Consider the following 72,089-nt stretch of genomic DNA (forward strand, 5'->3'; position numbering starts at 1 on the left):
CTGTTTACATACTGACAGCAGTGATTATGGTGTAGGTGCTGAATTATTTCAAGTAAAAGAAATCAATGGGGAGACAGTTCATGCTACAATTGCATTTGCAAGCAGAATGTTACTGAAGCATGAAAAGAACTATACAGTAACAGAAAAAGAGCTATTAGCCATACAGTGGTCATTTTCAAAATTCAGGAACTATTTACTTGGACATAAGGTAATAGTGTACTCTGATCATAAAGCCTTAAGCTATATACAGGAATGCAAGCTCTATCATGATAGGCTTACAAGATGGGCATTGTATTTACAACAATTCAACTTTGAAATTAAGTATATTAAAGGCACTGACAACATAGTTGCGGATGCTCTATCAAGGCTACCAGTAGGAGGGGAAACAGAAATGTTTGATCAGATTGAAGAAAAACAGTTTAAAATGAGGTATATTAAAGGGGTCACAGATGAAAAAGTTGTTAGATCATTGTGTGATAAAATCAGGAGGAACCAGAACCGTGATGCAAATTGGAAATTAGTAAAGAGCTGTATAGGGAAAAAGAACTATGAAAAATTAGATAAGTACTATAAGGTGTTTAAAGGTACTCTGTTTAGGAGAACTGACGAAGACTCGGACAATTGGAAACTATGCTGGCCTGAGGAGGAAGCTGAGAGGTTAATTAGATATACTCATGAGAGCTATGGTCATTGTGGCATACAGAAGTGTATGCAGAAATTACAAGAAAACGTATACTTCTATAATATGGCCAAGAAAGTTAGAAAAGAATTGTCAACTTGTGATAAGTGCCAACGAGTCAAAGTAAGTAACAGAAAATGTCAAGGTGAAATGCAAAACATTATTCCTGCACAACCTCTAGACTTAGTCGCTGTTGATTTCTATGGGCCACTTCCAAGGAGTAGGAGTGGGCACTGCTACATTTTTGTCATGGTGGATGTATTTTCTAAGCTAATCAAGTTGTATCCCGTCAGAAAAGCCACAGGTAAAGAGATAGTTACAAAAGTTGAAAAAGACTATTTCTTAAATGTTGGGAAACCAAAAGCAATCTTGTCAGATAACGGTTCTCAGTTTTTGTCAAAAGTTTGGAAAGCCTTTGTTGATAAATCAGGAATCAAACATGTTCAAATATCTGTATATAATCCATCGTCAAACCCAGCTGAGAGGTATATGCGCGAGATTGGTCGTTTATGTCGTACATATTGCAGTCATAAACATCCTACATGGTACGACCATGTACGAGACTTTGAAGATGTTATGAACAGCTTGCAGCACACTTCCACAGGATTTTCACCTTATGAAATTATGTTTCATCTAAAACCAGACAACATTATCACTGAACTCGTAGAATTTCCACCATGCACAATGATGACTATGCATGAACGTGAAGCCATAGTCAAAGAAACAATAATAAAACGGGGGGAAATTAGAAAAAGACGACATGATGGCAAGATCAAAGCAACCAAGTTTAAAGTAGGAGATTATGATTTAGTAAAATCACATGAGAAATCAAAAATTCTAACTTCTGAAATAAAGAAATTCTTTGATATATACATGGGTCCATTCGAGATTGTAGAGAATCCACACCCAAATGCATACCGGTTGGTGTATCCTAAATCCAGGAAAGTTCTCGGACTAAGGAATATTGTTTCATTGAAATTGTATAAACAAAAGGGGTAAGACTATTCTAAGAAAGTTAAAAGGTGACTCAACAAAAGTTTTTAACTTGAAATTTTATCTATAAAAGATTGTCTGATTTTGATAGTTTCGTGCCCTTGAAAATGTTTATTATTTGTTTAATATGTATTCACTGTATGAAGTGGTTGCAATGAATTTTCTGTGTAATATGCTAGCCATGTTAGTTTTTGATATTTCTGTATGTTTATGCAATTTGATTGATGTTTGATAATTTGTGTAATTTTAGTTTGTGTAACTCTCACACCACACTTGTTGAGACGTCATTTAAAATGCAAAGTTTTTTAAATTTTTTACTCTTAAAGGCAGAATCCTAATTACTACACACTTCAGTGCTTGAAATGTCCAACTCTACAAGGAGACAATCATTTTCAGTAAACTACATGAATTACTGTATATTTCTCTCTCAACCACTGCAAATGCATAATATTTTTTAATTTTGATAGATACATACCATTCCAAAACTTTCATTCATGATTCTACCTTTGCATTTTTACTGTGAAAATGAACCCCTGTAACAAGCTGCCTGTAACTTTACTTTTGAAAACAATTTAATTTTTTATCCTTGGAGTAATGTCTTTGCGATAAGATATTTTACATCCAATATGTTAATGCATTTGTATTACATGTTCATTGAATTTATTATGATTTGAAGAATTTTTTTTTTGACCAGTTCATATCTGTGTGGTATTACTCAGACAGATACTGTAAACTTCTCCCACTAGATAAACATTACCGGAAGGTTAACTATGTATCCTAACCATGTACTTACATATAAACATTATGTAACCAAAAGGTGATCTCTGTATGTGATTTTTAGATAACATGGCATTATAGTCAATGAAGCGATACAAACAGCTAAGCTTTGGAAACAGACGCACTGCAGGACAAGCAGAAATCAGACCTTTTAACGGAAGTCACCTATGTGCAGATGGACAATGTGGGACAGACTGTGAGTAGTGTGAAAAGTGGGCAACAAAAGAAATTAAAACAAGCCTGCAGTTAAAAGTTACAGTCTTTCAATGGTTTCATGTGAAGTGCTACAACATTATGGGCTCTTCTAAGTGAAAAATTGTGAATCCTCTTTCGTATTTCATTTACTCTAAGGTTAAAAATTGTGTGTTTTCCCTTACTGAGTATAACAATTTGAGTGTTAGCATAATTCAAAGGAAACAGTCCTATTAAAAAATTTAAATTTATTTAAAATTATATTCTTGGTAGTTCCATTATTCTGGTGTCAGAATTTTGTTCGCATTTTCATACTTACAAAATTCTTGGGGGGCTATTGTAATGGAACTGACAAATAGACGTCATTTTATTTCATTATTTATTTCATTATATACTAAAGTTGTGCTTAAAAAAAAAGGGTTTCACTTAAGATAATACTAAGTTAGGTGTTGCGATCGATATTGGAATTGTATTGTATTGTATTGTATGTTCTTTGTACTTTATGACTGTGATCTTTGGTCGACAACGGTTTTTCGGCCACTTGTGTGTTGGCCGCGGTTGAGTGTGGTTGTGCATATAGTTCTTGCAATAAATGTGTTTGATAAAAAGAAACCGTGGAATACTGCGTCATTTTTCGATAGTCCAGTAATAATTAAAAAACCCGCACCTTTTTCTTGGACCCAAAGCAGCCAAGGAATCATCGCCTAAACAACAAGAAGCCACAAGGACAACGCAGACACAGCAGCATCAACAAAGGAGACATCATGGCCAGCTCTACTAAATTACTTTACAGCCATTAGCCACACCGTAACGGTGTCCTTATGGAGTTAACTTTTCCTGCAAAGTAGAGACGGTTCGTGACAGTATCCAGCACTTAAATGTTATATTTGCTAGTTTCGTGCTCCTGACAGCCTAAGTAAGTGGGAACGCTTCCAAATCTACATTGTGCAAATTCGAAAGATTATATTTTAATAATGGCATTTCTTATAAGGCAACTATCTTGTATTACCCTCAGTTGTCTTATGTGGAGCACGTAACAGGAATCTGAAACTGGCCTTAATAATTTATCCTACTCGTTCCCAGAGATGTCGAGACAGTTCTGTGAATTAGCTTAGCCATGCCTTTAATACCACCTGCCAAGAGGCACACAAGACAACACCTAACAAACTAATGTCTGCATTTTCCTTTAACTCACCACAAAATAATTTTTGGTCATTAAATGATCTGTTACCTGAACATATTGACCCTGAGGATATCCAGGCTAAGTGGGCTGTGGCTCTCTTGCGCATCAAAAAGATACTCATAGGTATAACTGGGGGAGTCACACAGCTTTAGTGACAGTGGGAGATATTTTCTATGTGAGAAATTTTGAGGGATAAAGCAAAGGAGCATAGGGCATCAAAGGGAAAAACATTCCCCAATTTCTCAAGCCGTGTAAGTTCATTAAAAGTTTGAACCCTGTCAGTTTCTTTCTCAAGAGCCTAATACTCAAAAGAAAATCAGGGCTCATCATAGTCACCTGAAGTTACATAGTGCCAATGAACAAATGGGAATGTGGGCTTCCCACCCAAGTTTCTAATTTCAGGAGGGGGCAGGAGGGGAGAGATTAATAAGCATATCAGTGTACTCTGAGCAGGATACCAGCAGTGTGCTGACCGAGTTCCTTTCAAATACTGCGAGAGTACTGACTTTCTGCATGTGCCGGCAGAGGGAAAAATGCAAGGACACAAGAGGAGATGAGGGCTAGAGAGGTACACTTGTGACACTCTGCTAGCAGCTATAAGTACATGAGAGACACCCAGGACAGTGATGTGTGGTACTTTGCAAAGGCGGCTAGCTTCCCTATTTGAAGATTGTCATGAGATGGGTAGCTACATATGAACATGTGTGGAGCACTTCCATCAGGAAGACTGCTTCTAATTCCATCATGAAAGTACTTCAGTGGGGTGTACTTGCTGTGAGACCACTGTGGCATTTATCATCATAAAAGAGAAGTTTATGCTGAGCTCCCACCTGGTATATCACATCTTAGTGGGGCACAAAGTGAATGAACTTAATTTTGGTGACATTCAATGTTGACAGTGCTCACAGGTGTTTTGCTGCCTCAGCATGTAAGTATTTCTTTTACTTAAAATTTTGAAATGGTGCGTCCAATGGTCACTTGTGGGTAGCCCGGTTGTGTCTAGTAACTGTAATTATGCTATGTCTGAGCACCATATAATATAAGGCTGTTCTGATATTTCGTCTGAGGTGGCACTGGGTTAAATGTGGGTGACTTGCCCAAAGGGGCCATGCAATAACTGATGATTCATTAGGTAAATTCATTTGTGTTCTTAAATGGAAAAAGGGACAGAACTGCTATCTTATCTTAAATTATTTGTATTTATTTTAAGATGCTATTGTATGCATGCCTATATTAATGTTGATTTCTGAAATGTAATCATATTCTATCCCTGTAAAATTTCTGAGACAGTCTGCATTTAAATTATTCCCAGCATTGTCCCTTATTGGTGTCACTGTAACATTTTGACTCTGGGTGCATTACATTGCAGTAACTGTATTACTTTCATAGAGACGCTGTGGTTATAAGAATGTGCTTGGTGTAAATTTATTGTACAGAAATGATATTATTCAATGTTTCTGCTGAGTCTGGGTTATTGTTTACCACTCCCAGACCCGTTTCACCTAGAGTGGTGAGCACTTGCCCTTGACTTGCCTTCCACATAGATGAACTTTCACTGTTGGGCAACCTTTATGGTCTGTCAGAAGACCTTGTGCCCCTCCTTTCTGGAGTAGCGCTCTGTCATCCCATCTTCCCACACCTGACACCAAGTGATTTTTATTATGTCATATCCAGAGCATCATGCACGTGGATCAGGATTAGAGCTAACACTAATTCCCAATGTGAAATGGGCTTGTCGAACTAGTGCCTGAAATTACAACCTGGAATATTTCTAGACTGGGACGTTTGGTGGTGGTGGTGGTGGTGGTGGTGGTGGTAAGGGGGGGAGGGGGGGGGGAGGAAATGGGAAACACTGAAAAATAACTGAGACAGAACACAGAGGTGTGATAAGAAACTGATATCGGACCTCACAAAACAATAACACATTAACCACAGAACATTGTGCAATCCTATGTGTACACTGTGCAGCTAAGCGCCACAAGAAACAAAGTTCCATTTCAGAGGCACTGTAATGCAGGTTCAATGCCTAAAGCAAGCTACTGTCAGAATCTCCTTACAGCGTTGGTCATGATGCTTATATTAGTTCACATGAATGCCATCCAGGCATCTCGGATTTTTCCTGTTTAGTTTCTTTGATGCAACAGCTATTTGATTTTGCTGAGTTTTTACACTGAATTTGTACAGCATTGTGCCATGTATGCTACTAACTGCTTGCCACGCATAAAAGCTTTGAAGCATGGAGTAGAACCAAGTTCCTTTTTAGACAAAGGACTGTCACTTTGGTTCTGGAGACCATTTAAATGGGACACTTTTGCACCACAGCTAATGTAATGTGTGTGTCGTCTGAGATAAATTTACCATTGAGGTATATCTTTGTCATTAAAATGTATAACTTCGAATTCTCAGGTGTTTGGAGAGTGTGTATGGCTTCTACATGTAAGTGAGTTGATAATATTCCTTTTCGACTAATCCATACTCAATTTTTCTTGTTAATACTGCATTTGTTTATGTTACATTTTTAGGCATTCCTCATTTAGTGAGGCAAAAATAATGCACCAATTATTTCAAAAACATTTCTGGCCTACGTCAATGTCATTTGGATAGTATGCTTATGGTAATGGAAGGTTCGTGGTAGAATGTAAACAACAGAAACAAGAGGGTGAGAAGAGGACTTATTGTTTAGGTGGATCAGTGTCCATAGGATGCATAAAAATTTTTCAGTGAGGAAGGGATTTGGCTAGAAAATAAAGGATGCTGTTGAAAGAGAGAAGACGGGTGCAGAAGGTGAGATGGATACACATGGCATCCCTGACTTTTTATTATATTCTCTGCCACATTGCACCGTTGCTGATAATCATTTGTTCTCACTGTAGGTGTTGTGGGACTGGCTGAATTCTCTAGTTTTGTAATGCTACGAAACACTGTCACCAGACAACACGCTAAAGGCTAAGAAGTTTAAGGTAGTGATAGTAATTTCATCGTCTCATGTATATTCAACCAAACAATGTTCTTCAGTTTCTATGATGTACAGTATTCTATTTTACACTTGCAAACTTATAATAATAACAAGAGATGATGTAAAAATACAAAACATATATTATCAATTCAATATATACAACTGAGTTATAAAACAATGTTTTCAACAATGCTTCTTGAAACAGAATTGTCTGCACATTTTCTGGCCAACACAACAAATATGAAATAAGGTTCTACACAATCCAATTAACTTCTTAGTGATATATTAAAACTTAAGTTGTAAGCTTATCTTCAGAGCTGATGTAACTGCTGTACTGTTCTGGGATACCTTTGAAGACTTTTACTTTGGCCCTTATCTGTTTCCAAGTATACTGATTAGTGTTTTTTGCATCTCTCACCATTGCCTGCAATGAAGATAGTTCACAATGTATTTGCAGAGCTTCCATTAAGAAAAATTTGGGAGTATGAAGAACAAAACACACACACACTCACACACACACACAGCTACACTGTGTCAACTGAACAAACAATCCGGTATTCAATTTGGCAAATAGACTGGGGTGATCTACCATTTATTAAGTTTGAGACATCAAACACCACTGACCATCTAAAAATAATAACTGTAGGGTACGTGTAAATTAAAATGTAAGAGTTACTCCAGTTACTAAATAAGTCAAACAAGGATATATAACTAATCTTTCAGTCTGCTCTGGAGTGTAAACAGCTATGAAACATCATTACAAATGGATTAAATGTGTCTAGTGGGAACAGAATTGGTGATTAAATATAATCGTCTTAAGAGGGAGATACTCTCATTTTTCTTTGTTTAGTAAAAACTTACCTGCAAGACAAATTTAAAGAAGATCACAGCCATCAACTTACATTTTCATTTTACATCTGAACACACACTTTCCATTTAGTTATGAATTGAAATTATTACTCAACAAAGGAAAAACTTAGTGTTACAATCACTTGGACAATATATCTTCACTTTCCGAAATGCATACAGAAACATATGTTTTCATCATGTATACTACTAAATTTCATGGCTATTAATGCAAGTAGATTGAACACAACTCGAGCAATTTCTTGGTATTTAGTGAAACAGAAAAGTTTACTCACTTTGTAATCTTCACCATACTTTTTAATCATGTACGTAAGCCATTCACACTGACTCTTGGGGAGAGCGAATTTTTTGACTCGTGGTGCTTTTGCTGCAGCTTCTAAGTTTTCTGCAACATACAGTTTTCGTGGGCCTTCTGTCTCCATGGGTTCTGGCTTTTCTTCTATTTCTTCCCTTGGTACAATTCTCTCTCTGACAGTGGGTATTGGAAGGACTTTATTAGGATCATAAGCTAAGCCCATATCTGCCATATTTTCTTGCACAGATTTTCCTGACTCCCAAGCATTCTTAATTTCCTTGCTGTGAATAAACAAACACTTTCATTTACAAAATGATGGTTCAATAAAATAAAACTTCAGAATGTGCATAATACTCGAACAATAACACAATTTAGGATAGAATAAATATTTATGTAGGTAATACAAGCATTCACTCAACAGCGCAGCAGTAAGAAGCCGACAGAAGTGATTACTAACTGATCCTTCAGTAAAAACTCACATAAAACCACCCCACCGAGCAAGGTGGCACAGTAGTTGGCACACTGGACTCACATTCAGGAGGACGATGGTTCAAACCTGCATCTGGCCATCCCGATTTAGATTTACCGGGGAGCAAAATAACTGATGATGGTCGAAGTAGAGAGGATATAAAAGGTAGACTGGCAATGGCAAGAAAAGCGTTTCTGAGGAAGAGAAATTTGTTAACATCGAGTATAGATTTAAGTGTCAGGAAGTCGTATCTGAAAGTATTTGTATGGAAGTGAAACATGGACAATAAATAGGTTAGACAAGAAGAGAATAGAAGCTTTCGAAATGTGGTGCTACAGAAGAATGCTGAAGATTAGACGAGTAGATCACATAACTAATGAGGAGGTATTGAATAGAATTGGGGAGAAGAGGAGTTTATGGCACAACTTGACAAGAAGAAGGGACCGGTTGATAGGACATGTTCTGAGGCATCAAGGGATCACAAATTTAGCACTGGAGGGCAGTGTGGAGGGTAAAAATCATAGAGGGCGACCAAGAGATGAATACACTAAGCAAATTCAGAAGGACGTAGGTTGCAGCAAGTATTGCGAGATGAAGAAGCTTGCACAGGATAGAGTAGCATGGAGAGCTGCATTAAACCAGTCTCAGGACTGAAGACCACAACAACAACAACAACCCTAAATTGGTTAAGACAAATGCTGGGACAGTTTCTTTGAAAGGGCACAGCCAACTTCCTTCCCCAACCTTCCTTATCCAATGGGACCCATGACATTGCTATTTGGTCCCCTCCCTCAAATAAATCAACCACCCAACCAACAACCACCCACTCACTAGTCTGGCACTACTGACTGCACTAAATCATTGCGACTGTGTATGTGAGCTTTGTATCTGCTCATCTGTTAGGTCCACCAATGAGAATTTTGTCTAAAGGTCAGCTGGTAATTATCATTTTTAGATGCTCATCTACTTCAGAATAAACGTGCTTCACATTAATGATACATTTTATGCAATGCATTTTTACCACAAATAATAGTGTGTTACTTACTTCACTGATAAGATATTAAATACTAGAACAAGTACAGTAGTCCAAACAAGAAATCGAAGATCAAGGTATAACATCTTGCCAATGAGGAGATACAAGAAACAGAGAACAAACCCATATTGGGGAACGAAGTTCCTAAGAACTATCCCAGCATTTACCTTATGTGATTTAGAGACATTATGGGAAACAAAATCTCAATTGCTAAATGGAGACTTGAACTACTGTTGCACTGAATGTGGAACTAGTGTCTTACAACTGGCCACCTCATTCAGCAAATAATCCAGAGACTGGATTCATATACATGCTTGGCCAATGTCATTTGAAATCTCACAGTGGATGTTGCTCTCATTACACAGACATTTGTGAAAATTTTGTGTAAGAAATTACATAATGAATCAGGATTAAAATAGTTTTTCCAGAATTTTTTGATCAATACTAAAGTTGTGAGGCCATTCTGAAATGTGGGCCATTTTCACAAACTGATGCCGAAATACAGGATGGCTTGTAAATTTGTAACCTCTAAGACTTTGTTATTTATGAATCAATTTTATTTAGTTTCATGTCACTGTAAAGATAAACAAATCAACTATAATATAAAATTATTAAAATGCTGGGATTATGTTGCTTCTAAAGATTTTATTTGCAAACTTCAAGAACTTTTTTCACCAACACCATGTTTCATCACTTAACTTTCATTTCACATTATGTCTATTACCATGTACTTTCAATGTAAAAAAAAAAAATCAGAAGGCTATTCTTCTGTTATAGATACATCTCATACTTCTTCCATAAAGCAGTAATAACTCACATTGATAACACGAGGCATGTTTGTGAACGTTTTCTTCACAGATTTTGTGCTTTCTACATACCTCTCAGCTTCTCTCACTCGAAGTCGTCCCCAACAGTGCAGTTGATTTTTTGAAACTGTCTATACAGTGATGTAGGTTAAGATGCCATCCATTTGTGAGTAATTGATGGAAAAAAAAATTCTGGATTTTGTGAAACACTCAGTAGTGTTAAAAAAGATTAAATGTAGTCTGATTGTGTGGTGTAATAGACAGGATAACAGCTTCACATTCAGGAGGCTGTGGGTTCGAATCTCACCAGGTTCACCGATTTTTTTTTTTTAATTTTTAAATCTTTAGCAAAATGACTTCCATAAGTCAATTAATTGGTTCAAATGTAATTCTTTAATTTCATTCATTTATCACATAATTATTAATCACAATATCAACTTCTTCATTTGGTCTCATTTTTCTTCCTATCATTCTTTCTCTACTTGAAATCATTGTTCATTTGTTAATTTTATGTATTAATTCTGATTTAATTTCTTTTGTTTTATTACTCTGTTTTTTTCATCCACATTATTGCATTCATTGTAACTATTTCTCACTTTGCTTGGATTTTCATTTTACTTATAAGCCCATCTGTCATTTAAATTTTCATCTGTGTTATTTTGGCCCTAGTGCAATAGGTATTTAAGGTTGTGTTTTAAATGTCTGTATGATGATTATCATGCAAAACAAATGTGCATCTGGTAACAAAAATATATTTTTCACATCACAGCACAAATATAAATAGATTATTTTGTGTTTTGTTTATTTTTAACTGGTAGATCGGAATTTTCAAATACTTGAATATTGTAACAGATAAATATACTTAAATTTGTATTCACAAAAATTCCGACTGGAAAAAGAATAATACAAAGAAAAAATGAAACAAATGAAAAACTTCATATGGTGATTAAAATTATGTGTCTAGGGAAGAGAAATAAAAAATTACATTTAAACCAATTAATTGGCTAAAAATAATGATGCAAGCTATTTCAATAAACATTTAAAAATAAAAATAAATAAATAAATAAATTGAGTAAAGTTGCCGAGATTCGAACTTAGTACCTCCTGTATGTCAAGCTGTTGTCCTACCCATTACACCATACAACCACACTACATATTGTAACTTTTTTAATGCTCCTGAGGGCAACACAAAATTCCATTTTTTTTCTTTTTTTTTGCCAATTACTCTCAAGTGAGGACTCACAAGGGTAAATGGCTGCAGTGTGTGATACCTGGGATCTTAACCTCCATTACCGTTTAAACAGTTTCAGAAAGTTGATCGCAACCCTGGAAAGTTGATCGCAACCCTGGAAAGTTGATCGCAACCCTGGAAAGTTGATCGCAACCCTGGAAAGTTGATCGCAACCCTGGAAAGTTGATCTCAACCCTGAGGAGCTCTGCTCGTCAGTGAGGGACCGATGACCTCGCAGTTTGGCCCCCCCCCCCCCCTTTAAACCAACCTTGTCAGTGCCTCTTCTATCAGATAAGTTACTTGAGAGTAATACATGAGTTTTAATAGTAACAGAAGCGTGACTGTTGAAAACTGGCAGCAGCCTTATTACTGTTCTTACTCTGAGCGAGGCATGTCATATTTAACTCTTACTTGTTCTGTAAAGTAAGTGTTAAAATTGCATAAAGTAGTCACCAACTCTTTCTTGTTTCCCCATACAGATTCTTCATCATATAACTATGACATCTATTTCTTATTTTGCCATGGCAAGGAAATGTAAGTCTCGGACCCATCCCACACATTAAGCTGAAGATGCAGAATGTACACCAGATCTATCTATTGTCCTTGAAATTAATGACAGTTCTGAAATACTTGAAATTTCACTACTTAACGTTACGAAAAGAACGCATCACAGGTGCCCAGAGAAAACATGACAGGTGCTCAGAATACATTTTATCTCAGTCTTGTTGCTTTATATTAAAATTACAAAAAACAGAATTAGAAGAATTATTTGTTCTGGTGAAAAATAAGCTGTAGTGATACATCCCATACCGTAAATGAGAAGTATCATGCCCGTAAATACATATGTCAGAGAAAAGATGTTCATGACAGAGTAGTCAATAACTGGTGAGCACCTGAATGTTGGGAGGTGTTTTAAATTTTAGGTGTTAATACCAGAGCTAATGATCCAGTGGCTGTATGGAAGTGGATAGCGGTCAGACAACCCTCCCTGCTGTGTTGAAGACAGGAGTTCCATGGAGCGGGTGGTATGGAGGAAAGAGCTGAATGCAAAATTTCAAAGATAGTAAATGTACTATAATTGTTAATTATCAAGTTGAATATCAGATCTATTATGTACAGTGCAGAGAGGCAGAATACGAGTTGGTAGCTGTCCTCATTTATCATGTACTGAGTTGTAATTTTGAAGATAATATAAGAAGGTGAGTTGCATCTCACTTCTTATTTATTTGGTGGAGAGAATGAGAATGAGAAGTTAATTTTCTACAGCCTGTAAGGAGGCAAAGTCTGAGCCTATAGGGAGGAAGAAGGCACACAGATTCAGGGCATAGACTAGCAGGCCCCTGATCAAACAGCAAATGAATATTCAGTAAGCAACATTCATTCTATATAAAAGGAGTTTTCAGGTGGCAAGCTATTTATTTTGGTATATGAGCTGAAGTGTAAAAAACCACTATGCATCCCAAGCCAACCTGAAACACTTCAATGCCTCAAGAACACTGCTGTGCTGAATGCACAGACAGTTTAATGCTAAAACTTGAAGGGAAACTGAGCAGAAGTTGTGTAAAAGAAAAACTGCAAATACATACTTAGCATCAACTTCACAAGGCAAATAAAAATCCAAACAGAAGCTACAGAATTGGAAACATTATATATAAGGATGCAGAAACACAAGTCCACACGTTTTTCTATAATGAAGATATAAATTAAAAAAACGTGGGTGCTTATCTGTCCCTTTAGAAAATGGCAAAAGAGTTAATCAGACAAAATGAGGAATTTTGTACAATCTGAGAGATGTGTGCATAGCATTCAAAGAAAAATATCCTTCTGATGAAAAAGTTCTGTGAATTTCACCCAAAACAATGCATTACTGTAAACAGTTGTGGAATGCATAGCATTTGTATATGCACTTATCACCAAAAAGCAGAATTGCTGAGGCGTGCTGCACATGTAAAAGAACCATACACTGAACTTCTACAGAAAGTTGTTTGCAATCTGGAAAATGTGGGATCTGTGGTGCATCAATGTTCTCAGTGTGCTGATATCACGTTTTATATATATATATATATATATATATATATATATATAGAGAGAGAGAGAGAGAGAGAGAGAGAGAGGGAAACATTCCACATGGGAAAAATATATCTAAAAACAAAGATGATGAGACTTACCAAACAAAAGCGCTGGCAGGTCGATAGACACACAAACAAACACAAACATACACACAAAATTCAAGCTTTCGCAACAAACGGTTGCTTCATCAGGAAAGGGGGAAGGAGAGGGAAAGACGAAAGGATGTGGGTTTTAAGGGAGAGGGTAAGGAGTCATTCCAATCCCGGGAGCGGAAAGACTTACCTTACGGGGAAAAAAGGACAGGTATACACTCGCACATACACACATATCCATCCGCACATACACAGACACAAGCAGACATTTCTGCAGACATAGCTCTTTGCCTCTGTATATGTCTGCTTGTGTCTGTATATATGCAGATTGATATATGTGTGTGTGTGTGTGTGTGTGTGTGTGTGTGTGTGTGTGTGTGTGTGTGTCCATCCGCACATACACAGACACAAGCAGACATAGCTCTCTGCCTCTGTATATGTCTGCTTGTGTCTGTATATATGCGGATTGATATGTGTGTGTGTGTGTGTGTGTGTGTGTGTGTGTGTGTGTGCGCGCGCGCGCGCGCGAGTGTATACCTGTCCTTTTCTCCCCCTAAGGTAAGTCTTTCCGCTCCCGGGATTGGAATGACTCCATACCCTCTCCCTTAAAACCCAAATCCTTTTGTCTTTCCCTCTCCTTCGCTCTATCCTGACGAGGCAACCGTTGGTTGCAAAAGCTAGAATTTTGTGTGTATGTTTGTGTTTGTCTGTGTGTCTATCGACCTGCCAGCGCTTTTGTTTGGTAAGTCTCATCATCTTTCTTTTTAGATATATATATATATATATATATATATATATATATATATATATATAAATAAACAAAGATGATGTGACTTACCAAATGAAAGTGCTGGCAGGTCGACAGACACACAAATGAACACAAACATACACACAAAATTCAAGCTTTCGCAACAAACTGTTGCCTCATCAGGAAAGAGGGAAGGAGAGGGAAAGACGAAAGGATGTGGGTTTTAAGGGAGAGGGTAAGGAGTCATTCCAGTCCCGGGAGCGGAAAGACTTACCTTAGGGGGAAAAAAGAACGGGTACACACTCGCACACACACACATATCCATCCACACATATACAGACACAAGCAGACATATTTAAAGACAAAGAGTTAGGGCAGAGATGTCAGTCGAGGCAGAAGTGCAGAGGCAAAGATGTTGTTGAATGACAGGTGAGGTATGAGTGGCGGCAACTTGAAATTAGCGGAGATTGAGGCCTGGTGGATAACGGGAAGAGAGGATATATTGAAGAGCAAGTTCCCATCTCCGGAGTTCGGATAGGTTGGTATTAGTAGGAAGTATCCAGATAACCCGGACGGTGTAACACTGCGCCAAGATGTGCTGGTCGTGCACCAAGGCATGTTTAGCCACAGGGTGATCCTCATTACCAACAAACACTGTCTGCCTGTGTCCATTCATGCGAATGGACAGTTTGTTGCTGGTCATTCCCACATAGAATGCATCACAGTGTAGGCAGGTCAGTTGGTAGATCACGTGGGTGCTTTCACACGTGGCTCTGCCTTTGATTGTGTACACCTTCCGGGTTACAGGACTGGAGTAGGTGGTGGTGGGAGGGTGCATGGGACAGGTTTTACACCGGGGGCGGTTACAAGGGTAGGAGCCAGAGGGTAGGGAAGGTGGTTTGGGGATTTCATAGGGATGAACTAAGAGGTTACTCGTGGAATGTTTCCTTCTATTATATATATATATATATATATATATATATATATATATATATATATATATATATATATATATATATATACATATATATATATATTTAAAAAGAAAGATGATGAGACTTACCAAACAAAAGCGCTGGCAGGTCGATAGACACACAAACAAACACAAACATACACACAAAATCTAGCTTTCGCAACCAATGGTTGCCTCGTCAGGAAAGAGGGAAGGAGAGGGAAAGACAAAAGGATTTGGGTTTTAAGGGAGAGGGTAAGGAGTCATTCCAATCCCGGGAGCGGAAAGACTTACCTTAGGGGAAAAAAGGACAGGTATACACTCGCACACACACACATATCCATCCTCATATACACAGACACAAGCAGACATTTGTAAAGGCAAAGAGTTTTTTTGTCAGTCGGGGTGGATGTACAAAGGCAAAGATGATCCTGAAAGACAGGTGAGGTACGAGCGGCGGCAAATTGAAATTGGAAATTAGCGGAGATTGAGGCCTGGCGGATAGCGAGAAGAGAGGATATGCTGAAGGGCAAGTTCCCATCTCCGGAGTTCTGACAGGTTGGTGTTAGTGGGAAGTATCCAGATAACCCGGACGGTGTAACACTGTGCCAAGATGTGCTGGCCGTGCACCAAGGCATGTTTAGCCACAGGGTGATCCTCATTACCAACAAACACTGTCTGCCTGTGTCCATTCATGAATGGACACAGGCAGACAGTGTTTGTTGGTAATGAGGATCACCCTGTGGCTAAACATGCCTTGGTGCACGGCCAGCACATCTTGGCACAGTGTTACACCGTCCGGGTTATCTGGATACTTCCCACTAACACCAACCTGTCAGAACTCTGGAGATGGGAACTTGCCCTTCAGCATATCCTCTCTTCTCGCTATCCGCCAGGCCTCAATCTCCGCTAATTTCCAATTTCAATTTGCCGCCGCTCGTACCTCACCTGTCTTTCAGGATCATCTTTGCCTTTGTACATCCACCCCGACTGACAAAAAAACTCTTTGCCTTTACAAATGTCTGCTTGTGTCTGTGTATATGAGGATGGATATGTGTGTGTGTGCGAGTGTATACCTGTCCTTTTTTCCCCTAAGGTAAGTCTTTCCGCTCCCGGGATTGGAATGACTCCTTACCCTCTCCCTTAAAACCCAAATCCTTTTGTCTTTCCCTCTCCTTCCCTCTTTCCTGACGAGGCAACCATTGGTTGCGAAAGCTAGATTTTGTGTGTATGTTTGTGTTTGTTTGTGTGTCTATCGACCTGCCAGCGCTTTTGTTTGGTAAGTCTCATCATCTTTCTTTTTAAATATATTTTTCCCACGTGGAATGTTTCCCTCTATTATATATATATATATATATATATATATATATATATAGAGAGAGAGAGAGAGAGAGAGAGAGAGAGAGAGAGAGAGAGAGAGAGAGGGAGAGGGAAACATTCCACGTGGGAAAAATATATCTAACAACAAATGCCACACATCTAAAATCTTATTTACTTCAGTGACGGCAGTTTTGCACAACATAAAAAATTTTAAGAACCACATAAATTGGTGCCATCACAATCAGCAGATCATGGAGTAGCTGCAGAATGAAATTTTTTTGTCACTATCCATGGATAAAATGCATATGATGGAGTTGATAGGAACATTAAATGTTCAGCCACAAGAGCAAGTTGACAGTGTCCACATGACAATCACTCTGCAGCTCCAAAAGATCTGTTTACATTTGCCAAAACCCATATTTCAGGAATACAAACATTTAATGTTACGACAATGCAGATAACAAAATTTATAAATATGTTACACAAAGTTATGAAACTGGTTCTACCATTGCTGGGACAAGAGTTAATAATTTTTTCAAACCACTGAATGAAAGCAGATTGTCGTAGAGTGCATTTCATCATCTTAATTCAGACAAGTTATCTTGGGCTTCAAAACAAGACCTCTGTTACTATTAAAGATGAAATGTCAATTGCAGCTCTCTATAATAACCAATGGTGGTGAGGAATACTTCTGGAAATATGTGAAGAACATAAAAATGCAAAGATCGAATTCATGAGACCAAGAAGACCTTCCTCAGTCTATTCGTGGCCTCTTCATCTTGATGCTTGCTGGATCCCTTATGAAAATATTGTAATGACTTTGTCTGCTCCTAGTCATAGGTCACTCATATACTTTCAAATCAAGACATAGTATGTTTGGCTCAACTTGAACACATGATAGCAAACTGTCAGCTTTGACCTGTGTTCTATAACATCCATCACAGTTGTGCATTGTGGTTGGTTGGTTTAAAAGAGGGAGGGGGGGGGGACCAAACAGCTAGGTCATTGGTCCCTCATTTCGATTAAAATAATTCCACAAGAGTGGGAGTAAAATAATGGAGACATACAAAACAGAGCTGGAAGAAAGGAGAAAACCACAAGAATGACAGAAGAGCAACAAACACTAAAATGGACAAAATCGTACAAGAAAACCACAGAGAGATGCAGAAAATATGTAGAAGAGATCAAAACAAGAGAGCAGATTACCATGGCTGGCTGACCATGAGAATAAAAAGGAGAAGCCAGCCACTCTGCAATACATTAAAACCTCCACCCTAAAAGCACTAGGGTGAAGGACACAGAGGGGACAAAGGACATGCACTAAAACTTAGATCAAATGATAAAACACACCCTCACGAATAAAACGTAAAACTAAAGCTGCTGTTGAAGCATTGTCGCCCAACACTGAAGTTAGGGTGCTGGAAAAATTAAAAGTCTGTCGCAGAGCTGCTAAAAGTGGGCAGTCCAGCAAGAGGTGGATGACCGTCATTTGTGAGCCACAGCGACATTGAGGTGGGTCCTTGGGGCGGAGGAGGTAACCACGCGTTAGCTACATATGGCCAATGCGGAGCCGGTAGAGGACAACTGATTCCCTGCGAGAGAACTGCATGGAAGAGTTCCACACATTTGTAGTCTCCTTAATGACATGCAGTTTGTTGCGCGTACTGTTATGCCATTCCATCTCCCAAAGCCGAAAAACCCTGCATCGTAAAAGAGAATGCAGGTCAGTTTCGGAGATGACCGTCCCCAGAAGCGGTTTACGTGTAGCCTGTTTGGCCACCCTGTAGGCAAGTTTGCTGCTTGGGATTCCGAAGTGTCCTGGGGTCCATACAAATACCACTGAAGGGACCATTCGAGGGCATAGATGGTCCTGAATGGACACTACCAAAGGATGGTGAGGGTAGCACTGGTCGATAGCTTATAGGCTGCTCAAGGAGTCATTACACAGGAGAAATGACTCACCAGGGAATGAACGGAAGTGCTCAAGAACACAAGATGTGGTCGCGAGCTCTGCAGTGAAAACACTGCTGTTCAATATGTCCTCCATGAACATACACAAAGCCTACAAGACCATCAACCATCGAGCCGTTGGTGTAAACCACTTCATGGCCCCAGTACATGTCGAGAATCAAGAGGAAATGATAGTGGAGAGCCGCGGGTTTACCGGAGCCCTTAGGGCCATGTGAAAGGTTCAGAAGAATCTGCGGCCTAGGTGTACACCATGGAGGTGTATGTGAATGGACCTTGAGGAGAGGTGGTAACGAGAAGGACTCCAGTTCAGACAGAAGGGACTGGACGTGAACAGCAATCATAAGCCCTGACCTCGGCTGCCAATGTGGGAGATGAACCGCCTTGGTTGGGAAAAGGAGACGGTAATTCGGATGCGCAGGAGAACTATGAACATGTGTATTGTAACAGGCGAGCAGTTGTACACACCTAACCTTCAATGGAGGGACTCCGGCCTCCACCAGGACACTGGTCACCAGACTCGTTCTAAAAGGCATTGCTGGGCGAATGCCACAGTGGTGCACTGGGTCGAGTAAACGAATGATGCGGGCACCGCCGAACCGTAAACCAGACTCCCATACTCAAGGTGGGATTGAACAAGGGCTCTGTAGAACTGCAGCAGAGTAGAGCGATCCATACTCCAGTTGGTGTTGCTTAGGCAGCGGAGGGCGTTGAGTTGCTGCCAGCACTTCCGCTTAAGCTGATAAGGTGACGTAGCCAAGTCAATTGGGCATCGAAAACCTGTTGTAAGAATTGATATGTCTCCACTACAGTGAGTGGATTGTCATTAAGGTAAAGTTCTGGTCCTGGATGAACAGTGCAACGCCGACAGAAATGCACGACACATGACATCACGGCTAAAAAGTGGAAGCCATGGGTTAGAGCCCAAGTCTGCGCCCTGTGAATAGCTCCCTGTAGGCACCACCTAGCAACACCGGTACTGGAGGAGCAGTACGAAATGCAGAAATCATCTTTAGAAGGTGAGACTGACGGCCCTACAGCTGCTGCTAGATGGAAAGATGCCATCGCACCAGATCCGGTTGAAGATGACGAGGAGATGTCGCTTGTAGTCAGTCGAGAGATGTTTAATCACCTGACTGTGGATCCAATCCAGCCCAGGAGCTGTGTTGCAGCAATGTGCAAGGGTGCTGAGGAGCTCCCACTCTGTGAATGGGGTGTTACAGGATTCACTGTGGCATGTAATGAACGTGAGGACTTTCCTTTCCACGGGCCGTTTGAGGGTGCAAAAGTCTGGGGGATAGTTCTCCAATGCAGAGGCTCCAGCATTGTGCTCAGCAAAGTGCTCGGCAATCGCATTTGCGCTGAGAGGTAACATGCCATTGATGTTCATGCCAGGGACACCTGTTGGGGTCTGGTACCCAAAATGACATCTGATCTTTGTCCAGACTTGGGAAGGTGATGTGTTGCACACAATAGTCAACACGTACCTCTCCCAACAGTCCTGTTTCCATAGTTTTATAATCTGGCGAACACAGGCAAGGAGCCGCTTAAAGGCTATTATTGCCGAAGCTCTATAATTGCCTCAGCGATTTCTGGCGACTGCCAAGGGACCGTCTTTCGCCGGGGGCACTCAAAGACCAAGAGACTGTGTTCTCTGTCGCAGGAACGATCATTGTAGTGACCTGCTCAACGACACCATCAATGGCACAACGTGGGATGTTTAGTGATGACAGTAGAGGTGAAGGCTTCCCAGTCTGTCTTGTTTAAAGCCCATCTGGGTAGGGGTCCGTGGGCATGACACCGGGGGAGTGACAGGAAGATGGGGAAGTGGTCACTACCACACAGGTCGTATGTGTTCTCCAGTGGATAGATGGGAGAAGGCCATGACTGCAAACCGAGAGATCAATGGCCGAATACGTGCCATGTGCCACACTGAAATGTGTGGGAGCACCTGTATTTAAGAGGCAGAGGTTGAGTTGTGACAACAAATTTTCGACCTCCCTACCTTGGCAAGTAAGCATGGCACCACCCCACAAAGTGTTATGCACATTAAAATCTCCCAAAAGTAAGAAAGATTTAGAGAGTTGATCAATCAGTGCAGCCAATACATTCGGGGGTACTGCACCATCTGCAGGAAGATAAACACTGCAGACAGTTATTTCCTGTGTCGTCCTTATCCTGACAGCCAAAGCTTCAGGAGGGATTGAAAGGGGCACAGGTTCACTACGTACTGAATTCAGGAAATATTCACAAACTCCATCTGACACTGTATTATAGTTGTTACGGTTCCTGTAACATCCCTTATAGCTGCGGAGGACAGGGGTCCACATTGCCGGGAACAAGGTTTCCTGGAGGGCAATGCAGAAAGCAGGTGTAAAGCTTAACAGTTGCTGTAGCTCAGCCAAGTGGTGGAAAAAACCGCCACACTTCCACTGGAGGATTATGTGATCTTGAGATTAGGAAGGCATGAGACCCTCAATGAGGCAGACTACACCTCACTGTCACCTACTGCCACCAGATGAGTACCTGTGCGATCGACATCCATTGTGTTTGAGGGCCCAGCGAGAGCTAGGTCCTTAGTGGACGCCAGAATCTCCACCTCATCCTCAGACACAGAGCTTGTAGGTAGTGGTGGTGTGGGTGCCACCACAGTGCCATGATTCTTGGGGGACTTTTTCTTTTTAGGTTTCTCTCGCTGCTCCTTAGGTTTGTCTGCTGGGAGGGCTTCACTTATTCAGTCTCAGTGACTGAGGAGGAACATGAAGCCCTACGACCAGCTAACTGTAGTTGCTTCAGCCACTGTTAGGAATCTGGGAAGGGAGTGACCCAAGGGATCCCTTCCTGGCAAGAGGAGCCAAAGAAGACTTACAGGAGAAACAGGGAGGGAAGTGTCCCCCACCATCAAGGGGGCAGGTGGAGTCTGACAAATCTGAGAGCCAACTGTATGTGGCAGACGGAAGATGGCAGAACTGTTGTCTTAGAGGTGGCATAGGTTGTAGAATGTAGCCTCTCATATTTTCTCTTAGCCTCATTGTAGGTCAGTCAGTCCAGGGTCTTATATTCTATTATTTTTCTTTCTTTCTGGAGAATCCTGCAGTCTGGTGAGCAATGCGAATGGTGCTCTCCACAGTTGACACAGATGGGAGGCGAGGCAAAGGGATATAATCCTGACAGAGGTGTCGCTGAAAGTACAGCAGGAAGACATATGGCCGAACTTCCAGCACTTAAAGCACCACATCAGAGGAGGGATATATGGCTTTACGTCACAGCGGTAGAGCATCACATTGACCTTCTCAGGTAATGTGTCACCCTTGAATGCCAAGATGAAGGCACTGGTGGCAACCTGATTATCCCTCAGACCCTGGTGGACACGCTGGATGAAATGGACACCTTGCCACACCAAATTGGCGTGCAGCTCATCATCAGACTGCAAAAGAAGGTCCCTGTGAAATATGATACCCTGGACCATATTTAAGCTCTTATCGGATGTGATGGAAACAGAAACACACCCCAGCTTGTCACAGGTGAGTAGTGCCTGTGACTGGGCAGAGGATGCTGTTTTGATCAAGACCGACCCTAACCGCATTTTGGTCAAGCCCTCCACCTCCCCAAACTTGTCCTCTAAATGCTCCACAAAAAACTGAGGTTTCATTGACAAGAAAGATTCTCCATCAACTCTCATACATACGAGGTACCAGGGTGAATAAGCTTCGCTGCCATCCTTAGCCTGGCATTGCTCCCATGATGTGGCCAGGGGGCATGGGGAAGGGGGGAACAATTTGAGGTTGTATTTCTTAGCATTGAAGTTAGGCCTTGACGCTTAGAGACTACTGGTGTTTGACCACCAGCAAGAGATGACGTACTACACTTCATGGTGTGCCATCTGCCCTGATACCACCCACTCTGACCAGGGGCCCTCCCCACGGGTGCCTCCCAGCCGCAGCAAAGGCCACCTGGCAGGATGGCCATTGCCGGGAGTCCCGATGCCCCAGGGTAACAGGCATCTACTCCTTGGCATACGTGGGAGTTAACGGTGCAGGCACCAGCAGATAGATCCCTGTGTGGTCTGGAGGCTACAACCAACTGGGTACATGGCAGCCCCACCACAACGGACTGACTACCGTGCCGGATATCAGGCGCAAAAGAGCTAAGAAGTCTATTATCGTCAACAGCACAGAAAGCAATACTGCACAGAGGATGGAGGAAAACGCACCCAGGAGGGTGACCTCACCCAACAGCTGGAGAACGAGCAGAAGTGCAGATCCACGTCGACGAAGGATGAGAGAGGTCTCCGTGCATGATGGACACTACGCACCATGGAAGGCGCCCTTCCCCAATTGGCTTGCTCTTTGGGAAAATTTTGAAAAATGGAGGTAAAACCCTACAGGGGATCATCACATAAAGGCCGAAATGTGAGAGACTCCTTTTACTTGCCTCTTACAATAGGCAAGAATACCTCGGGCCTATTCTAACCCCTGGACCCGCAAAATTTTTTATGAATAATATTTGTGATACTGGACTGCTTGAATGCTGTTTTTGATAATAATACGGGAAGAGTTTGTGGTGATTTGTTAGTGAGTTATTTTGATGTTGGCAACTGCGAGCAATAGATTGGTTTGTAGGTTTGGAATTATTAGTGCAGTGTGTTGTTCATGCTTCAGAGATATAATTTTATGTTTTGTTTTTTGTAAGTGATGAATATGACAACAAAGTTCATAAGTTGGTCCTTGCATGCTCCAAATGGAGACGACATTTTGAGCACAATTAAATTCCTACATTTATTTGGCTTAATTGTTGAATATGTCAAATGTTATGTATGAGATTGACCAAGTTTACTATATCTTAGACAAAGGGCAAGATATGTGGCACTGCTGTGGAACAATGTATGGCATTCTGTCTGGGCTGGATCCTGATTTGACGATTCTAAGCTTGCTATTCAAGAATTTGTGTTGAAGACTTATGATTTTTGCTATGCCAGATTTTTGTGTTGGCTGATTTTGGTTAACAAGTTTGTTTTTAAGCTTTTATTTTTTTATTGTAGTTGTGTATGGTATGTGTGTGTACATCTGAAATTGTGTGTCTCTTGCATGTGGGGAAATGACAATGCAATTTTGGGTTGTGTTGCTAGGTTTTGGTAGCTATGTTGGATTGCAAACGATAAGTATCATGGAGTTTGTTTTACCTGCACTGGTGAACTTAGGTTTCCAATATTAGTTAGTTTTGGTTTTGTGGTACCGCAGACAGGTCAGTGACACAGTCGATACCGCTTTTAGTTAATTTTTGCTATGTATATCGATCTTGCTTTTTGTACTCTGTTTTAGAATTTTATTAGTGGTATCATTATTTTAAGCTGAGCTGCTACACAGCCCAACTGATCTTGTCAATACCAGGATTTTATTAGTGGTATCATTATTTTAAGCTGAGCTGCTATACAGTCCAACTGATTTTGTCAATACCACCTTCCGTCAGTTTTTGTGATTCTGTGCTATGTGTATCAGTCTTGCTTCCTGGCTTTTTGTAACATGTTCTGTTTTAGTATTTTTATAGTGGCATTGGTGTAAGTTGAGTTATATAGTAACAGTTAAAGATTGCTTGCCCTTATTGTGTGCCTTTGCTTTTTGTGAAAGTATGGTATTGGTTAGTTTAGTTTATGTTGTCATTCCATTTTGTATATTTTACTATTAATCTCATTTTGCAGTTATGTTACATTTTAATCTGCACCTATCCAAAACCAAACTTCCTGGCAGTGGTCCCATTAGCTTCAATTTTTATTATTAAAATTTGTATGATTCTATACTTGATGTTTATGATTTTGGCCAATGTAAATGTTTAACATTATTTTAAAGCATGTTTGTGTTATATCTTGGGACTTTGTATGTCGACACTGGTGAAAGCCACCAATTGGTATTGAGTGCCTTGGTTTATACATATTCTTCACTGATAACTAGTTTGAACCTAAAAACACTTACTAAAATATTGTATTTTGTACTAACTCAAGATCATTTGCTGTACACAAGCCAAGAAACACAAAATAAGTGAATATATTTTTATTTGTGTTCTTTCAGTTTTAAATCATTAAACACAAGAAACAACACCCTCCTTTTTTTACACTGGAAAGTATAATAGGCATTATGTTAAACAAAAATTATGAAATGGTGAAAGTAGTGATTTTAGCAGGGAAAACTACTAAATTTTCTGAAGGGGAAAAAGAGGTCTTTAGAAACAACTTTCATTAAAGATCTGAAACATTTGTACTAAGCACAAGTCCAGCACAATTTTATATCATAGGTGAACCTTTTATCTTTTCAATGACACCAAATTGAATGAAACTAATTCATAAATAAGAACAGTTACAGTGGTTACAAAATTTTAGCCCACCTTTCCTATCAACACCAATTGTGAAAAGACCTGACTATCAAAATTACACCCTACGCAGAGTTTTGATGTAAAAAATCTGGAAAAAATAATTTTAACCCTCTTTCATTATGTGCTTTTGAGTGACTTTAAATGAGAACAAAGGATGCTTCTAATATAACCTATAACATAATAAGACTCCCCTTTCCTCACTATATATGAAAAATGGTGCATCATGGCAATATCTGTGCATGTTAGTCGATGTGTGAGCGATATTGTATTATTTGTTAACCTTGTTAGGCCCTACTTGCCCTTGTGAGATAAGCACCACCCTCCTACATCGGATTTGACAGTTCATAATTTACAGTGTTCTTTCCCTAGTTGTTTTGGAGACATCACAAGATCAGAATTATTCACGAATCTAAACAGAAAGACATGTTTTCATAGGTGAATTTGTACAGCTGTTAAATAATTTGAAAAAAAAAAAAATAAATAAAATAAATGGATATTCGTACCATCCAGCTGTACAATGGTATGCTTACTTCTATCAGTTTAGATTATTCCTCCTGTGAATACGTTTGTAATGATAGAAACTGGTAGAGAATAAACATAAAATTGTCCAGCTGATGGCATACATTCATTTTTTCAAAGAAAGACAACTGTCACTGTCAAGGGCAATGTATAAGAAATTTAGCCACAGAATGCAGATTTTCATGATCTATACTAGTGCTGTTGCTGTTATTTGTATTATGGGCATTAGGCTGCGATTCAAGGCTGAGAATCATGCCATAGATCACGGTGTAACGCTCATAATATGAATACCAGTAACATCGAAATTGGCCGTGTATTTTCTGATGAACCATGTAGACATTTGCTTTAAGTGATATGGAAAAAGATGAGAAATCTACATCTCGATGGCTGAACAGGGAGTTGATCCTAGATTCTTTTAAACTTAAGTACCAGGATTCAAATTCTTGTCTGTCTGTCCAGAGTTGGGTTTTCCCCTAAAACACTTACGACAGATGACAGGATATTTCCTTTGAAGAGTGCACCACAAACTGTCGTCTGCAATCTCATGTTTTGCTTTGTCTCCACAACAACTAAGGAAAAAGTAATAATTAGAATAAAAACTGAGGAATGTTGAATGATTTTAACCCAATTTCTCTCGAAAAATTTTGGGCACCGAATTGTGAGTGGATATGGTTAGCAGCATAAAAGTATTCGCTGAGCTAACAATATGGACATACCCAGCACCTAGTTCAGGGATTATTAAATGTGAAAATATAACGGCCTGGCACTTGCATGTTACTATCATTAGTTTCTAATTTAAGAATCGGGGTTTGAATAAATCTATAGCGGAACTCCACCACTGCCGGTCCCAAGTCCGGGGCCTTATTTGGCAAGTGATGAGGGGAAGGAGGAGGGGGAGGAGTACCACCTCGTTAAAAAACCTGGGTCCATCTGGCTCCGGATGGTAGCACCCTGTAAGGGCCCCTGCCTAGGGTTACTAGGTGAAACCTGGTCAACGGTCTCAAAGGCAGAAGAGGAAGTTCAGATTCCCAACAGCGGAGAGAGCGGTAGAACTACCTCCAGGACTCACAATCTTGGTTGTATGTTTTGTGGCCTTTGGGCCACACCCAAAATAACTTTCATCAATCATGGAAGTGTGTGATGTAAACTATTTTACCCCAGGTGGACGATCCACCGTACGCCAGTACATCAGCAGACATTCGGATTCTGGGGAGTCTGCAACATTGCACAAAGACAAGTAGGAGTGTCTTGGAATCTCATCCAAATTTCAACATAGGCAATCAACGCACCTAGCAACTTTCAATGCAAACTCATTGCTGAAAACCGGAAAACAAAAACAACTAACAGATACACTAATGAACCACAACGTACTCATAACAGCCATTCAAGAAACACGATACATGGATACAGATACCTTCGATTCCGAAGGTTTTAGGATATGCAAAGGGAAAGTGGGACCGAGAGTAATGAAAAATGTACCACATCTTGGGACAGCCTTTATAATCAACAAACAAATCTTGAACTCAATAGTTGGCTTTGATTCCCAATCAGAAAGAATCTCAAGTCTTACATTCACAAGCACAAACAAAATCTACACAATTATCAATGCACATGCCCCTATAAATAAGGATAACAGGAAACACAAAGAAAAAGTGGAGGCCTTTTGGAATCATCTACATGACATTATTCAGAAAATTCCAGATAAAAACATCACCATTCTTCTTGGAGATTTTAATGCACAGATTGGTAAAGAAAAAAGATATAAGAAAATATTTGGAAACTATCCTGCACACAAGAGAACAAACAGAAATGGTGTGAAATAGAACTTTGTCAAGCACACAATTTAATTCTTAAATCCACAGCTTTCAAGAAACTACCACGAAGACAAAAGACATGGATATCCCCAAATCCTAGCCTTGGGGAATTTCAACTTGATCATGTGGCAATCAAGAAGATTTCTAGCAAAGAAATCATGAATGTTACGGTACTCAGGGATGCAAACTTAGATTCAGACCACTACCTTTCTTAAATTAAGTTCAAAGTCATCCCAAACAGGAAACGCAGCATGAAACAAATTAAGGGTCGGAAGTATAGCACAGAAAAGATATTAAAATCAGATGAATTCACAAAAGCAATAGAAACCATTCCGACACAAAGCTGGGGGGATATCAAGGAAAACCTCATTACTACAGCTGAACGGATAGCACCTAACAAAAAAAGTAAAAACCATGCCTGGTGGTCGCTGGAATGTGATGCCCTCATTGAAATAGAAAACAGGCATGGCAAAATTGGCAATCACAGAAAACAGAAGAAAGTAGACTGAATTTCATTACAGTTAAAAAACTGGTAGATAAAAATATAAAAAGGATTAAGAAGACACATGAAAACAAAACTCTCCTCCAAATTGATGAAGAATTTGCTAAAAACAACACAAGAAGCTTTTACAGAACTTTCAAACAAAAGTTATCAAGATACAAAGCACCCACCCTCCAATTTCGAGATGTAAATGGGACCATCGCTCACAACAACACGGAAAACTGCAAAATACTAGCAGGCTACTTTGAGAAACTCTTGAATTGTGAACCCATCCTTGAAAAATCTGAATCCATCCCAAACAACAATGAGAAGCCGGATTCAGAACCACCGACGACTGAAGAACTACAGAAGGTCATTTCAGAACTTAAGAACAACAAGGCGTCCGGAGAAAATCAAATAGTGGCTGAACTATGGAAAAAGGCTGACAAAAATGCAGTTACATCCCTAAAGTGTGTTTTCGATCAAATCTGGAAAGAAGAAGAGATGCCCGCAGAATGGAGAACAGCTCTCATCCACCCTATCCACAAGAAAGGTTTGAAGACAGACCCCAACAATTACAGAGGAATATCACTGCTGGATATAACGAACAATATTCTTTCTAAAGTCCTTTTGAACAGGGCAGAGCTGCAATTGGATCCGCAAATCGGGGAATACCAAGGAGGTTTTAGAAAGGGTAGATCATGTTCGGAACAAATACTAAACCTCAAAAACATTATGGCATACCAAAAATCAAGGGCAAAGACATACGTAATCTCCTTCATTGATTTCAAAAAAGCATATGATTCGATTGATAGAGAATCTCTGTTATCAGTCCTGGAAGAAACGGGTTTGGATAAGAAAACAACTTTTACAAATACATTTTTGAAAGTTAAATTTATGGGCGAACTATCGGAACCCTTTGAAATAAAAACGGGAGTGCGACAGGGAGATGGGCTCTCACCGTTGCTGTTCAATTGTGTGCTTGAGAAAGTAGTCAGAGAATGGAACACAAATATTAAGAGTGGTATAAGACTGGGTTGCAAAAAGAAGAACCTTAAAGAAAATTGCATTGCTTTTGCAGATGAAATGGCCCTGTTTGCTGAAACAATGGAAGAAGCATGGGAGCAAATCCTTGAACTAAAGAAACAAGCAGCTAAAATTGGTCTTCACATCTCCTTTGAAAAAATTAAGATATTGACAAACATCAAGCACTCATGTAAATACGTCGAGGTTCAAGAACAGAAGATTGAAAGAGTAAAAGAACTCAAATATCTCGGAGAATGGATTAGTTGGAATGCTGGGGAAAGCAAAGCAATGGAATCCAGAAAAATAAACTTGAATTGGCCTTCCAACTAACAATAAATCCCTTTCATGGGGGTCCACAATTACACATTACAAGACAGTGATTAAGCCAAAAGCACTGTATGCAGCAGAAACACTTAACATGAATTTCAAAGACCAAATGGAGAAACTTGAGCTAAAGGAAAGAAAAATTTTAAGAAAAATCATTTGTCCAAAGTTTCAAGACAATAAGATTATATACATCAAAAATGAAACTCTCTACAAGAAAACTGAAAAACTTTCAGATTCTATGCGAAAAAGGAGAATAAATTTTTATGGTCATCTTCTCAGAATGAATTCCAACAGATTAACTAAACAAATCTTTGACTTCTTCCGTAACCGAAAAACGCAACCCAACTGGTTTAAAGAAACTGAGAAAGACCTAGTGGAATTAAAGATTTCAGAAAATTCACTTACTGATCGAACTGCTAAATTAATTACTAAAGATGAAAACATAGGTTCCAAGACAAATCCACACAAAAGTCCAAACCCTTCATCTCGGAAGAATAGAGGAGAAGAAGAACAGAAAAAAATGAAGAAATACTGGGCCCTAAGAAAAGAACAAAGCACAAAGAAATGATTGATCCAGCGTACCCCAGAGAGGGTGAAACGAAAGAAGAAGAAGAAGAAATCTATAGCGGCTGAAACATGGGACAGTGTATCATACAACGTATGTCAAATACATATATTCAAGTCGGCCTATAGTGACACAGGCACTTGGTTTCATTTTAGGCGAAAGTCAAGTTTACAGTGAATTCAGGAGAATGTTTCTCGCTATCTGTCATTTTTATACAACTACGGCAACAACTTGGTGTTCAGTAGAAATAATAACGGCTTATATAAGTCGTGCCCAAGATCAAAAGAAACTACTGAAAACACACCTAGTTCAGTCTACATGATGTGAAACTACCTTACAGCGACAAGTGTAGGTGCTGTAAGAAAAGCTTACCACGGAATAGTAACGCCCTTTTTTTGTCGTTTGCTCTGTCTCTTACGGTTCACATTATAACGATAGCGCTTCTTCCTCTTCTGTTTACGTATTTTCGTCATTTCTTACTAAACCACAACAGCTATTTACAAACACGTGCACCCTTCTACAGCGCTTCACGTAAACACCATTCAAAGATGTTAGTAATGAGCAGCACCACTAGTGACCATTGAGATGCACGAGACAGAATTTTTGTCGCCAACAGACTTTACTTTTACAAGCGCACTAGAGATTTTGAATGAATATAGTACAGATAGATCCCGTTCAAAAGTACCGCACATTCTGTACAAGTACTTTTTACACACCTTAATAATTACTGCATTCTGTCGGCTAGCTAGAATGAACTTCGCTAAAAGATTTTGAGAGATAATGCAAGGATATGAAATAACACTTTTAAACAAGACTGAACTTCTATTCAAGGGACTGGTGGTTCTGATCTTCATCCAGCCACCTTGATTCAGATTTTCCGTGGTTTCCGTAAATTACTTCAGCCAAATGTCGGGACGGTTGCTACTATATAGCCATGGCGACTACGTGTCTTATCCTGTCAAACTAAACATGTTAGTATGAATCTATACAAGGTGACTTTTTTTTACTTTGAAACAGAGAAATATCTCAAAAATTGCACATCTAATTAAAAATGGAAAAATATGTATTAAATATTTTAAAAAAGGTATCCTGCGATACCAATGTTGACACTCCGCCACCCCACCACCTGGGGAGTAACTTTGAAGTCTTAAATACGAACACCCAATTTTTGTTGTAGGTGAGAAATATATCGGAAAGATACGTAACTTTTATATGTAACACTTTTGTTGTTTCTTAATAGATTGCACTGTAATCAGTCCCAAATCGGTATTGTCTGGAGAAAAATGCATTCGATCAAAACATACATGTTCAGTAATTGTGAAAAAGCTTGTTTGAGATGTGTCCTTTCATTTCTCCCTTACCAAATGGGACTAGCAGGGGATACTGAACATATACAAAGAACAGCAGCATGCAAGCTCACAGATTCGTTTGACCCATGGGAGAGTCTCTCTGGGATGTTGAAAGAGGTGAGGGCAGACCCTTGAAGATAGATGGGAACTATCCCAAGAGAGTGTATACTGACTAGGAGTTACAACATATCACTCCCATAGGGATAGTGAGGATAAGATTATACTAATTACAGTACACACAGAGGCATTTAAAAAATCATTTTTCCCTTGCACCATACATGAGTGAAATGGGCAAAAGCCTTAATTACTGGTGCATGGGACATACCCTCTGGTATGCACCTCACAGTGGTTCGCAGAGTAAAGTTGTAGATGTAGACTTAGAAATGAGAAGTGTTCCTGATATAAACATCTGACATTGTTTGGTGAACCATATTGTGTGTTGTTAGGATTCTTTAAGTAACTCCACAAACGAAAGTCAGGTGGAGTAAAATCTGAGTTCTCGCTGGTCAAGGCACAGGAAAGCCTCATCTGATCCACAGACTATTATGCATACAATCTAATACTATCTGTGCTGCTACAGAATAATGTCCTGGACACCCACCAAGTCCAAGGGAAATCACATCGTCTGTAGCAAGTCCAAGGGAAAGCCTGCAAGCAATACTGGAAGACTGTCCTACAGGAATGTTCGATATTTATCATCATTTAAGGTGCCATTGATAAAGAATGAACCAATGAGTATGTCATCAATTATTCCACACCGAACATGATGTTTGTTGTTCAGCTTGGGTTTTCCAGATTTTAGTAATACATGTTGTGTCTTTTAATCGAAACCATGGTTAGTGATGGCCAGCTGGACAGAGAACAATACTCAAGCAAAGAAACTGGGTCTCTCTGTATTTGATGAAGCAATCACTTGCAAATTGTTCTGGAAATTATTATTATGAAGTTCCGATGAAGAGAAATATGAAAAGGATGATATTTTCACGTTTCATTATTGGGCGAAGAGTTGTCTGACTAATTTCCGATTCATGACGTAAATGCCAATTGCTAATGGGGGTGGAGGGTGGGGGGTGGGGGCATGATTCACTGCAGCTAATATCGCAGTTTCATCATTCTCTCCAGCAACAGTTCTTTGATCATTCCTTTCACATGCTTGTACTGTTCCCTTGGTGGAGAACAGTCGAATAACCAGCAAAGAGAAGCAAGTGATCACACGCTGTTTGGAAAATGTTGAGCATAAAGGGTTACAGCATTATTAGAATTCCTGCCACTTTCTCCATTAATGTAAACCATTTCAATTTTCTGTTCTACTGTAATACCTTGCATTCTAATTAGTAACGCCATCAGGTTAAGAAGGAAAACATTTAAGAAATGAAGGATGACACGCAACAATGAAATCAAGTCAATTAACGAATTAATGTTTCAAAACAGCTACATGGAGAAAACTGCAAAACACTGAGCTGTTTGCCACACACATCTGTTTTTATGTTTCTTGATCCAATGCATTTATCTTGTGATAATACCATTTTGGGTCTCAGTTGTCTTATTTGTCGATTACAGCACCATCTACTGTCCAACAACAAAGTTGTACATACATGCAAAAGTTACATATTTTGTACTTGTAGAACCTGATTCTACAATAAAAGTGGGATATTCTTATATAAGATATCAGCCACAGACCAACTCGCTGGGAGTGGGTCAGAGGAGTCAATATATATGTCAACATACAGAATTTTTAAAAATATTGAACACATATTTTTCCGGTTATCTGATCTGATGCATAGTTTTTGAGATATTTCATTGTGTCAAGATAAAAAACTCACCATTAATGTGAATTATGTTATTTCTATTGTTCTTAAAATGTAATACCATGATATGTTCAACGTCTTAGCACAAGTGATCACTAGATGAATAAAACAACAACTATTACTGTACTTTGTATATATCACAAATGTTTTTATTATAGAAACAGAAGTGATAACCAAACTTTGCTTTTCCTGTTTTGCACTGCTATCAATCGTACTCCCAGGGCTCTGTTTTAATAAATTATGATGATTTAGTATTGATATTGTATAATTTTATCTTTTGTTAAAATGATGTCTGAAAAAAAAAGAAAAATATCAAAGAATGTGTATTGTAATTAATGAATGGTCCAATATTTTTTGTACACTGTATAGTCGTAGATTCATAGCACCAATAAATAAATAATTCGAATTTGGAAGTAAAATAACACATGAGGGACGAAGCAAAGAAGATATAAGAAGGAGACTAGCATAAGGCAAGTGGTGATTCCTCGCAAAAAGAAGTCTACTGGTATCAATAACAATTAATGTGAGGAAGAAAATTCGCCAGCCACTGTGGCTGAGCGGTTCTAGATGCTTTAGTGGATGTGTGTGATGTCCTTAGGTTAGTTAGGTTTAAGTAGTTCTAAGTCTAGGTGACTGATGACCTCAGATGTTAAGTCCCATAGTGCTTAGAGCCATTTGAACAATTTTTGAAGACATTTCTGAGAAGATACATTTGGAGTGCAGCGAATCTTGGACTGTGAGAAACGGGGAAGGAACACAACTGAAGCGTTTCAGATGTAGTGCTGTGGAAGGAGGTTGAAAATTAGATGAACTGATAAGAAAAGAAGTGGTTCTATACAGGATCGGTGATTAAGGAATATGAAGAAAGCGCTGAGAAGAAGGGACAGAATGGTAAGACATGTGTTAAGATATTAGCAAAAATATTCTGTGGTAGGTATCAGAGACAGCTATAAAGGTGAAAATAGTAGGGTAAGACACATGTTGGAATATATACAACAAATAATTGAGAATGGTTGGTGCACATGTTACTCTGAGATGAAGACATATGCTTAGGAGAGGGAACTGTAGCAGACCATGTCAGACTAATCTGAAAGCTCATGACCTACCCTTCTCCCACATCATTTGCTTAATCTTCTTTCAGCTTTAAGGGAACTAAGGTAATAATTATACATATTCATTCTCCACATCGTAGGCTCTGCACATTGAGGGGGAGCGATAGGGAAGCATGGAGGGGATGAGATTTGCTTAAGTGAGACAGCAGAGAGCAGGTAAACGAAATCCACATTGTCAAACCATGTTACTTCAGAAAATAAAAATGCCTATGGAACATCATACAGTGTTGTACATTCACATGTTTGAGCAGAACAACAAATTCTGCAACTGATTTCGATCGATCATTTGGATGAGAGAAATTATACTTAATGATTTGGCAATGCTGCAGCAGCTCCTTCACAGTTTTAGTCCATATAATGTTAGATGCATGTTTGTAAAGATTTCAAGTACAATTTGTCTTAAGAGACAACCTTCTACCGGCAAGGCCATCGAAACTGATTAAAGTATTTGTCATTTTCGTGTCGTTTGAACTGTATTATAATTAAAAATGTGGTACACAATCGTCTATTGATCAGAACCTAACCTAAGATTCACATGTTACAGATCTTAAGTATTCAAGTTTTGCAACTTTTCCATCATTGATAACAGCATTCTTTGTACATAAAAATGTGAACAAACGGACTCACTTTTTATACTTTCATTCGCTAAATTGTTACACCATGATATTGTTTGATAACTTTTCTTAGAGGAATAAAGTGTTTGTTGCACAAAAAATGTATAATGAGGATAATATGTAATGACCAGTCTAGAACCTCTTGAAGATAGCTTGTTAAAGAGTTAGGCATAATGAAAACTGCCTCACAGAACATTTACAGCTGTATGATGTTTGTTTTCAGTGAACAATGGTAATTCGAAAATAATAGTAACATGCATCATTACAGTAATACAGGAACAGAAATCCTTTACACTAATTATCAGTCACCCATAACTGGGTATAGAAATGAGTGTATATATATATATATATATATATATATATATATATATATATATATATATATATATATATATACATATATATATATATATATATATTCGATTCAGTTGTTCTGCCATGAAAAGGTGATAGACTGACAGACTTACTTTCACATTTATAGTATTGATACCTTACAGGTCACTCACTGCGTTTTTCAATAAGAAGTGAAGTGTTGTATCATGGCTGAAATATGCTGGTTTATAATAAAAACGCCAAACAAGACACCAGGTGGTACAGTACTGGCCAACAAGAGGACTTCTGCGAAATGTCAAGGCGCACAAACAACAAATGTACTGACTATAAGAAGCCTGGCAATGATGGAAACTCAAAATATGTAGCTTCAAATAAGGCTGTTTATAGTAGTAACTTGTGGCTCTAATACTACCCATTACCTAGGAAAAGAATCCAGTGAGATCAAATATTTACCGAAAATATCTAAATGCAGCCCTACAAATTTACAAATTTCTTTTAACTTGTGTTGCGACTAAAATCAACATGAAAGTAACATCTGTTTTATTGTACATTTGTAGTAAATACTGCCAAAAGAAACAAGAAGGTATAACACAACAAGACACAGTTACATTCTGTTAATTCCAGGCTTTCTGGATTTTTTAAACTCGCAGTTATATGCTGCCGGTAAGTAAAAACTGTGATTATGCCAACATTCACTGTCTTTCTTTTCGTTTCCTCTCTCGCTCTCTCTCTCTCTCTCTCTCTCTTTCTCTCTCTCTCTCGCTCTCTCTATATATATATATATATGTACCCCCTCCTCTGAATCCACCACTGTGACTTTAGCTGCAGGCAAGTCACTTCTTTCTATTCAAAACTTTCTTCCATATTTAATGAATGTCTTTTTACATTCTTTGCGTTCATGATGCGCTACCTTTGAAGCTAATTTTCTCATGCATAATTGCAACAGGTTTAATGACATCAGATAGTGTCCATCTGCATATTTTTCAGAGATGGAACGCCTAAAATATCTTTGTCAAAACCATCTATTTGTGTTAGGCCTATAGGTTTCTTCCGATTTGATGTTTTTCAGCCAGTGCAAAACAAACTTCTCATGACTTTTCTGCAGATATGACACTTTAGTTTACAATGCTCTGTGCAGTTCTCTTGATGACACAACATACTTCTGCAGTCCATTCTCGTTTCTTCAAAATGTCAACAAATCAAGCCCCACTTTCAAATTCGGGTATTTAGACGTTGTAAAAATAGCAAATAATTCTCATTAACTACTTCTGAAGCATTTTTAGTTTACTGTTGTCACCTGACATTTTAATTTGCCCTTCACACTATCAGATTTACAGATACCCATTTACACCTATACTGCTACAAGAAAATAACACTTTTATCTATAAAAGAATTTTTAGAATATAAATTTTCTTGGTGCAATTACAATCTGAACGTTTAATTCACATTTATTTTTGCTTTTCGAAACGGACTTAATGCTTCTCAAATCAAATTCAAGACCTGTACTGATCAGAAAACATAATAAAGCATATTGATCGTATGTGTTTATGAAGTATATATTAATAGACAACAGTAGTGTTAATTATAAAAGGTATTATCACTCTGACTGATTATAATTTTAACTCATGAAGAAATTCTCAAACACAATTGATTTGTTAGTGATAGCATCATACAGATTCAACTTAGGCCACCTATTGCTGGCCACTCCTTAATGTACTTGTAAAATACCATACCATCTTAAGGAACATATCTTACTATCTTGCTGGTGTCCTGTGTCTTTTTAAAGTTTATGGGAACTTTATCCTTGCATACCATTCACGATGGCATGGTAAAATTTTGCAGCGATCTTGGCTTTCTTAGAAAAATCTGTGTTTGTGGGGGGGAGTGGATGTAAGCAGATGCTTCTTCAGCTCCCCAACCACGCTGTTGCAGTACTTGAATAGATTGTATTTTAAAGGAAAAATACTTGTTATCTCTTGGGAAGCCTTCACTTTCCCTGGGTATGTCTTCTCTAAGTAAGGTAGCCACCATTTATCAAAATGAATGATTTCATCATATTCTGGAACATGAACTTCCACTTTTTTCTGGTGTCTGCTATTAAGTGAACATACTCTTTTAGAATATTATCTCAACCGTTTTGGAATACCCTGGAATTTCTATCACGTAGTAGGTATAAATGACCACATTTACGAAAAATGTGTTTTTGGGTACTTGCCTAGTTTAATTCACAAATTTCCGGAATTATAGTATTTGAGAGTTGTAGCGTCGCGGTTTAGTACCTGAATGCTGTAAATTCGCTTTGTTGTCAGTCATCTGTTTTTGTTTTGAATGGGCAGTGTCGGTAGGTCACAGCCAGTGAGCTCCCTGCCGCCATTGGACAAGCAGCAGCCAGCAGCAAGTCGTACTCTTAGCTCACTTATTTGTTTCATAGTTTAATTATTAATTTCCTTACGTGTTTTTGGGTACCTGCATACTTTCACAAATTTCGGGCGTATTATAGTATTTGAGTGTCGTAGCATTGCGTTTTAAAACCCGTATAGTGTATATTCGCTTAGTCATCAGTCATCTGTTTGTTTTGAATGGCTTGTGGGAAAAAAGACAGGAAAAAATTGTTAGGGATGGATAGGGACTGCCCATGTTGTGTGTGGATTCAGGGGGATTTGGCCACCATCCGTAAACAGCTGGAAGCTGTGTTGGCTGTGGTCGACAGGCTCCAGGCTGTTGCCCTGGGCCACAGTGACATTGGGACACCAAAGGCGAGCGCTTTGGCGTCTCTGGAACCTGTAGCATCGCCTAGGATCCCTGATTCCACTGCGCATTCGTATTCAAACGTCCCTGCCGGTCGACACTTGCCTGGCGGGGATTGGTGAACCGTGGCGAGGTCGCTAATCCCTGGGTGGAAGGCTAAAGTTGGTGCTGGCCGCAAGGCTGTACCCCTACACCTCCGTAACAGGTTTGAGGTACTGTCCACTGTTGAAAGTACTTCTGAGCCAGCAAGAGCGCCCTCACCTGTTGCGGCTGTGGCTGGACTTCCTGAGAGGTCTGGACAAGCGCACAGGGTGGGATCGCTTGTCATTGGGAGCTCCAATGTTAGACAGATGATGGATATGGCAGCTAAGGACTGGAAGAAAGCTAATGCGCGCTCCATGTGCATACCAGGGGGAGTCATCCAAGATGTGCAATGGGTCCTTCCGGATGCCGTGAAGGGTACAGGGTGCAGCCAACTGCAGGTTGTCACTATGGATCGGAAGAGATTCTCTCTGGTTTGTGGCGGCTATCTGAGTTGGTAAAGACTGACAGACTTGCTAATGAGATGAAAGCAGAGCTCACCATCTGCAGCATCGTCGACAGGACCGATTGCGGACCTTTGGTACAGAGCCGAGTGGAGGGTCTGAATCAGAGGCACAGACGGTTCTGCGACCGTGTAGGCTGCAGATTCCTCGGCTAGCGCCATAGGGTGATGGGGTTTCAGATTCCGCTAAATAGGTCAGGTGTCCACAACACATAGGAGGTGGCTACATGGGTAGCAGGGGCTGTGTGGCGTGGACAGGGCGGTTTTTTAGGTTAGACAGTCTGGGGAAAGATCAAAAAGGCCTCCAGTCTCAAAGGGTACAGAGCAAAGAAACGACAAGAATCGACCAAGCAACAGTCGGTATTGTAGTTTAAATTGTCGTAGTTGTGTTGCAAAAGTACCAGAGCTTCAAGCGCTGATAGAAAGCACTGAAGCTGAAATCTATATAGGAACAGAAAGCTGGCTAAAGTCGGAGATAAATTCTGCTGAAATTTTTACAGAGGCGCGAATCGTGTTCAGAAAGGATAGATTAAATAAAGTAGTTGGTGGTGTGTTTGTGTCTGTTGGTAGTAGTTTATCTTGTAGTGAAGTTGAAAAAGATAGTTCCAGCGAATTACTATGGCTCCTTCTACCGACCACCCGACTCAGATGATATAATAGGTGAACGGTTCAAAGAGAACTTGAATCTCATTACAAATAAGTACCCCACTCATACAGTTATAATTGATGGAGACTTCAATCTACTCTCGATTTGTTGGCGAAAATACATGTTCAAAGCCAGTGGTAGACAGAAAACATCTTCCGAAATTGTACTAAATGCTTTCTCTGAAAATTACTTTGAACAATTAGTTCATGAGCCCACATGAATTGTAAATGGTTATGAGAACACACTTGACATCTTAGCCACAAATAATCCTGATCTAATAGAGAGCGTCATGTCAGATACAGGGATTAGTGAAAACAAGGTCATTGTAGCAAGGCTCAAAACCAATCAACCAAAACCACTAAAAATAAGCGCGAACTATATCTGTTTGAAACAGCAGATACAAATTCACTTGATATCTTCCTAAGAGAGAGTCTCCATTCCTTCCAAGCTAACGATGTAAGTGTAGACCAGATGTGGCTCAAATTCAAAGATACAGTATCGACAGCAATAGACAGATTCATGCCGCATAAGTTAATAAGAGATGGGACTGATCCACCATGGTACACAAAATACATCAGAACACTGTTGCAGAAGCAACGAAAAATTCGGAAGAACGCAAAATCCCAAAGACAGGCTAAGTTTCATGGAAGCTCGAAGCTTGTCGCGGATGCGTGGATAGTTACCACAATGAAACATTGTCTCATTATATGGTAAAAGAACCCAAAGAGATTCTGGTCTATGTAAAGTACACCAGTGGCAAAAAAACAGTGAATACCATTATTGCGCGATAGCGATGGAAATGTTACGGACGATGGTGCCACTAAAGCGGAGTTACTACATACAGTTTGCCATAATTCCTTCAGGAAAGAAGATGAAGTAAATATTCCAGAATTCCTAACCAGAACAGCTGTTAGCATGAGTGACATAAAATAAGATATCTTCGGTGTTTCGAAACAACTCAAATCACTTGAGAAAGGCATGTTTTCCGGTCCACATGGTATACCAATCAGGTTCCTTTCAGAGTATGCAGACACAATAGCGCCCTTCTTAGCAATCATATACAACTGCTCACTTGATGAAAGGTCTGTTCAAAAAGACTAGAAAGTATCGCAGGTCACACCAATATTCAAGAAAGGAAATGGGAGTAACCCATTGAATTACAGACCCATATCACTGATCTCAATTTGCAGTAGGATTTTGGAGCATATACTGTACTCGAACATTATGAATCATCTTGAAGAAAATGACTTTTTGATACATAACCAACACGGATTCAGAAAATATCGTTTTTGTGAAACACAGCTAGCTCTTTATTCCCATGAAGTAATGAGTGCTGTCGACAAGGGATCTCAGATCGATTCCATATTCCTAGATTTCCAGAAGACTTTTGATACCGTTCCTCACAAACGACTATCAATTAAATTGCATGCATATAGAGTATCGTCTCTGTTGTGTGACTGGATTTGTTATTTCCTCTCAGACAGCTCACAGTTCGTAGTGATAGACAGTAAATCATTGAGTAGAACAGAGGTGATATCTGGTATTCCGCAAGGTAGTGTTACAGACCCTCTGTTGTTCCTGATTTATATAAATAATCTAGGTGATAAGCTGAGCAGCCCACTTAGACTGTTTGCAGATGATGTTGTAAGTTACTGTCTAGCAAAATCATCAGATGACCAATTACAATTACAAAATGATCTAGAGAGAATTTCTGTATGGTGCGAAAAGTGGCAATTGGCACTAAACAAAGAAAAGTGCGAGGTCATCCATATGGGTACTAAAAGAAATCCGATAAATTTTGGGTATACGATAAATCGCACAAATCAAAGGGCTATCAATTCGACTAAATACCTAGGAATTACAATTATGAGCAACTTAAATTGGAAAGACCATATAGATAATATTGTGGGGAAGGCGAAACCAAGACTGCACTTTGTTGGCAGAACACTTTGAAGATGCAATGAAGCCACTAAAGAGACAGTCTACATTACACTTGTCCATCCTCTGTTGGAATATTACTGTGCAGTGTGGGATCCTTAGCAGCTAGGATTGATGGAGGAATCGAAAAAGTGCAAAGAATGGCAGCTCACTTTGCGTTATCGCGCAATAGGGGTGATAGTGTCAATGATATGATATGCGAGTTGGGGTGGCAGTCACTGAAACAAAGGGAGTTTTCTTTACAGCGAGATCTATTTATGAAATTTCAATCACCAACTTCTGAATGCTTAAATATTTTGTTGACACCCACCTACGTAGGGAGAAATGATCATCATAATACAATAACACGTATCAGAGCACGAAAGGAAAGATTTAGGTGTTCCTTTTTTCCATGCGCCATTCGAGAGTGGAATGGTAGAGAAGTAGTATGAAAATGGTTCGATGAACCCTCTGCGAGACACTTAAGTGTGAATTGCAGAGTACCCATATAGATGTAGATGCAGTTGACTCAGATGTATCAGCTGCAGTCAGTCCCATATGCATTCTCAAAAATATGAGACTTCAGTTTTGTGCAGTACCCCTGCCTGAGAACCAGCTGATATCCATGATGATGTATGCAACGTAGTTTGTAGTATAGTGGTATAGAAAAATGCACATCACTCTCATCATACCATCATTTTTTAAACTGTGAATAAAATGAACGCATTTACCCACAGTTGGTCCTTATAAAATATTTCTTGCACGGGAGTTGCTGCTAAGGGCAAATTCTGTATACAATCCGAGGCAGTGGCTGCTGTTTCTTCATTTTGAAGATACTGAGACTTCAAGCAAAAAAACAAATTGTTCAAATCTGTGTGAATTCCACAGGGACCAAACTGCTTAGTTCATCGGTCCCTAGACTTACACACTACTTAAACTAACTTACGCTAAGAACAACACAAACACCCATGCCTGAGGGAGGACTCGAACCTTCGGTGGGATGGTGAGCGTGGTCCCAGATATGACGCCTCAAACCGTGTGGCTACTCTGCGAGGCAGACTTCAAGCACTCATAAAGGCTTTCGAAGCTGCAAATCTGTCTTGGCTGCAAGGTTTGAAGCTTCACCGAAATGAGAACTTTTTGATTTAGTATTAAGCTTCTCACAAAGAAAACAAACACATTTCTGTGGTCTGCCGAATTTATAAACATAATTTTCATGAAAATACTGCTTGTAGAAGCAGCTTTTGAGTGACATAGTGAAACACTGACTTTGGCATGACAAACAAATGACAACTGAAAGGATATGGAATCGTTTAGAACGGAATGCACTGAAATCAGTACTTACCAGCATTGACAACAGATGCAATGGTATGGAGTTGAAAAGTAATAATTCGGTGACTTAGTGTTTTTATGACCATCACATATTATGTGCAGTACCAGTTTAACATACATGTGGAAAGTTGACTTAATGCTTTTCAGTGCCACTTGATGCTTCTTTTCCAAGTAGTTCATGAGATTGAACAAAAAATACATGCACATTTGGAATTAATACCTTTCATCTCCAGTCGATTTAGTTAAAATCCGATCTTCATGGTACTTTTCTCTGAAAATTAGCTTTTTCTTCTTGGATATATTTCGATTTGCATCCCTCCCAACAAAAGTTATTTATCATTGATGTTATTAATAAATGAATCTATAAAAAGGGTAAATAAGTAAAATATTAAAGTTTCAGTCCAAGCACAACTTGTGAAGAAATAGCATTATAATGACAGCATCGAACTGGTATTAACTATATGCATAGTATACTATGCTCACTCTACCCTTAATATCATGTTGCGTTTGTCAATGAAACAGCATTCATAGGGATTTCCATTCACATTCACATGGAATTATCATGTTGACATAATTTGTACCAGAGTGAAGTTTGATTTATGATTAGACCAATGAGAAATGTAGAAAAATATCAGTGCCCTCACGTAAATGTAACATTCTCTCCTGAAATCTGCACTAAGGTATAGGACTATTTTTTCACTGTCAGTGAAGTTATTTGAACTCCAAAAGAAAGCAGTTGAGAACAATATATTTCGGACTGCCAAGAGAAAAGGGTAAAACACTGTTTGAGAGATTGGGTGTATCACACATGTCGTTAGTAGCAGAGTTATACCAGCTGGAAGTGCCTGCAACACACGAAATGTCCGTCTCTTCATGACCTTTGTGTATGATAAGAATAGCTCGTTTCACTCACAGAAATTTAGGCTCTTCTCTTAGGCTGCCAAACTGTACTCTCTGAAATCGCCACATATTAAGAAATACAAATGGAAATGTTTGCGACAACAAAGAATATAGATTTTATTGCTGCTCGTTTCTCTTGAAAACAATTTAACCTGACCTCCCAGGTTCCTGCCTAACCACATACTCGTAAATCGCCACATATTAAGGAATAAACAGCCAAATATTTATTTCATCTTTCATTTTCTAATGAAATTTTCTAATGACACCAAAGTCACAAAATCTAAAAACACTCATTCCTCAGAGAATGCACATTTAGATGTAAATAACATAGAATATTGCAGCACATACTTGTGTTACATTCATAACAAAGTCCCAGAATGTGTCAAAAACGCAATGGTGAAAAGGAAAAATAGCATGTAGTAGGACATGAACCCACTTCCTTCAACTCAGTAATCTAGAACTTTATCCACTACAGTAAGGAGGGAGGTTTCTGTCTTTTATATTGGTTATGATGGTATCTCTTGAAGACTTATACCACTGATACATCAATAACTGACATGTAATTATAAGTGCAGCATATTTGTAACAAATGTTCAATGCATGTGGCATCTTCCATATAGAATGACACATCTTTTGACATAATTTCCAAGTGAGTAATAAACTCTGACCCCAAACGGAAGTGGTATAATTCTGTCATTAACGTATACTGTATATCACCTCTACTATGCAGCTACTTGTTCAATCTGCTATAATGTACAAAGAAATATGAAAAACTAGACTGGAACTCGGATTACCATCACCATAACACAAGATGAAGAAACTCATAATATTCGTTCCCCACTCAACGAAACTGTACAGTAAAGAGGGTAAACATAGATGAAAAAATATACAATCATATCCCAATGTTGATAAAGAACATCATGGAATTAAAGGATTTTAGAATGAATCTTTTACTTTTAATAAAGTATTGCATTTACAGCATACTAGAACATTTTGAATATGACCAGAGACAATATGTGGCAGCATACTTGATCAACATGAGGCATATGTCTAAATCACTTTATCCACTTATTCTGTACATGGAAATACAAGTAAATGGACAGCTAAATACGATTTTTACGTTTGTAAATCTCAGAGCCTGTAACCTCCTTGAATAGTGTTGATAACTATACTATCAACAGAGTTCAAATATTTCTTAATTATATTTTTTAAAAATATATTTTTTCTGGACTTCTTAGTATGAATTTTCTGTGAAATTATTACCAAGATATGAAACAATGCATATTTTATACATAAACATCGCATAATTTCCCATAATATACCATCATATCACCTGCTTTGACTCATCATATATCTTGGTGTGCTTTCTGTACAATGTATTATCTAACGAACTTATAAAACTACACTACCACAGAAATATCTCGCCAGTGACAGGCAGTGCCTTGCTGATTAGCTAACATTTGTGATGTCATTGACATCACTTAGAGCCAGTCCACTAACTACAATTTGTCTACAGAGAGATAGATAGCCTCAAATTTCATGTGTCCACATTGCTGTTGGCTGTGAGCCCAAGTTAGAGCTATTAGTTACATGGCAGATAGCCTAAGGTAATACAATTACTACATCATTGTATCGACATACATTCACTTCATCATAGAGAAAGTATAACTATAACACATATTTGCTGTAAGTCTTACATAAAAATCAAGAAAACTAAATGTTTAGGACAGGAGACACAACACAGATCGCCAAAACAGAGATATCTTACAGCGTAATATCAAGTAAGTTACTTTATATCTTCTTACCCTATATTTTCTTGCTTCTGAAAACTCATTGCGGTACACTGTCGTTAAGAGTTCATTACTGCCTCCCTGGTTGCCCCAGGATTAATAATTTTTATTTCTTTTAGCTTTTCTCTTAATTTATTCACACAAAGTATTCTGTACACGTTGTCAAGAAGATTAGTCCTCAAGGGTGTTAAACATTAACAGACAGAAGCAGCTGATACCTATTTTTCAGAGTTACTAATAACCATTTTGACTAGTGTTAATATACTCACACTGATAATTATAGGAATAACTGCTAGCTTACTAAACACTGGATAAAGAGTGCTCTTTCTTTTACACTACTCAGCTGTTGTTTTGACCTACTACTTCATAGTAAGCACTAATGTAAATTAACAGTTTTCAGAAAATTTTATCAGCTGTCTAAATATAAGTGTTAAAAATTTGCTTCCCCAACTAAAAATAGCACGTTAAATTACAAGTGTTGGATATAAGGTAAGCATTTATTTAGTTTTTTTAATTTAAAATGTTTTCTATGTCCTGACTGAAGTTTTCTGACAACTTGTTTAATTTTATACCATAGCCTTTTTCCACAATCACAATGCTTTATACTCTCCACCTTCAGCTATGGCATGTTTCATGCACACATTTGGTCAAATCTTTGGAGATATCTGGACCATATGTACCAATATGTCTGCACAATTTCGAGAGCTGCAGACATTAGTGCAGGAAATCGCAGTTATAAGCTGTCTCTCTGATTACCTCATGAAATTTCGCGAATTAGAAACACTCTGTCAGTCTCTGGCGAGACACATTTGCCACCAGGCAACTCTGTTCTAGTAGTATAGAATATACACAGTTTCGCCAGAGACTAAAAAGCACAACATACATTTTAAAATAGCTGCCTACGCATTTCATTATAGTGATAGCTGTTAAATATTTAGAATGTTGAAATTTATGGAAGAGATAACTTAATTAGACTGTCATTTTTTGAAGAAAGAACTTTTTAAAATTTCAGAAAACATTGCATTATTGGTTTACTTCATTCTGCAATGAGTACGTGGTCCATTTAATTGATTAGGAATCTGAATGATGCATTTCACTTCCAGTTTGAAAATTTGATTTGACTGCTATTAGTCATAGTGTGGGCTTCATTGTAACTTAACATTAACATTATTATGTCTTTAATAAATCCATGCATTAATTCTTATTTGTTTCACTGATTGACGTACTATTGTATATAAAAAAAATCATCATGTTCATATTGCAATTTTATGCAATAGGTTTATAGGAGAGCTTTAAATCTTCATGCATTCTTTAACTACTGCTATGAATGTAACATCTGTGTTATATTTTATTTTTTGTTCTAGGAGAATTGAATATATGAAGAAAATACTCATATCTTCATACACAGAATATGTCAGTATACAGTAGACTACACATACATATATAGAGATACCATCATTGTCCTTTCTATAGATAGCCTGTGTAATTAATAATGCATCCTCAGAAAAAGATTTAATGTCACAGGGCAACAATCTTGGACAATGATGCCCTAGATATAGATTTTCAATACCTCCAAAATAGTGTTAAAGTGAAACTAGCATTTGAATCGACAAATACATTTTAGCATCCAGTGAAGCATGCATGTGAATAATGCTATATGTCATATTTTGTCAGATTTTGGATTTCTTGTGAAATGGTGCTACTTACTACTTTGTGTTATGCTACTCACTTTATGGTATTGTGGCATGCCAATAGAGAACAGAAAACAAAATGGCTCAGGGCCTGAACAAAGTGGAGTACTGTGTTGTAATTAGTTTTCTGTATTTGAAGGGGAACAACGCTGCAGCAAACCAGATGAGTTAGTGGAAATTCATGGCAACAACGCACAATTGTATGACATACTGGCTGGATTGTGCAAACTGTTGCAGTTGGGCCATGTAAGTCTACATGATAAAGAACAAAGTGGCAGTCTCTGTGAAGAACTGGAAACCATAAGAGAGTGAAGAATCTGTAGCATGAAGACTGGCATATCACAATGGAGGCGATAGTGGGGAAAAGTAAAAATCAGTCATGGACTAGTTTTCAAAATATTGCATGACAGTTTGAACGTGGCAGAGGTCTCAGCCCACTGAGTTCCACGACTGCTCATGGAGCCCCCATGAACCGAGACAGCAACAGAAATGTTGCAGCTGTGTCAGACCAATCCAGGTGACTTCTTTAGCCTGTTAACCACCACGGAGAAGTGCTGGTTGTATGACAGCGAGCCACAGACAAAGGAGTAAAGTAAGCAGTGGACAAATGTGGATTCAGCATTGCTGGAAATGGTGAAGACCAAGCCATTATTGGGCAATGCGGTGGGGGCTTTTTGGGACTGCCAGGGGTTGGTGCTTACAGATTATGCTCGCATGGAGCAAGTTGTCACAGTAGCACACCACTGAAATATCCTGACAGGGTTACAGGAGGCTGTCAAGACGAAGTATTGTAGAAAGCTGTCCAAGGTACTAGTTTTGAATATATATTGATGGAAGAATTATAATACTTTCCTGTTATACCACGTAAGTACTATCTTTAACTTGGTATGGCAGACACTATTTTCATTATGGCATATTTACCTGTTTTGTATTATACCAGTAACTTGCAGTATGCTGTTTCAAGGCAGTGGTTTATTGAAGATTTATCACCAACATGTTATGCTTATCATTAAAAGTCAGTTGATGATGGATCAATAATATAAGCCTTCACGAGATAATATGATAACCGAGATGCAAGACGAAAATCGTATGACTTCAGTGTAGTGTAATTGACTCTCAAAGAGAATGTCATAGGTTACAGAGTCAAAGCATCTCAGTGTTGTTAACACTATCTGGGACTTTTTTATGAATGTAATTCAAATATGTTCTGCAATATTCGATGTTATTTACATGTTAATCTGATTATAAAATAAAGGATTAAATTAATATTTTGTTGTTTAATTGCAAATATGTGGCGACTTCCTAGTGTATGGTCAGGCAGGAACCGAAGAGGACAGTTTAAACTGCTGCAAGTAAAATGAGCAGCAATAAAATTCATATTGTTCCTTGTTATATTTGGCTGTTTATTAGCAAACATGTGGCGATTTCCTAGTTTGTGGCTAAGCAGGAACCTAAGAGGATAGCTTAAATTGGTACGAGTGAAACAATAAAATTCATATTATTGCTTGTTACCAATGTTTGTCTGTTGATTTCCGAATATATGGCGATTTCCGAGTGTGTGGTTCGACGAGAAACTAAGAGGATAGCTTAAATTGTTGCAAGTGAAACGAACAGCAATATCGTTCATAAACTTCCTTGTGGCAAATATTTGGCTATTTATTTTCTAGCATACGCAAAGTTCATGAAGAGACATATACTTCATGTGTTACAACCAATGGCACTTCCGAATGTCATATTTTTGCCACTGACAACATGTCTTTTTTTGTTATATGAAGATGATCCAGAACATTGTATGCAGTACACTGTCACATACGCTATCTAATGTTTTCTTACCTCTCACATTCATCTGACACGGTAACCATCAACTTCTTCCTTTTCTTCAAAATGGTTCAAATGGCTCTGAGCACTATGGGACTTAACATCTGTGGTCATCAGTCCGCTAGAACTTAGAACTACTTAAACCTAACTAACCTAAGGACATCACACACATCAATGCCCGAGGCAAGATTCGAACCTGTGACCGGAGCAGGCATGCGGTTCCAGACTGAAGCGCCTTTAACCGCACAGCCAACCCGGCCGGCTCTCCTTTCCTTCAGATCATGAAATTGTTGCATGGCAGAATGATATCGAACTGATTTTCGAGATTGAACGTTTACTGAGAAGCCAAAATGCGTACTTCTAAAACCAAGTCAACCATAATTATGATAAATGTGTCACATTGTAAGATGGATAGTTAAAAAATGGTTAAAATGGTTCAAATGGTTCTGAGCACTTTCGGATACTGAGGTCATCAGTCCCCTAGACAGAACTACTTAAACCTAACTAACCTAAGGACATCACACACATCCATGCCTGAGGCAGGATTCGAACCTGCCACTGTAGCAGCCGCCTGGTTCTGGACTGAAGTGCCTGAAACTGATCGGCTACAGCGGCCGACTTGGGTAATTAGAGAATTAATGCCATGACCGACTTTGAGGACCACAGCATGTCTTTTTCTATTTCCCAATGTGATAATTTAAACTCTAAGACTACTCCTCATTGATCACAAACATGTATTAAAGAAGCAACGTAAGTCTCACGCTTAGCACTGCCCAAATGAAGTATGAAGAAGAAAACTAATGGTACGATATTTAAAGGAGAAGACTTCGGAATGGAGCAGACAGTTAAGTAAAAGCAAGTTAGGTCTGGTGCGAACAGCCTTCAACAACAATGAGTGAAATAACACTGGATACAAGTATTGAAATGCTGCTCTTCGTATGAATGATCTCTGTAATGTAACGGATAGCTGCTATTAGTCTTGTAGAGAATGCACCATATCCCAACAGATAGACACGTGAGCTACTAATTAAAACCATAACAGAGAATCAGTGTAGTGAAAGGATGTTAAGGTGTAAATCATGGTCATAAAAGGGAGGAAGAGGTTCTGAAAATACATACAAAAAAGTGCGAAAAACGTACTAATGAAATTATTTTATTCGGGGTTAAAGCAGCTGCGTTAAACTTTCTTCGTTCCACGTACAGGGCTCTGTTATACTGGATTACGCATGTCAGTTCTGTGTTTTTGACACTAAGTTGTTGGTGCTTTGAATGTGATGGCTCCTTATACATAGAGAAACTCTGCTCGACATCTACACAAATCAATGGAGCATATCTTGTCAGCGCCCCTAAAGGAAGTTCAGTCAAAGTTGCAAAGGTTTCAACATCTGAATTGTTCTTCAAATTTAATTCGAAACTGTTTTTAGCAAATCCGTCAACGATATCCCTAACTCTCATCAACTTATTGTATTGTTTGTCATTCTCTTTTCTTTAGTGGCAATTTGTTAGTTTAGTATTCATATGGGAATTGAATTTGTTTGCCACAAAAATTAAAACTTGGTGGCAGTTCGTAGGAAGAGGTGGCGGTCGAGTGACTTAGGTTAGTGGAGGTAGGCCAAGTGAGCTATTTTCCTGCGAATTTCTTTGCTTAGTAGAGATAAGAGTGGTGAGGGCATTATCCTGTTGGAATTTGAACTTGCCGCCATTTTCTAGGGAGTGGGGGGGGGTTAGTGGACATAGCCCAATTGGTCTATTTTCCCGCCAATTTGAATTTTCCACCAATTTTTTTTCTGGAAGGTTAGATTAGTGGACGTAGCCCAATTGACCTATTTACCCCCAAAATCCAAACTTCTCGCCAAAAATCCGCCATCTTGGATGACGTCATGCACTGTTGCCAAGTCTACATGACGTCACCTTGGATGACGTCTATGCCGCCATCTTGAATAAGTTTGGCGACAATGGAATATGGGGTGACACAAACTTTGTCCCACTACTTCCATGACCACCGGTGGTGTACGTCGGCCACACATAATGCCACCCCAAAACAGCAGGGACCCTCCACCTTGCTGCACTCGCTTGACAGTGTGTCTAAGGCGTTCAGCCTGACTGGGTTGCATCCAAACACATCTCCGACGGTTGTCTGGTTGAAGGCATTTGAGGCACTCATCGGTGAAGAGAACGTGATGCCAATCCTGAGCGGTCCATTTGACATGTTGTTGGGCCGATTTGTACCGCGCTGCATGGTGTCGTGGTTGCAAAGATGGACCACGCCATGGGCGTCGGGAGTGAAGTTGCGCATAATGCAGCCTATTGCGCACAGTTTGAGTCGTAACACGACATCCTGTGGCTGCACGAAAAGCGTTATTCAACATGGTGGTGTTGTCAGGGTTCCTCCGAGCCAAAATCCGTTGGTAGCCTTGGAAGGCCTGAGCGAGGCAAGTCACCCACAGTTCCTGTCTCGCTGTTTCTCCTCCATGGCCGAACAAAATCGCTTTGGTTCACTCCGAAACGCCTGAACACTTCGCTTGTTGAGATTCCTTCCTGGCACAAAGTAAAAATGCGCACACGATCGAACCGCGTATTGACCGTCTAAGCATGATTGAACTACAGAAAACACGAGCCGTGTACCTCCTTCCTGGTGAAATGACTGGTAACAGATCGGTTGTCGGGCCTCCTCCGTCCAATAGGCGCTGCTCATGCATGGTTGTTTACGTCTTTGGGCGGGTTTAGTTCAAAATTGTTCAAATGGCTCTGAGCACTATGGGCCTTAACATCGGGGGTCATCAGTCCCCTAGAACTTAGAACTACTTAAACCTAACTAACCTAAGGACATCACACATATCCATGCCCGAGGTAGGATTCGAACCTGCGACCGTAGCGGTCGCGCAGTTCCAGACTGAAGTGCCTAGAACCGCTCGGCCACTACGGCTGGCGCGAATTTAGTGATGTTTCTGAATAGTCAAAGGGACTGTGTCTGTGATACAATATCCACAGTGAACGTCCACCTTCAGGAGTTTTGGGAACTGGGGTGATGCAAGACTTATTTTTTGATGTGTGTACTTCAGTCCTCTTTGAAGCTGTTATAAATCTCGATCTCGTTCGAAGCGCCCAACAATATACCCTTCTCCACTCTACACAGTTCCCTCAAAGATTCCTTAATACTGCTGATGTTATCATTGTATCAGTTAGGTCGAAGGTGGAGCTAGTTTGAGAGAACTTCTTGCGAAGATCTCGCGGAATATGATTTTCTCTTAGTGCTCATAGAGCTCGTAATACAAGTTGTTTGAATTGAAATGCGAAATTCTTCAAGCACACAATACTATAATAATTTTTGCAAAAACAGACATAATGTCTTATGGGATAACAGCAATCAGTGATTTTATAATGTTACTTAAAATCCATCTTGATTGCAAAAAAATTTTTTATTATTCATATGACCGGTTTCGGTTCATTCAGAACCATCTTCAGATCTGATATTTCAGTTACAGGAGTAACCCGTCCAAATCCAGCACCTTTCACATGCTACGTCACATCTTTTTTTTTTATTGCAAAAAAATTTTTTATTATTCATATGACCGGTTTCGGTTCATTCAGAACCATCTTCAGATCTGTAAAAATAATTATACTAATTTACTATTTCACGGAAGCAAATGTTTTTCATCCTATCTAATCAACATCAAATGTACCAGAACGTACCTGATATTTCAGTTACAGGAGTAACCCGTCCAAATCCAGCACCTTTCACATGCTACGTCACATAAAATTGGTTGGCAGAGTGCACGTCATTTATATTAATTATAACACTATAACCGACAGGTGGCGTCTGGTACATTTGTTACATTCCATTTGAACATACTGTATTCAGTAGATCTTTTTTATATTAAAAATATTTGGTTAAAATATGTAGATCTCAAAGTTAAAATCTGTACTTGTCGGGATTAAAAAACAGTAAAATTATCATTTTTATACGATCTAAAAGCATAGGGCGATTTATATATCTATGGAGCTGGTGTGAATTTGTTTTCCTCTACGGTCTGCTTCCGTGGTTTCCACCATTTTGGTGTTGTGCCGTGGTGCGCTCAGTCGTCTGATGTCCATCGCCGCGGGCAAGAGGGCCGCACAGGAGGGCCCCGTCAATGACGTAGCATGTGAAAGGTGCTGGATTTGGACGGGTTACTCCTGTAACTGAAATATCAGATCTGAAGATGGTTCTGAATGAACCGAAACCGGTCATATGAATAATAAAAAATTTTTTTGCAATCAAGACGGATTTTAAGTAACATAATAATTTTTGTTTGAAGTTTAGGCAGCGAAATTTAAAAACAAATAAACAGAGAATTTATGAAATTTGGGTTTCATTTTACCTCACTATAAAGAGAACCTGATTTCTGCAGCTTTGGAATTTTGACATTTATTTCGGGGACTGCAAAGAAGAAACTTCAAAATTAACTTGAAGACTGCTGCTAATATTCAAGATAAATTTGTAAACAACTGCAGAAGGAAAATAATGTCTTGCTATATTGCTGATGATTAAAATGGTAACACCACGAAGGAAGGCAAATATGGATTTCTGCTCATTTGATGTATATATTATAGTAGAAGGAGACATTATTTAATTTGTGGGTGATTTGAGGGTACACAGTGCGCGAAATTTTGTACACGTAACTGTCATTTTTGACGACAGCTGCTCTAACGTAGATGGGCGTCGAATCTAATTGAGCTGGGCTGAAATATCTCTCCATCACCAGCTGTCTTTAGTGGGTGAGAGACTGGGGTAATGTGCTGGCCAGGACAGTCAAACACCCTCTCTACTGAAGTAGGTCAGGATAGCATGGTTAACGTGAGATCTTGCGTTGTCTTGTTGAAAGGTGACGTCACAGAGACCTCAAGGACACTGAACATGGCATATCCACCCTCCTTAACATGTCTGAGACATAACGGTTAGGTTTCCAATTACTGACTGTGCATACCACAGATGATAGTATTGCGTACCCAAAGTGCTACACATCACAACAGATGCTGGGTCCAGGACTTGGACAGGACTTGCTTAATGGTTATAGTTTTTATTCATTGACTGATCTATCAAAGTTAAACAGAGAAAGATGCTACTAAATATTCAGTTCCACTACCAACCCTGTTTTATGACGAATTTTAGAGACAGTAAATTGTGGCGTCTTCTTGCAAAGAAAAGTAACTATTACCACGTCCTGAGAACAGAAAGAAACCAATATTAACAACGACTAACCAGTACCAACTAGTCAAGAAATATCAAGATTACGAGAGCCGCTAATCCACCTTTCTAAGTGAAAACTCTGTGCGAACACACAAAAGCACGTTAGTAAAACTTTTCATGAGCCGCCACTGCGGAACCTCCACAAATGGATACTTCCATTCTGATGCTATACACGGAACCCGGACTCGTCTCAAAAGACGACTCGGTATCACTCCTTTATCCACTGTTGTCGTTGTTGTTGTTGGGTGTGTCACTGTCGGCCATCTCTCTGTTGCACGTCACGGAAAGCCGCAACAACATCTGGCCTCTTGGGTGCTAGTTGCATGAGGAAGTTAAGATACTGTATGTTGTTGAATATGACTCTCTTGAACATATGAGTTCCATATTTAGATCCAGCAGACCATAATCCTCTCGCCGTCCGTCGAATTCCGATAACACTGACAGACGTTTCTCAGTGTTGCACAAGGCGTAACACGAACTTCCTAGAAAAAAAAAAAAAAAAAACATTCAAAAGCTATTTCTGAGTGAAGTGCTCACTGCGTAATCTTTCCGTATACAGGGTGGTCCATTGATAGTAATTAGGCCAAATATCTCACGAAATAAGCATCAAACGAAAAAACTACAAACAACGAAACTCGTCTAACTTGAAGGGGGAAACCAGATGGCGCTATTGTTGGCCCGCTACATGGCGCCGCCATAGGTCAAACGGATATCAACTGCGTTTTTTTTTTAAATAGGAACCCGCAATTTTTATTACACATTAGTGTAGCACTTAAAGAAATATGACTGTTTTAGTTGGACCACTTTTTTCGCTTTGTGATAGATGGCGCTGTATTAGTCACAAACGTATAAGTACGTGGTATCAAGCAACATTCCGCCAGTGTGGACGGTATTTGCTTCGTGATACATTACCCGTGTTAAAATGGACCGTTTACCAATTGCGGAAAAGGTCGATATCATGTTGATGTATGGCTGTTGTGATCAAAATGGTTCAAATGGCTCTGAGCACTATGGGACTCAACTGCTGAGGTCATAAGTCCCCTAGAACTTAGAACTAATTAAACCTAACTAACCTAAGGACATCACACACATCCATGCCCGAGGCAGGATTCGAACCTGCGACCGTAGCGGTCGCGCGGTTCCAGACTGTAGCGCCTAGAACCGCTCGGGCACTCCGGCCGGCTGTGACTAAAATGCCCAACAGGCGTGTGCTATGTATGCGGCTCGGTATCCTGGACGACATCATCCAAGTATCCGGACCGTTCGCCGGATAGTTACGTTGTTTAAGGAAACAGGAAGTGTTCAGCCAGATGTGAAACGTTAACCACGACCTGCAACAAATGATGATGCCCAAGTAGGTGTTTTAGCTGCTGTCGTGGCTAATCAGCACATCAGTAGCAGACAAATTACGCAAGAATCGGGTATCTCAAAAGAGTCGGTGTTGAGAATGCTATATCAACATCGATTGCACCCGTGCCATATTTCTATGCACCAGGAATTGCATGGCAACGACTTTGAGCGTAGTGTACAGTTCTGCCACTGGGCACAAGAGAAATCACAGGACGATGACAGATTTTTTGCTCGCGTTCTATTTAGCGACGAAGCGTCATTCACCAACAGCGGTAACGTAAACCGGCATAATATGCACTACTGGGCAACGGAAAATCCACTATGGCTACGACGAGTGGAACGTCAGCGACCTTGGCGGGTTAATGTATGGAGCGGCATTATGGGAGGAAGTATGAGGCCCCCATTTTATCGATGGCAATCTAAATGGTGCAATGTATGCTGGTTTCCTACGTAATGTTCTACCGATGTTACTACAAGATGTTTCACTGCATGACAGAATGGCGATGTACTTCCAACTTGATGGCTGTCCGGCACACAGCTCGCGTGCGGTTGAAGCGGTATTGAATAGCATATTTCACCGGATCTGATGTCACCGGATTTCTTTCTGTGGGGAAAGTTGAAGGATATTTGCTATCGTGATCCACCGACAACGCCTGACAACATGCGTTAGCGCATTGTCAATGCATGTGCGAACATTACGGAAGGCGAACTACTCGCTGTTGAGAGGCATGTCGTTACACGTATTGCCAAATGCATTGAGGTTGACGGGCATCATTTTGAGCATTTATTACATTAATGTGGTATTTACAGGTAATCACGCTGTAACAGCATGCGTTCTCAGAAATGGTAAGTTCACATTGGAACAGCCGAAATAAAATGTTCAAACGTACCTACGTTCTGTATTTTAATTTAAAAAACCTACCTGTTACCAACTGTTCGTCTGAGATTGTGAGCCATATGTTTGTGACTATTACAGCGCCATCTATCACAAAGCGAAAAAAGTGGTCCAACTAAAACATTCATATTTCCTTACGTACTACACGAATATGTAATAAAAAATGGGGGTTCCTATTAAAAAAAAAAACGCAGTTTATCTCCGTTTGACGTATGGTAGCGGCATCTAGCGGGCCAACCATAGCGCCGTCTGGTTTCCCCCTTCAAGCTAGACAAGTTTCGTTGTTTGTAGTTTTTTCGTGTGACGCTTATTTCGTGAGATATTTGGCCCGGTCACGATGAATGGACCAACCTGTATACAGAACGCAGATGGCGTTAATCTTACCTACTCCGTGTGGTTGTGATGACGTTTTAACCATTTGTGTATACAACAATGTAGTACATTTTGTGTCAAATCGACCTTTGTTGCATTCTATGTTCATGGTACCGCGATTATAATGTCCATCAACATACAATATGTACTGAGCGAAAGTTCTGAATGAGCTAGTCCCATTGACGGGGAGGCTGTTTCAGGAACAGCCAGAGTGTGCCAGAGGTTCCAGAAGCCACGGAGCCGGCTGCGTCCTCCATTCAGCCATGGCGTGACCTCTGGGCCACCTGCATTATTGAGCCTACCTGCCGATACGCGGGACAGCGCCCCTGTTGGCGCGCTGACAACCACCGATTTACGCCCGCTGACCCCTTTATCAATTCACGACGTTTCTGGAGCCAGACTGACGGGGAATATCTTTGGGCGAATGAAGGCGACGTGCGACAGGGGAAGCTCATTTGTTCATTAGGTCCACCGAGGGTAGAGGAGTTCAAACTGCAGTTAATAGATGTGGCCTCCTCTCCTTAGTTATGGAAGACGCCTACTGAACTGCAGATTGACCGCATACCATCAATATTTTAGGAATCCTGCGGAGTAACGACGTTCGGTAGAGAGGTCAGAAACTTGAAACGTAGTAGTACTTCGGACTATGCTGTCACTGTAAACTTGCAGAATTTTGTCAGAATCATTTAATGTAAATCATTTTATTCAGTTTAGGAAAAATTAAATCCTCAGTCTCTCGTCTCGTCTGATGTTATCTTCCCTGTCTTCCTGTGTTACAATACACCTTGCATCTACACGATTCTGCTCCATGCAACAACACCTGGTATCACTTTAGAATATTATACTCTATGTCTTCCGCTAAGTAAAATTTGAATTATGGTCGGTTTTAAAAGAAGCGACTGCTATCTAGATGTAATAAACGAGTTCATCATCGTGATCATCACCATCATCTACGCCATAATTTACATCACCACCATCACTACTATCACATTGTCATTATTACTACTAAGAAAAGATTTAGACATGTTCCACTGTTTTTTAGTCAAGACAAATTTTCCTCAAGTTTGGTGTGGAGTATTCCTTTTGTCTTATACTCCAGCACTATCTTTGAAATGCTGTTATTGTCAATTCATTTAATACCTCCTTCATATTTCAGTTTTTTGTTCTGTATTCTGTCAAATGGCTCTGAGCGCTATGGGACTTAACATCTGAGGTCATCAGCCCCTAGAACGTAGAACTACTTAAACCTAACTAACCTAAGGACACCACACACATCCATGCCCGAGGCAGGATTCCAACCTGCGACTGTAGCGGTCTCGCGGTTCCAGACTGAAGCGCCTAGAGCCGCACGGCCACACCGGACGGCTGTATTCTGTCATTCGTATTTTAAAAAATTTCAATCCAATGTATATATAACATCATTTATTATTGCATTCAATAGTTTATCCCTGCCACATATCTTAAAAATTTCGTTTTGGCATCTTTCCCATTACTTGATGTCTATGTAGAGCTGCTGTGCGTTAACATGGAGACTTTAATCGCTTTAGAAATATTTATTTCTGATAACTAAGTTTTTCTTTCCTGTTAACCGTTCGTACACACTCCAGTGTATTGGTTGTTTTTTCTCTGCACGGAACGATCTTCCCACAAACGTCTCACAAACTATATGACCTGATTCAGAATGAGATTTTCACTCTGCAGCAGAGTGCGCGCTGATATGAAACTTCCTGGAAGATTAAAACTGTGTGCGCGACCGAGACTCGAACTCGGGACCTTTGCCTTTCGCGGGCAAGTGCTCTACCAACTGAGCTCCCCAAGCACGACTCAGGACCCGTCCTCACAGCTTCAATCCTGCCAGTACCTCGTCTCCTACCTTCCAAACTTCACAGAAACTCTTCTGCGAACCTTACACGCTGCTATTCAGAGTCCTCCACACTTGATCCGCCACCCCACCCCGTGCTTGGGTGGCGGAGGCAACTTAGAAAACTTCTGTGGGAACTTTTGTTTTTTATTGCAGATTACGATTCTATGGCAAAACCTACATACGTTATGTCTGAACTGTTTTCTTCGTTTCGCCACAGACTGTAATCGGTGGAATAGTAATGGGTACCCAATGGTGATTTACGACATGCTACTTTATGGCCCTTGAACATCCAGTGGACTGCATATCCATGCTGTGAGGGTAGGGCAGGCCAGTATTTTATAACTTCTAATTGGAAACCCTATACGCAACGTTGTATTCCTCCGACATGTGTAACGTAACTATGTCCGTGCATGACTGACAGCGTGCGGCAATCGAGTTTAGAGTTCGTCCATTTAATACTTCAGCCAATATTCAGAACAGATTAAAAACTTCGGAAGCAATAGTTTTCAGCCCGCCCTCGTAGATGCCTTGTGCCAATTCGTGTTTTTTTTTTAACACTCCCGTGAGTCGAGCACCCTATGAGCATTCCTGCTGTCCTTTGTATACGTTCAATTTCGCCTGTTAGTCCTGTATGGTAACACGGTGGAAAATGGGCGTGAGAATATCTGTTGAAAGGAGAGGTGTGACCTGGCAGCAAGTGGAGGAAGAAAAGTGGTGGGAGGACCGAGCCAAATGGAGAGGACTCGTCAGCACCCAGACCCGGCAGTAGCTGGAGCGGGATTCGGATATAGATAGATAGTCCTGTATGGTATGGCTTCCACACACCTTAGCAATATTCTTGGATGGGTCGTACTCGTATGTAGTAAGAATGACTGTATATTACCAGTACCATACCAATGATCCAACGTCCGCCAATGATCCAAAGTCTGCCACCTGCGCTAGCTACGGCTAAACCTACATCATCATTCCATTTCAGAGATGAAAAGAGCGTAAAATAGTGCCGGATGATCGAAGATTAAATTATATGACAGTTTATGATGCAGACAACTCAAAGAAAAAGAGCATGGAATATTTTACACGAAGAAATAACAATGACAAAACTTTTTGCTAGATGGGTGCTGTGACTCGTGAATACTGACGATAAGCAAATGCACAAATGCATAAAGGATTTCTAAGCAATTTTTGAACCGTTTTAAAACTAATGCAGCTGTTTTCGAGTCCGATTTTTTTACTGTTGTGGGTGAGAGATACGTCCAACCAGATCATACCAGAAGGAACAGGAAAGTATATGCAGTCATTGGAAGCCGGTGACTCTGTACTAGAAGAGCCAGAGTGTATTTAATCTTTCAGAATGGTTACAGCCTGTGTTTACCAACACAAAGCAGAGATTCATCTTATTACCTTGCTGAGTAAAACCGGCGAAATAGCCTTAGACTTCAAGTAGAATATAATAATTCCAAGGAAAGTAGTTGCAGACAGATGTGAAAACTACCGAACAACCAGTTTAATAAGTCATGGTTGCAAGACACTAACACGAATTCATTACAGAAGAATGGAAAAATTGATGGAAACCGACATCGAGGAAGGTCAGTTTGGATTCCAGAGAAATGAAGGAAGACAATACTGACCCTAAGACTTATCTTAGAAGATAAGTTAAGGAAAGGCAAATCTATGTTTACAGCATTTGTAGACTTACAGAAAGCTTTTGACAATACTAACTAGAACATTCTCTCTGAAACTCTCTTTCGCGTACGTAGCGGATCGTGTTGAGCGATGTTAAGAGGTAAAAAGTGCTAAAACTACGATTATTGGTGTGAAACTTGGTGTGTCAGTGGCATTTGTGTACTAAAGTCGTCTCTGGAAATTGCGACTCCTGTAAAGCAAGATTATCCAAGGTTAATCTATGCTACTGCAAATGGCGTGGAAACAATATGTTAATTCTACCCGACTGGAGACGAGAAGAGCCCAACAATTTCTCATATTACGATCTACTTATATAACTAAAGCGTTACCACTGCTACGTTGACTAAGGCTAGAACTTTTTTATTAAATTTCAGTTGATAGGATTGTAAACGAATATTACAGTCAATTTCTCATGTGTTCATTTTCTTAATAGAAACTGTGACTTTAAAAATTTTGCTCCAAGTTATATCACCAACATTTCCAAAAGACTATATTCTCATTTCCTTGCCAATGGTTGTAACCGATTTTGTTTAAATTCAAACGATCAAAAGCTCGTTAGAAAACGTTTTAGAATCAGTACAAGCTTGTCTTAATTTAAGTGAAAGTTAGTGAAGCTACTAAAAACAGCTTCGAATTAATGAGCATCAAACGTAAAATCAAAGATCTCTTTGCTAAAATATTTGCTAAGAATTTTCTTGCGAAAATTTCAGTTATTTCAAGTTATAAAATTCTTATTTCTTAATAACAGTCATATTTCAGGATGGTAACCGTTGTGCTACGTTACAATCTCATAGCTTGCGTCCATCTAGATTCCCAGTAAGAAAATTCAAACAAATTTTGTTAAGGTAAATTTGTGACATACTGGAGTAAAACAATTTCAGAAACAGTAAAGTTACATTGCTCTTTTAGAGCTGCGTACAGCAAATCTTCGTAGAAATAATATTTTTTACGGGGTGCCTATCGTAAGATCAGATGGGAAACAGTCTACAACGAAATGCTGAGGTGCGGATAAAACTGTAAGGTAGGCAGTGAAGTTATCGTAAAGTGTGTTTCCCTTCGCTGTGTGTCGAAATAAGTGAAAATCGGGCCCTTTATCCACTCCACTTTGCAGAGAGGTCCATAATAAATTAGCAAAATTAAATTTACATTCTATTAGATAACACATGGTCACAAATAATTAAAAAGCCTTTAAGTCAATATAAATTTACGAGGGGCGTTTGAAAAGTCCGTGCAAAAATAAAAACTACTTACGTGTCTGGGGTAAACCTTTTTTATTTTTCGACATAGTCGCCTTTTAGACTTACGCACTTCGTCCAACGCTGTTATAATTTGTTGATCCCTTCCGAATAATACGAATTGTCCAAGTCTGCAAAATAGCTATTAGTTGCTGCAATCACCTACTCCTTTGAATAAAATCTTTGTCCCGCCATCCATTAATTTTGCGACCACAACTGCTGAGGTGTGTGCTGGTGCACCGTCGTGAAGGAAAAGGATGTTTTTGCGGTCCAATCGCCGGCGTTTTTCTTGCAGCTCGGTTGTTAAACGGTCCAGTAACGATGAATAATATGCACCTGTAATAGCTTTACCCTTTTCCAGAAAGTCGATGAGGATTATCCCTTGTGAATCCCAAAAGACAGTCGCCATAATTTTTCCGGCCGAAGTATTGGTTCAAATGGTTCAAATGGCTCTGAGCACTATGGGACTCAACTGCTGTGGTCATCAGTCCCCTAGAACTTAGAACTACTTAAACCTAACTAACCTAAGGACATCACACACACCCATGCCCGAGGCAGGACTCGAACCTGCGACCGTAGCAGCAGCGCGGCTCCGGACTGGAGCGCGTAGAACCGCACGGCCACCGAGGCCGGCCGAAGTATTGGTCTTCGCATTTTTGGTGCAGATTCTCCCGTTGTAACCCATTGTTTAGATTGTTGTTTGGTCTCAGGAATATAGTAATGTATCCATATTTCATCTACAGTGACGAAACGACACTTAAAGTCCTGTGGATTCCTCCTGAACAGCTGCAAACCACCCTTGCAACGCTTCACACGATTCCGATTTTGGTCAAGCGTGAGCAACTGCGGAACCTATCTTCTGGATAGCTTTCTCATGTCCAAATGTTTATGCAGAATATTATGTACCCATTCATTCAAGACGCCCACAGCACTAGCGATCTCACGCACCTAAACTCTTCTCTCATCCATCACCATATCATGGGTTTTATCAATGATTTTTGGAATCGTAACCTCCACAGGGCGTCCAGAACGTTCAGCATCACTTGTGCCCATATGACCACTCCGAAAATTTTGAAACCACTTATAAACTGTTCTAATTGAAAGTGCAGAGTCACCGTAATGTTTATCAAGCTTCTCTTTAGTCTCCTGAGGCGTTTTGCCTTTCATAAAGTAATGTTTAATCACCACACGAAATTCTTTTTCGTCCGTTTTTTGAGAATCACTCGACTTCCTTGATTCACGCGAATGCCAAACACAAAGCAATAGACCAATATGGCTGAAACTTGGTGTGGGTTATTTCGAAAGATGCTACTAACTAAACATAACCTCGGTGGTGCCATCTCTCGGACTTTGCACGGACTTTTCAAACGTCTCTCGTAAAGTTTTGAAGTGCAGAGTAAATGCCGGTGCTCAACTAAGTGGTAAAAGTTTTCGGTTTCACTGGGAGGAGGGAGCCGTTATTTGCTGGTGTGGCGGATAACAGGCTTGGGGGGGTGGGGGGGAGGGGGTAGGCGACGACCCATTAGCAGCCCCATCACCGCATAAAAGCGGCCAGTGCCAGAAATTATCGGAACGCTGTAAGTAGGCAAATCAAGTTTCCTCCTGTCACATAAACTATTATTCTGCATCTGCCAAACACTGCAAGAGGAAACACAGCTTTCATATAGCTAAAAAAATGGCAATTTTCGAAGCTGAAAAGAAGTACTTTCACTGCTACTAAAAATTTCAAAAAGTTCAGTTACACGTGATTCGTGTACTTTAATAATTACTGCGAATTGGTTACACGTTACAATCGGAGGTTTCGGTTACAGGTACTTCACGCTACTGTATCCTGTGGAAGCCTCTTCATTTCCGAATAATTACTACAACCTACAAGCTTTTGAATCTCTCTACAGTATTCGTCTCTTGGTCTACAATTTTCTTTCCCCCCTTCCCCCCCCCCCCCCCCACTTGAATCCAATACTTAATTGGTGACGCCTTGGTGTCTCAGAACGTGTCTGGCTAACCGGCTCCTTCTTTTGGACAAGTTGTGCGGCAAATTTATTGTCTGTTCAGTGCCTCCTCATTAGCTATGTGATATACCCATTTGATCGTCAGCAATCTACTGTAACAGCACATTTCAAAAGCTTCTATTCTCTTCTTATCTAAACTGTTTAGTGCCCATGTTTCACTTCCATATATGGCAACACTCCAGATACACACCTTCAGAAAAGTCTTCCTAACACTTACGTCTATATTCCACGTTAAGAAATTTCGTTGTTCAGTAACATGTCTCTTGTCATTGCCAGTCTACATTTTATATCCTCTCTACTTCAGCTATTATCAATTACTTTGCTACACAAACTCATCTACTTCTTTAAGTGTCTTGTGTCCTAATCTATTTCCCTCAGAATCTCCTGATTTAATTAGACTACATTCCATTAGTCTTGTTTTGCTTCTTTTGATGTTCATCAAACGTATATCCTTCTTTCATAGACGCTGCCCATTCCGTTCAACTGCTCTTCCAAGTCCTTTGTCGTGTGTGAAAGAATTACAGTGTCATTGGCAAACCTCAAGTTTTTATTTCTTCTACCTGAACTTTAATTCCAACTTCAAATTTTTCTTTGCTTTCCTTTAGTGCTTTCTCAACGTACAAATTGAATAACGTCAGGGATAGTTTACAACCTTGTCTCATTCCCTTCACAACCATTGCTTCCCTTTCATGCCTCTTCTGCTGTCTGGTTTCTGTACAAGCTGTAAATAGTCTTTCGCTCCCTGTTATTTTACAGAGTTTAAGTAGAGAGTTTGCTTTCTCACCTGCAGCTCTACTGCAACTGTCTTCCATCTACCTCTTTTCCGTCCTCCCTGTCCTGCCAAGGTCATCCACGTAACTGTGGGTTTCAAGGTGTTTTCTTAAAAAAAAATCCAATCCGTTATCAAATTTACGTTGTACTGTTAAACGCTGTATCAAACCAGTCTTAGGACTGCAGACCACAAAAATAACTACAACAACTAATAAAACAAAATTCACGACAAATATAAAAAATTCGCCATAATTCATAGAAACACAAATAGGTAAAATAGAGTGAGTAAATAAATTTAAATATCTTGGAGAAACTATGCAACAGAATGGCCTAGTAACGTCTGCAACACACGTAATAATCAACAAAATGGAAAGAGCATATGGTTAAACCAAAAATATTTACAACAAGAAATGTATATCTAGAAAAACAAATCTAAAACACTACATCACAGTGGTACGCCCAGAATGTTTATATGGATCTGAATGCCTAACGATGAACTAAAAGGGGGACGAACTAGAGGTGGGGGAAGGAAGGATTATTAGAAAAATAATAGGTGCAATAAAAAGTGAAGGTGGTTGGAAAATAAGAAGTAATGAGGAGATTTACAAAGATATAGAGAAATAATCTGAAGTAATGGACAAACGAAGATTAACCTTTTTCAGACACCTCTACCGAATGGATGGAAATAGAGTAACAAAAGAAATACTCCTATATTTCTGGAAGAAGAAATCGACAATAGCATGGATTACAGAAGTAAGGAAAGATCTGGAGAAAACATCAAAGAATGTGACCTTAACTTTTCCTGGCAAATTGAATGTTCAAATAATTTACGGGTTTGCTGCCGGGTGACGTCGTTGACCACCGCCGATATTTCGGCAGGAGCACACTCTGCCTTTCTCAAGGTCTTGCCTTGAGAATGGCACTGTATGCTCCTGCCGAAATATCGGCGGTGGTCAACGACGTCACCCGGCAGCAAACCCGTAAATTATTTGAACAACATCAAAGAATCAGAAATAACAGAAAGAAACCGTTATAAAAATAAAATACTAAATCTGAAAGGCTTTCAAAGCAGAAGAAATAAAAAATCGGGAACAACATGGACAGAAGAAAGGAAGAGACTTCATGGGGAGAAAATGAGGAAATACTGGAAAAATAGGAAAGAACAACAAAGGAAGAAGAGGAACTGAAGTAGTTAACATGATCCTAGTTGGTCAATACGATTGTAAATAAAAACAATAAGGCATCAGTCACAATAGCACCGACCTTGGAGTATGCCGCCGACGACCGACATTGGCCGAAGATGGTCGATCTTTTCAAATTAGTACCCCAGGACGACGGTAGACGGAAGTTGATTGTTTACTTCGGTATAATCGGGAGAAGTTCTCACTTTTAAAACACGGATTGTGAGAAAATATTTGTTAACTATAGGTGAATTAAAACCTTACAGTTAACTGACAGATAAGATACAGAAGATTCGCGAGGAAATTCAGTTAAAAATCTGTAAGCTGATCATTATATCACTTCATCAGGCATAGTGTGGGACACTCGAATAGACCTCTATGGAAATGGAGTTAGTAACAGATAAAGAGCAACTTCGATTTTTTGAAAAAGCACTAAATAAAATGAATAAAAGAAGTTATCCTGTGGTTACAACTACTCCCTTCCGCTAAAATTAAGTTAGTTTGCTTTTCATTGGCACCACAAATCATATCGAGTATGCAGTATTATGTTTCTCTTTTTATTCCCATATATTCGTAACACAGAACTCGTTTCTAAGCACAGAATCGTCGTGGCGTCCATCTCGACAAAGGCTGACGCATTGTGACTGGGCTGTATGGCCAACATTATCGGACGATCTCTGGCGATGGCGTCTGGCGACGGTTGTGTGATCGTGGCCCAGTTGGCGAACATTGTGCAGGTTCACCAGTTGAAATGATATTTAAAAAAATGCGCGAAGGGCCAATGAGTGCCAGACAGGGGAGTCCGCAAGAAAAGAATGCGAGAGAGGCTAGGAACTAAAATTTTTATTTTTAATAAGTCTAGGGATGTGTGGTGGCTTAAGGACTGAATTTGTCAGCAAGTAGACAAATTTATTTATCTCAAATATTTACTAACTAGCCACCCAATAATTTTTAAGTAGTTTATTTGGCACCTAGAAGGTTAGTTTATAAGTGGTGTATGCCATTTGATATTACTGATATGAATGTGGATGCCACCACTATCATTTAAAGACCTGCAATTAGATGCACATGTGATGAAACGCAGTGTGGCTAACGAGTTGCTAAAGTTTTTACACAAGACTTATTTTTATTCCTATAGCATTACTTTGGGTCAGTACAGATATTAACAATCTGAACCAGAAAAGCAGATAGCCCTGCTGAAAGAATCCTGTTGACTATCGATATAATCAGCAGAAAGTACCACTGATTAAGACGTCTCAAAGTGGTGAAATAGGAAACAACCTTAAGAAGAAAGCTTATTCAACTTTGATGCCATCTATAACACTTATCAGTTAGCGTTACTTGACGTTTATTCTGTACTGGTCACACATATACACACACACAGAAATGCTATTAACTGACATTTAGTTTTAAACCCTCATGTATATTGCCACATAGGTAGTTTTCTACCAACAGGGGATACTGAACCGATGTATACAAAGAAAGATAGCACAAATGGTTAAATATTTATTTGACTCACGAGAGATTGGCGCCAAAATGATATACTGCCATTGTTTATGGACTAGTGTTACACTAGTAATCCTCCACCCGTCTCCCCCCACGCCCATTGAAGCAACGGTAGTCAGGTAATAAAACCGGCAGTATCAGAACGGTGAAGTAGACCACACCAGATAGGAAGGGATCCTACAATAAAGAACATCAAGAGGACTAACAGGATTTAAAATTCAAAGTTTGAAAATATGGAATTAAAATGAAGGTAATTAAAAAACGGGAAAGAAATTAGATAAACATAATGCGGAATAGATTCGTGTGGCAGTAACATATGGTGATATGCAGGCAGATATACAGATCAGATAAAAACTACAATAAAACAGGAAAGCTAAAATAAAAATAGAGCATTAATAGCCAGTAAATACAGGTTGGGGGAAATATATGTAGAGAAACAAACAAACCAAAAGACGATGAAAACGGAAGAAGGGCGATATTAAGGAACTCACCAGAATGTAAAGCTCAGTAGTCAAGTAGCCGGAATAAACACAGGCGAGAGCCTACAGAATACAGGCCTTTGTGGTCGACTACCTGCCCCATGGGCTCACCGTTCTACTGGCTTCTACTGGCTACTGTGTTTGCTGCGCCTATGTGTCTACTGAGCTACGGGATGTCGATGATTGCAAAGTTTCAGTTTCTAAACGCTGTAGAAAGAGAACTGAGCCGCGTGGGGCTTGCGTTGGTGCCACTGGTAGGTTGGCATCGTATAATAGAGATAGTGGCGTCTAGCTTTCTTCTTCTGTTTACTGGCGCCACTACATTTGCTAGCATTGCCTGTCTGCGAGTGGCAGCAGCAGCGTTTATCGATTTCTAGTACCCGTACTATCTTTGGAAGGATGTGAAGTGTTTTCTGGGTTGGGTGTGTCGGGAGTTTGGTTGGGACGGAGCAGCAGACAGGTCTGGCAGAGTGAGGACATTGCCGGATCGAGGGGCTGTAGTTGCGAGGGCCACAACCTCGTTGTCCACCGGACCCAGGACGTTGAATTGAGTGAACATTTATCCAGTGATTTTGTGATCATGCCGTTGGTTCGTGCATTGCTGCTTGAGGGTCGCCGTGAGGCGATCAGCAGCAAGTGGAGTGTATCGAGTTGGCGGGTCTATTAGGCGTCTTCTACTGCCTATTACTAGTTTTTGAATTTTGTGTTATTATTTGGTGAAGTGCAACCAGCGGTTGCCCCAGTTACCTGCCCTAGAGGTTAGCGTATTTTTGCGGCAGTGTACTTTTCCTCGTCTCGCCGATGCTGTCCAGCATGACGTGTAGTTCGACAGCCTCCTTGATTGCAGTGTGGATTGTGGTTTCTTTTGTCTACCTTGGTTGTAGTGGTTCCTTCTGCCTTCTGATGTTTTAAACACCGGATTCTGAAGACGCAGTGCTGTCTGTCACTTCGCTCTGACTTGAATTATTCCATCGTAGTACTGGTTATTACATGTTAGGAGGATTTGCTAAGAGGATTGATGGGCGTTTAAGCTGTCCCTAGTTTGAGTTGCCATCCTGTTAGGTGAACATAACTCTTGGCTGCCTGTCTCACCGCTTACGCAGCTGTAGGGACTTTTCTCAGGTCGATACTTGGAGCACTGTCTGTTGATCACTCCCTTTTATTTGGACTGATTGTATCACTTATTTAAAAATAATATTTTGTTTAAACTACTCCTAATGCTTGTGGCGTTCAGCTGTCAGTGTAGCTTGTGTTACAGTCAATTTTTTAAATGATTGTTTTAAAAATTATTTTGGTATTTTCAATGTGTAGTTGTCTTCCACACTTGTAATTCAGGCTTTCAGCCGCTAATTATTCTGAAGTATTGCTTGTGGCCTTCAGCCGACAAATAATTTTGAATTCTTTCTTAATAACGTCTTCAGCCGTCAGTATAGCTTGTGTTACAGTCAATTTGTTTTTTTTTTAAATGATTGTTTAAAAATTATTTTGGTATTTTTAACGTGTAATTGTCTTCCTCATTTGTGATTCAGGTTCTCAGCCGTTAATTGTTTTGTTTTGAAGTATAGTTTGTGGCCTTCAGCCGACAAATAATTTTGAATTCTCTCTCAATAAGGCCTTCAGCCGTCAGTGTGGCTTGTGTTGCAGTCAATTTTTTTTTAAAAAAGATTGTTTTTTAAAAAATTATTTCCTTAAACAAAGTGTATGTGTTTACTGTGCAACCAAAGGTAACTGATTAGGCCCGGTCCACACCTCTTCCTGCTTTCCCTAAGCTCCACGTCTCAAGAACCACTGCTCATTATGACGTGAAATTTAAACAGCGTATTAATGAAGCAGGAGAAACGTCAAGGAAAAAAATCTGACGAAAATTGTACCAGTAAACGGAGTCAGCCAGAAATGATCGATGATTCCCAATATGACGGCTATGGTTTTAGTTGCATTTTACACCATCCATGCTGTCCAATGTGCATGACTCCACAAGTTCGGCTGTCAACAGTTGTTTCACTGTTACTCAGGTGAGCCCATCCATCACAACAAGGTCGTATTACATCGGATTGGAAAATCAGTTTTTAATTGTCCTGACGTCAAAAACAGCATCAAAAATAACTGACATCTGTTATTTAATTGTCCTGGAACCAAAAATCGCATAAAAATGAATGTGACATCGATTCTTAATCGTGATGGGGCCAAAAATCTCGTAAGGGAGGATCGCCGTATTGTACTCCAGGCATTTCGTAGTCCCTTCACATCTATGGCAGCCATCTGATAACAAGTAATAGTCCCCCTGTGTCATCCCGCACCATAGATCAGCTACAGCCGGACTGCGGAATTACAGACCCATGCGTAGGCCGTCGTTAACGCCCCAACACGAACAGCAGTTTGGAGTGGTGCCGTGGCTTGAGACCGTGGACTGCAGATGAACGGTGTCGCATTGTGTTCATCTACGAATCGCGGTTCTCTACTACCCCAGATGACCATCGTCGTAGAAGATGGCGGCTATCTGAGAAGAGTTTTCGTTCTTCCACGTTTTGGGCACACATAGTGATGTAACTCCGGGCGTCATGGCTGGAAACCCATAAGGTATGACGTCACGGCTGGCGGTGACTGAGGGAACTCTGTATAACGATACGACACGGATATCCTACATCCTGCATGTGTTACCCCTCGTGCGGCGATATTGTGGTGCCTTTTTTCAAAAGGACAATGCTCTTCCACATATGTCTATGTTGACTTATTCCCGTAGCCAACAAGATCCCCAGATCTGTCCGCGAAAGAAAATACACTACTGGCCATTAAAATTGCTACACCAGGAAGACAACGTACTACAGACGCGAAATTTAAGCGACAGGAACAAGATGTTGTGATATGCAAATGATTAGCTTTTCAGAGCATTCACACAAGGTTGGCGCCGGAGGCGAAACCTACAACGTGCTGACATGAGGAAAGTTTCCAAACGATTTCTCATACACAAACAGCAGTTGACTGTCGTTGCCTGGTGAAACGTTGTTGTGATGCCTCGTGTAAGGAGGAAAAATGCGTACCATCACGTTTCCGACTTTGATAAAGGTCGGATTATAGCCTATCGCGATTGCGGTTTATCGTATCGCGACATTGCTGCTCGCGTTGGTCAAGATCCAATGACTGTTAGCAGAATATGGAATCGGTGGGTTCAGGAGGGTAATACGGAACGCCGTGCTGGATCCCAACGGCCTCGTATCACTAGCAGTCGAGATGACAGGCACCTTATCCGCATGGCTGTAACGGATCGTGCAGCCACGTCTCGATCCCTGAGTCAACAGATGGGGACGTTTGAAAGACAACAACCATCTGCACGAACAGTTCGACGACATTTCCAGCAGCATGGACTATCAGCTCGGAGACCCTTAACGCTGCATCACAGACAGGAGCGCCTGCGATGGTGTACTCAACGACGAACCTGGGTGCACGGATGGCAAAACGTCAATTTCTCGGATGAATCCAGGTTCTGTTTACAGCATCATAGTGGGCACATCTGTGTTTGGCGACATCGCGGTGAACGCACATTGGAAGCGTGTATTCGTCTTCACCATACTGGCGTATCACCTGGCGTGATGGTATGGGGTGCCATTTGTTACACATCTCGGTCACCTCTTGTTCGCATTGATGTCACTTTGAATAGTGGACGTTACATTTCAGATGTGTTACGACCCGTGGATCTACCTTTCATTCGATCCCTGTGAAACCCTACATTTCAGCAGGATAACGCACGACCGCATGTTGCAAGTCCTGTACGGACTTTCTGGATACAGGAAATATTCGACTGCTGCCCTGGCCAGCACTTTCTCCCCAGACCTCTCACCAATTGAAAACGTCTGGTCAATGGTGGCCGAGCAACTGGCTCGTCACAATACGCCAGTTACTACTCTTGATGAACTGTGGTATCGTGTTGAAGCTGCATGGGCAGCTGTACCTGTACACGCCATCCAAGCTCTGTTTGACTCAATGCCCAGGCGTATCAAGGCCGTTATTACGACTAGAGGTGGTTATTCTGGGTTCAGATTTCTCAGGATCTACTCGTATGCACCCAAATTGCGTGAAAATGTAATCACATGTCAGTTCTAGTATAATATATTTGTCCAATGAATACCCGTTTATCATCTGCATTTCTTCTTGGTGTAGCAATTTTAATGGCCAGTAGTGTACGTCGAACCAACTCGGACTTCAACTCCGTCCCAGTGCTAGTATATCGAGGACCAGTTACAACATTTGTAGGTTAACACGTCTCAGGAGAGGATAGAACGACTTTATGACTTCCTGCCCAACCGAATCGGTTCATGTATCCAGACCAGAGGTGGAGTGACATCATATTACCAACTTTCTTGTAAACGAGATTCGATTTTTTAATCACTGAAGTAACATAAAATATCCTCCAACCCGTAAAGTTTCATTGTGTTTCCTGCTCACCTTTGGGTGCTTCGCTTTTTTTGTCAGGCAGTGTAGATGTGTTATGAAACAATATGGATGGTCATGTGTCGTTCTATTGACGTATTGCAACTACGGGGGTAATTATTGTATAAGGGTAGATTTTGTCCATTTAAAGATAACTGTCTTCAGTATTGAAAAATACCTCATTCAAAAACAGGCTGTAAGAAGAAAGATTGTAGTTCAACGTCACGTCGATTCTAACATTCTGCGTGGTGTCTGTTCTACATCGTGTCTCCCTACCACTTTCGCGCAACGACGCTCTGAGCGTGTTTTTTAGGGAATTGACTAGTTTGAACCTGGGACCTGTTGCTGGTAAGGAGACGCCAGATCACACATGACATGTAGAGTTCAGAAGAGTTAAGTGAGACTAGCGATGATATACCCAAACACTTAATGATTTCAGCGTCAGCTCCACTGCACTCCCTGTAAAAGAATCTTAATACTAACTAAATTTAGTGGAAGGGGTTCAAGGCTTTCCTATTTTAGTTAGCTGGTAAAATAACGTCGAAAAAGCAGTTAAGTTTACAATTGGAAATTTTATTCTACTCACAAAACGTTGTTTGTAAATTGCACTATTGATAAAAGGAAATGTTTTAATACAGGATGGTAAAAACCAACTGCGTTCAACAAAAATGTGAACGAATATTCCCTGAATGCGTTTCCAAGTTCTACAATGGATTGAATGATGATCTATGCCATATCACATCTATAATCTAGGT

At 39.8% G+C, this 72,089-nt stretch overlaps 1 protein-coding gene across 1 annotated transcript; it reads right to left on the minus strand.

Moving 5' to 3' along the window:
- Window positions 1–6,602: 6,602 nt before the first annotated feature.
- Window positions 6,603–30,285, minus strand: LOC126124769 (nucleolar protein 16-like). Its single transcript, XM_049915115.1, has 3 exons — window positions 30,102–30,285; window positions 7,923–8,223; window positions 6,603–7,204 (listed from the first exon to the last, which is right to left on the minus strand). The coding sequence occupies exons 1-3, from the start codon at window positions 30,200–30,202 to the stop codon at window positions 7,073–7,075; spliced, it is 534 nt and encodes a 177-aa protein (XP_049771072.1). The 5' UTR covers window positions 30,203–30,285; the 3' UTR covers window positions 6,603–7,072.
- Between the last annotated feature and the right edge of the window lie 41,804 nt (window positions 30,286–72,089).

Source organism: Schistocerca cancellata, unplaced genomic scaffold (genome assembly GCF_023864275.1).
Source record: "Schistocerca cancellata isolate TAMUIC-IGC-003103 unplaced genomic scaffold, iqSchCanc2.1 HiC_scaffold_426, whole genome shotgun sequence".
Classification (NCBI taxonomy): Eukaryota; Metazoa; Arthropoda; class Insecta; order Orthoptera; family Acrididae; genus Schistocerca; species Schistocerca cancellata.

Excerpts from the sequence above, each read along its gene's own strand:
- LOC126124769 (XM_049915115.1), bottom strand. The coding sequence starts at position 30,202 with ATGACGAAAATACGTAAACAGAAGAGGAAGAAGCGCTATCGTTATAAT. Across the intron at positions 8,224-30,101 it reads AAGGGCGTTACTATTCCGTG|CAAGGAAATTAAGAATGCTT; the intron begins GTAAGCTTTTCT and ends GTTTATTCACAG. Across the intron at positions 7,205-7,922 it reads AGTATGGTGAAGATTACAAA|GCAATGGTGAGAGATGCAAA; the intron begins GTGAGTAAACTT and ends TCTTCATTGCAG.